Below are 71,405 nucleotides of genomic sequence, written 5' to 3'. Positions count from 1 at the left end.
GCCCAGGTTTCATCTTAATTCCCATCCATACACCCTGGTATTTGAACTTGCTTTCTATCCTAGTGGTTTTCCATGGACACAGAAACTCAGCACTTTGAGATGCTTTTGTATGGCAGGCTGCCCCCCTTCTCCTCCTCTTCTGTATTTTTATTTTACTTTTAGTATAGTGGTACTTAAAATCACTGGTTCACTTAAAAAACAATAAAATGTTTAAACTCTACTAATGTACAAATAAGCTGAAATGTTGCATTTTATGTGTATTTTTTGCCATAGCAGGTACTGTATTTCTCATGCTGGATTTCAAAAAAACAAACAAAAGGGTGATGTTTTATTGGAGTGTGACAAATTAAGAGTAATAAGGAATTAAGTCGTCGTCATTTCATTGAAACTGAGAGATGGTGTAATACATATATAAGTTTTCTGAAGGTTTTTTTGGGCTTTTAAACAGCTTTTTTGTTTTTATTTTATTTTTATGTTTTTTAAAGATATGATTGTATTATGTGCAACTCAGTTGCTTACATTATAACTACAAAATATTTTTGGGTTCCTGGAAAAAAAGAGACTAATAAATGTGTTTGGCTGCTAAGCATTGAATACTGTGGTATCCTGTCAGTTTATTCTGCCAACTGGCCATTCCCTACCCCAACACAGGAGTTTACATCCCCCTGGCAAATCTATAGTTTATTTAGGAGAAAAAGGAAACCTACTCTACTTCCTCGGACTATAATGGTCCCAGAGCTGTCATGCAAAGATGTGCCTCTGAGTGACCAGCCCAGCCCAGTGTGGGGTGCTTTCAGAGAAGCAGAACTGCAGTTTCAGGGAGGATTTCCAGAAAACTAAAGACTCAAGACCAAATCCTGGCTTTGCTCATGCAAATAGTCCCATTGACTTCAGTGTGAAATGCAAACAACATTTGGCCCATGCAGTAGAACCTCAGACTTACAAATCCCAGAGTTACGAACTGATCGGTCAGCCCCACATGTCATTTGGAACTAGAAGTATGCTATCAGGCAGCAGCCGAGACAGCCCCCCCACCTCCCCCAAATACAGTCCTGTTAAATGTAAACTAACAACAAAATAAAGGAAACGTTTAAAAAAAATTGACAAGGTAAGGAAACTGTGATTTGTTCATTTAAATTAAGATGGTTAAAAGCAGCATTCTTCTGCATAGTAAAGTTTCAAAGCTGTATTAAGTCAATGTTCAGTTGTAAACCTTTGAAAGAACAATCATACTGTTTTATTCAGAGTTACAAACAACCTCCATTCCCGAGATGTTCATGAGGTTCTACTGTAGTTTATATTTTGCAGGTTGCAGGCTGATACAGGTTGTTTTTTTTAACATAAAAATGCAATGTGAGATTTTATAGAGATCCTTTTTGAAGCTCAATCCCTCTTTTGCTCTTTTGAAAGTGCTGCTGCATATCAGCTTTCTGGGGCCTGTGTGTGTCTTCGCACATTGCTCGCTGTCGCAATACTAGGATACATTGAGTTGCTCCTGGGGGACTTCTGTGCCAACAAATTAAAAATTATTGGCACAATATTTTAAAATTCTGCATATTTTATTTGTCAAAATAACACTATGTAATCACACACAGTTTCAATTATGTTGGTAATTTATTACAAAATACCTGTCAGCAACTATGTAACAATACAGAGACAACATTTTCCCCCAGGAGTAGAGTTAAAGAAACCGCTAAAGCAACCCAATTCCTGTTTCTCTGCTCCCTCCCCTTCCCAGAGCCCAGCTGGAGCAGATACCCACACACCTCCTTCCCCCAGAGCACTAGCGTAGCTAGTGGGGTGCAGGGGAAGCAGCCGCTTCCCCTCATCACATTTTTCAAAAGCGGTGCCTAAAAGGGCCCCGCAGCTGTCCACCCCTCCCCTAGCACACTTCCCCCTCCCCTGAACGCTCCGCCCCACTACTCCTCCCCCAAATCACATGTTCACAAGAAGTCTGAAAACAAGCAGGGGCCGGCCGGCGGCAGCAGCAGGTAAGCTGGGGCCGAGGGGGGACCACGAGAAGGAGGGCTCTGGGGAGGTATGGTGCGGCCGGAGGAGCCATGCGGGGGGGGGGGGGGACGGACACGCTGAGTGGCCAGAGGAGAAGCCCAGGGGGGTGCCTTTTTTAGGTTTGCTCCCCCTGCACTTAAGATCTGGCAATGCGCGGGCCCCTTACACCTCCTCCCTGTCCCAGAGCACACTCACATCCCTACCCCCAAAGTCCGTCACAGAGCACCCAGCCCAGACACTTGCACCCTCTCCCCCACCAGAGCCCAGGGATCCAAAGGGAAAAACAGCCTGATGCTGGCTCCAAGGCTTGTGTGGAGTTTCTTGCACACCACCTCCTTCCTTCACGACATGCCAGGAACTGCAACTGCCCAGAACCCTCCAGCTTCGATTCTCTTCTCCCCCACCCCTCCCTCACGCAGTGTCTTCTGTTTGCTAGCTGGGCTCTTCTTGGTCTTCTGCAGCCCATTTCTGTGGGGGGAACAATTCTGCACAGAATGTTAATTTCTGCACAAACTCTGCATTGCACAATGGCACAGAATTCCCCCAGGAGTAATTCAGTGGAGATGGGGAGAGGAGAGTACGCTGCCAGCAATTTAAAAGGAACAGGGAAAAGTGGGTAGAAGTACATGCATATAGATACCAAGCTGCTTTACTGCGTTTCCTCTATGGTATCAGTTCTTTAGATTTGAGAACAGGGAGGCTGCCAGTCTTTCTATTATGTGGTCTGTTGAAAAGAGTAGAACTCATTTGTTTTTAAAACGGCATCAGATATGCTTCCCCTCTACTCAATCTGATCCTGTCAAGCATTGGTTGGTATTAAAGGGACATCAATGTAAAAGTGATTCTTCTTCGAGTGATTGTTCACGTCCATTACACATTAGGTGTACGCGCGCCGCGTGCACGGACGTCGGAAACTTTTTCCCTTAGCGGCTCCCGTCGGGCCGGCGGGCCCCCCCCTTCCTGCCAGAGCGGCGCCCCGCTCCAGGGTATATATATCCCTGCCGACCCGACCACTCCAGTTCCTTCTTACCATCCGTGGCGGCGTTGGAACGACTCTGTCTCTCGTCTGAGAGTGTCCCTTAGCAATAGTCAATTAGAGTTCTAACAGTTATCAGTTAGTTGTTGTAGTGTTTAGTCAGTAGTTTAAGTACTCTAATGAGCTGTTAAGTTCCTGCCGGGGTTGTTTGTTCAGCCCCGGCACCGGCCCCGGGTGGTGGGGTATGCCACATGCCCAAGGCTTCAAGGCTTGTGCCACGTGCCGTAGGCCCATGCCATTGAGCGACCCCCACGCTTCGTGTCTTCGTTGCCTGGGGGAGGCTCACCAGAAAGAGCGCTGCAAGATCTGTAAGGCTTTTAAGCCCAGAACTAAAAAAGAGAGGGACTTCCGCCTTAAGCAGCTGCTCATGGAGACGGCGTTACAGCCCTCCACTTCGACGGCACCGTCGGCCTCCGTGCAGAGTGCCCCTGCCTCGGTGCGAGAACCGGCGCTGGTGGGTCATCCGAAGACCGCGGCACCGACCCAGCGGGGAAATACATGACGCCGATCATCTTCGCCGGCGAAAGTGAAGGGCCAACCTAAGGCCCGAGGTCGCTCCCCGCACAAGAGGGTGGCACCGGTAAAGACCTCGAGTGCCCCTAAGGCCGATACGGCCCCAACACGGACCCCGGTAGTGGCTCCGGCGCCGAAGGGCCTGTCGAGCCCCGGGATGGGCGCGTCGAGCGAGGAGGAAGGGCTGGAGGAGCTCGTGGAACAGCCCTCCACTCCGGACACGTTTGAGGCAGCTAAGGACCTCATTGCCTTGTCCGTCGAGGCCCCGGCACGCGCTGAAGGCGCCCCGCCTATGCTGCTGCGCAGAGGCAAGCCGGCGATGGTGCGCCCATCACGGTCGCTGTCCCGGCACCGTTCCAGGGACCGGTCCCGGTCGAGCTCCGCCTCGGTGGACTCCCGGTTGCCCTCGGCGCAGGAAGCGGCGCAGCAGTCGGGCTTCAGCAAATGGTCGGCACCGACTCAGCAACCAAGCACGAGTCGGCACCGCGAAGCATCGGCGGTTCGTTATCCGAGGCCGACCAGCCGTAGCCGTTCCCGCTCCCGAGATCACCGGTACCGTTCCAGGTCCAGGTCGGCAAGGCACCGTTCCAGATCCTGGTCGCGGAGGCGCTACTCCCCAAGACCAGACCGGCACCATCCGACGGCGCCACCGTGGCCTTCCAGATCACCGTCAGTGGTCTCGGGGACTGACTCAGACCGATACGGCGGGAATGCCCATAGGTCACAGGACAGCAGGGACTACGGTCAGTCCCAATGGGGCCAGCCGAGCCAATGGCTATTCTGGACACCACCAACAAGGGCCCCCATCGAGAGCCTCGAGATCCGGGCCATCCTGGTACCGATCCCGCTCCCCGCGGCACCGCCCGCAATCGTATAAGGAGGCAATGGTCTCTAGACCACCGGAGCGGGAAGGAGTGGACTCGGCACCGAGTACGGTACCGTCCCAATCCCACGCTGCGGGTCAGGCCGCAGAGGAACAATTGGCTGACGCAGGTTTACAGGACAATGAGGATGGGCAGAAGGCCCCGACCTCTTCCTCCTCGCCAGATGAGGCGGTAGCGGGCACACTGGTGTCCGGCCCTCCCCCGATTGACCACCGGGCACACCAAGACCTGCTTCGCCGGGTAGCCCTCAATCTGGGCTTGCAAGCGGAGGAGACTGTAGAGCAGGATGACCCCATGGTCGATATCCTGAGCCCAGAGGGCCCCTCCAGAGTCGCACTCCCCATTATACGGACAGTACAGTCCAACTATAAGACGGTGTGGCAAACACCGGCCTCTGTGCTCCAACTGCAAAGGGAGTGGAGAGGAAATACTTCGCCCCATCTAGAGGGTTTGACTTCCTCTTTCTGCATCCATCCCCCTGTTCTTTGGTGGTCTCGGCGGTCAATGAAAAGGAGCGGCATGGCCAGCAAGCTCCTGCCCCCAAGGGCAAGGAAGCCAAGAGATTGGACTTGTTCGGGAGAAAAGTCTATTCTTCGGGGGGCCTTCAACTGAGGATCGCCAATCAGCAGGCGATTCTAAACAGGCACAATTTTAACTCTTGGGCATCAGTCGCCAAGTTTAAGGACTCCCTCCCATCTGACGCGCATCAGGAGTTCAAGGCCCTGGTGGATGAGGGAATGGCAGTGGCCAAGACCTCTTTACAGGCCGCGCTAGACTCAGCAGACGCTGCGACTAGAACAATTGCGTCGGGAGTCGTGATGAGACGTTCGGCGTGGTTGCAGGCTTCAGGTCTCCCGCCGGAGGTGCAGACCACGCTGCAGGACCTCCCGTTTGAAGGTTCGGGCTTGTTTTCCGACCAGACGGATGTCAAACTACATAGCCTTAAGGACTCCCGAGCGACCCTTAAGTCGTTGGGTATGCACACCCCGGTAACGCAGCGTAAGCCCTTTAAACCCCAGCCGCCGCAAAGGCAATACCATCCTCGACCCCGACATGAACCGTACCGCCGTCGAGGCAGGGATAACAGGCGGAGACGTAACAATACGCCTAACCAGGGCCAGAGTCACGGCCAGGGCAAGCCACAGCCAGGAAATAAGCCAGGCTTTTGAAGTTACGCCCGAGGACAGCGTACCATATCCCATTTCGGATCCTCCTCTGTCTTTCAAAGACCGCCTGTCCCATTTCTACCGGGCATGGTCGCGCATAACATCGGACCAATGGGTCCTGCGCACAGTGAAGGCGGGCTATACCCTCCAGTTTTCCTCGCCCCCTCCCTGCCATCCCCCTTCCCCGTCCCTCTTCAGGGACCCTTCTCACGAGCAACTTCTCAAGCAGGAGGTTCAGTCCCTTCTCGCTGCTGGAGCAGTAGAAGAGGTTCCAATAGACCTGAGGGGAAAAGGATTCTACTCCAGATACTTCCTGATCCCCAAGGCAAAAGGAGGCCTCCGTCCTATTTTGGACCTGCGCGATCTAAACAAGTTTCTGATCAAAGCTCGCTTCCGTATGGTCTCCCTGGGAACTATTATTCCATCCCTGGATCCGGGGGATTGGTATGCTGCCCTCGATATGAAAGACGCCTACTTTCACATCTCAATCAATCCGGCCCACAGACGTTTTCTGCGCTTCGTCGTCGACCAGCGCCACTTCCAGTTTACGGTCCTGCCCTTCGGCCTGGCGTCAGCACCACGAGTGTTCACAAAGTGCATGTCCGTGGTAGCAGCCTTCCTTCGAAAGAGAAGGATGCGTGTATTTCCGTACCTGGACGATTGGCTACTCACGGGCAGGTCGGAGGCCGAGGTCCGGTCTCACGTGACGCTGGCCCTGCAGACGTTCGACAAGCTCGGCCTCCGGGTCAATGTGCCCAAGTCCACGTTAGTCCCCACACAGAGGCTGGACTTCATAGGTGCAACCCTGGACTCGGTAACCGCACAAGCGAGCCTACCAGAGGTACGGTTCAGGTCAATTCACAGAGCCGTAAGCACAGTCCTAATGTTCCCCACGACAACGGCAAGGTGTTGCATGCAGATTCTGGGGCATATGGCAGCTTGCACACACGTGGTCAGACATGCCCGCCTGAGGCTTCGGCCCCTACAGTTGTGGTTCGCCCATACGCACCGCCCCAACAGAGACCCATTGGATCAGGTAGTCATGATCCCAAACCAGGTGCTCGGCTCGCTACGCTGGTGGCTAGATCACCAACAGGTATGCGAAGGGATCCCCTTCGATGCCCCACAGCCCACTCTGACGTTGGTAACAGACGCATCGGACTTGGGTTGGGGGGCACACCTGGGAGAACTGCGGACCCAAGGGCTGTGGTCCAGAGAAGACAAGCTGCTTCACATCAATCTGAAGGAGCTAAGAGCGGTTCGCCTCGCCTGTCAGACCTTCCGCGCCACCTTAAAAGGTCACAGCGTGGCAGTCCTGACGGACAACACTACCGCCATGTTTTATATAAACAAGCAGGGCGGGTCACGGTCTTCTCCCCTCTGTCGCGAGGCACTCCAATTATGGAACTTCTGTATAGCCCATGCGATACACCTCATCGCGACGTATCTTCCGGGGATTCAAAACGGCTTAGCAGACCGCCTCAGCCGATCCTACCGAATGCACGAATGGACGTTGAGGCGAGACGTCCTACATTCGATCTTCCGGAGGTGGGGCTTTCCCCGGGTGGATCTATTCGCCACCAGGGACAACAGCCAATGCCCTCAGTTCTGCTCGTTCCAGAACCTCAGCCGGGGGTCATTAGCAGACGCTTTCATGATTCCATGGGGAGGGAGCCTGGGATATGCCTTCCCTCCATTCCCACTCATACACAAGGTTCTCCTCAAAATCCGCAGGGACAGGGCGATGATCACCGGCCTGGCCACGCCAGCATTGGTTCACGTCCCTGCTGGAGCTGTCAATAGCCGATCCAATCACCCTCCCCCTCCATCGCGACCTAGTCATGCAAGACAAAGGTCGCCTACTCCACCCGAACCTGTCTTCGCTACATCTCACGGCATGGCATCTCTCTGGCTGAATGATGCAGAGCACAGGTGCTCTCACCAAGTCCAGCAAATCCTCCTTAATAGTCGGAAGCCCTCGACAAGAGCGACCTACCTGGCAAAGTGGAAAAGGTTCTCCCACTGGTGTGAGCCTCAACGCATACAGCCTTTACAAGCCTCGGTTCCGTCGATCCTGGACTACCTTCTGCACCTAAAGAATCAAGGGCTTGCGCCCGCCTCTATTAGGGTTCACTTAGCTGCAATCTCGGCCTTCCATCCGGGAGAGTTGGGAGTGTCAGTGTTCTCCAACCCCACAGTGGCCCGATTTCTCAAGGGGCTGGAAAGGGTGTTTCCCTACTCGCGCCCGCCTGTCCCGACGTGGAGTCTGAACCTAGTCTTAACAAGACTCATGAGTTCCCCCTTTGAGCCCCTAGCCACTTGCTCCCTTACGCACCTCTCGTGGAAGGTGGCGTTTCTCGTGGCCATCACTTCGGCCAGAAGGGTATCGGAATTGAGAGCCCTCTCTTTGGAACCACCCTATACAGTGTTCCATAAGGATAAGGTGCAACTGAGGCCGCACCCCAAATTCTTCCCAAAGGTGGTAACACAGTTTCACATGGGGCAGGACATTTGCCTACCGGTGTTTTTTCCTAAACCCCATACGGACCCTCACCACCGCAGCCTACATACCCTGGATGTCCGCAGGGCGTCGGCTTTTTACCTGGAACGGACCAGGCCGTTCCGCAGATCGCCCCAGCTGTTTGTTGCTATTGCGGAACGTATGAAAGGCTTGCCTATCTCGTCACAGCGCTTATCGGCATGGATTGTGCATTGTATACGCACTTGTTACGAGCTTGCCAATGTTCCGGCCCCGGAGATCCGGGCCCACTCGACTAGAGCCCAAGCGTCCTCAACGGCCTTCTTGGCGCAAGTCCCTATCCAGGAGATCTGTAAGGCAGCCACCTGGTCGTCAGTGCACACGTTCACAGCCCACTACGCGATCCATCATCAGACCAGAGAGGACGCGATGGTCAGTCGGGCCGTGCTACAGTCAGTTGTATCTTGACTCCTATCCACCTCCAATGGTAAGCTTGGGAATCACCTAATGTGTAATGGACGTGAACAATCACTCGAAGAAGAAAGAACGGTTACTTACCTTCTGTAACTGTTGTTCTTCGAGATGTGTTGTTCACGTCCATTACACATTAGGTGTACGCGCGCCGCGTGCATGGACGTCGGAAACTTTTTCCCTTAGCGGCTCCCGTCGGGCCGGCGGGCCCCCCCCCCTTCCCGCCAGAGCGGCGCCCCACTCCAGGGTATATATATCCCTGCCGACCCGACCACTCCGGTTCCTTCTTGCCGGAGACTCCGACAGAGGGGAAGGAGGGTGGGAAGTGTAATGGACGTGAACAACACATCTCGAAGAACAACAGTTACAGAAGGTAAGTAACCGTTCTTACCTCTGTATAACAATGTGTAGTTCTTAGAGTAGTGTCCCTATGGGTGCTGTCCCGTTGAGCCTGGGCATGTACTCTCCCTCCCTCGTGGTCTGCCTCGAGGCTATTTAGCACTGCAGGGGCGAACCTCCCTCACTTCCTTCTCTACTGCCTTTGGCCTCTGAGTGAAGGAGCAGTCATCCCTTCCTTGTCTGTCATTAGCATAAGTAGTGTTTGTTTTGTTACCTCTGTTCTCCTTAAAAGTAGTTAGGCCCCTGTTCCTTTATTTTATTCCTTTGGGTTTAAAAAAAGAAAAAGAGAAAGGAAAGGAACTTCAGTTTTCTGCCCTGCCCCCCATCTAGTAGATGCATATTTATTTAGTTTAAAAAAAAAATAGACTTTCTTCTGCATTACCCCCTGCTCCAGGATGACAACCCTCTGCCCAGGGGCTTGCCTGGCGCGCTCTGCTCCAAGCGGGGCCTCTCCTGACAGGAGTCAGTTCCTGTCTGACTGTGCCTGGGGGAGTCTCACAGAAGTGCTTTACCTGCCCCAGCTAACACGGCAGCCTCACAGGAGCTGAAGTTAAAATTCCTCCCTCTGGAGAAAACACCAGTCTGAGGGGACGCCGGTGGGTGCTGACCCTGGATCATCATAGATTCTAGGACTGGAAGGGACCTCGAGAGGTCATCGAGTCCAGTCCCCTGCCCGCATGGCAGGACCAAATACTGTCTAGACCATCCCTGATAGACATTTATCTATCACACCACCTTCTCATCTAAAATTGTCCTCCCAATTAATGAGGTTATTCTAGATCTTACCAAAGTCATCTGGCAGACACCAGCCTCCATCAGGTCAAAAGGGGTCTAGGCCTGAAGAGGAGAAGCGGGGGAGGGAGACCACCAGCAGACTCCCCCCGGAAAGGCTCCTAAAAAACTCCTCCGAGTAGCTGGCCAGCCAGTGGGGCTCCCCAGAGCGGCCACCTCCGTAGGCGATACAGGCAGAGGGAGGGAGGGAGCGAGCTCCTGCTGTGAGCGCTGCCCTGCGGCACCGTTCCACAGACCCCGGGGGCCTCCAGAGTCAGGCTCGGAGGCAAGGGTACCGCCCCCCGAAGGAGAGGGAACAACTACCGTACCATCTCTAAAAGAGCGGCACAGAGAAACCCTTTGGTACCAGGTGCAACAAAACTCCAATCTAGGAAGTGTTCTGCACCTTCCCAACTCTGGATACTGACAACATTCTAGACACTCCTGAGCCCATGGTAACACATGTGCTCTGATACTCTGGAGACCTGTGGCCTCAGTACCCAGGGAGAGACAATTGCAGTACCATCTCTAAAATAGTGGCAGCAACAAACTTTCTGTACTGGGCACAACAAAACTCATTTAGGGAGTGCTCTGCCCAACTATCGGTACTGACAATGTACCACGGACACTCCTCTGTGGTACCAAATGAACCCATAGTACTGCATGAGCCCTGGTACCCTGGAAACCTGATGATTAGGGAAGAACTGCAATCCCCATTACTTGGTACCAGGACCCTGGTATCGAGCACATCCTGGCACCCAGAATCGCTCTTGACACCGGGCTATATAGTGCCAATACCCCAGTCAGCGGCACCCTTACCCACTGACGAATCTGACACTGGCCAGGAGGAGAACATTCCCTGGCCCCTCATCCTGGCCCACCATCACACTACAATGGTCCTCCCCCATTCCATCATGCCAACCTACAATCGCGGTACGGGCCCTCTGAGGTAAGCCCACCGCCCAGGCCTGCCTTCCTCTCCCCCCCAAGGCCATATTGTAACTCTTCGGCGATGTACACACACGTCGTGACCATCCCCAGTGTGTCTCAGGGAGAGTCCACCAGATGGTTTGCTACAGACTGGCTGTCCAGAGCACCTGACCCAAGCAGGAGAAAGCTTTTTCAGAACAGGAAAAAAGAACCCAAAGAGGAAGCTACCTCCACTCCAGCACACTTCTCCCCATCTCTCCCAGATGAGGCTGTGCTACCCACCCCTCATCACTAGGTGAAGATTTTAAGAAGTTTCTGGATCTTACCCAGGGGATGGATGGCAGACGAGCTGCAGATTCCCCTACAGGAGGTGGCAGATACACATCACAAGTTGGTGGAAATTCTGCACACCACCTTCTCATCTAAAATTGTCCTCCCAATTAATGAGGTTATTCTAGATTTTACCAAAGTCATCTGGCAGACACCAGCCTCCATCGCACCAACCTGCAACGGAGTGTAAACAAAAACAACCCTACATCTCTACCCAAAGAGGCAGACTTTGTTTTCAACGTCCGCAACCCAACTCCATCATAGTGGATGTGGTTAATGCACGAAGCAAGCAACATAATGTCAAGTCAACTCCATACGATCAGGCTTGGCAAGACGGGGTATTCATCGACAACATTACTGTTTAGAGTCAAATTACCAAACTCATGGCCAAATTCAATTTTATTAATTATGGGAAATCCAGTATGTTTCTGGAACATTACTGGAAACACAAAAAGAACAGATTCAGACTATTCTTAGAGATCGTCCGTTAATGGCCAGACTGGTCCTAGAGACACCACTGGATGTAGCTGTTACAGCTGCCCGCCTAGTGGTACTGAGGTGGGGGTTTTTTTGTTGGCTACACCTCTCTAGATTGCCCAAAGAGCTACAGACTTCCAGTTTGAAGGGCCAAACTCTTTGCAGAGAAGACAGATTTGCTCTCCACATCCTGAAGGATTCTCGGACCACATTACACTCCTTAGGAATCTACACTGTGGGACAGAAGAGAAGATATACCTCTCAACCACACCACAGGTCATAATCTTCTCAATACCCACCATCTCAGTGCTGTTATGAGCCACAGTGTAAGAGGCCCAGGGCTGAAAAGTGGGGGAACAGTCTGCACCCCAGTCCGCAACCGCTCAAACTGCCTCTTATAAGCACTTTTGATGAGCTGGTCCAGGGCCTGAACGATGATACCTTACAGCATCAGTTGCCATCTATACATCTGTCACACCACTCAGAAGTCACCTTACCCTACTTCACAGCAGTTAGTACCAGCTCTAGAGCAAAGAGATTGATTTCTAGCCCTGAACCTACATGGTGACTACTTCCATATCTCAATACAACCACCGTACAGATGATTTCCTACTGCTTACCTTTGGGGCAGGATCATTATCAGTACAGACTGCTCCACACAGGGTATTCTCCAGGTTCTCTTCATTGTAGTGGTATACTAACCCCGGTACAGTGACTGGACTTTATCAGCACCAACTTGATGCAGTACGAACGAGAGCGCTCCTCTAACTACCCACATTCACCATCCTGGGACACATGTCTCCCTAATACACTGGGAAGCTCACCTACACAACAACAAAGTTTAGGACAAATGGCCTTCCACAGAAATGACCTTCTATATCACTCTTTTGGGGCTAAGGGCTCTCAGGAGTGCCTGTGAGCACACACTGCCTTTCATCAAAAACACCACACACAGGTCATGATGGACTTAATGTGACCTATATGTTTTATATAAACCGCCAAGGAGCTGCCAGATCTCCCTCCCTCTACAAGACAGCACTCAAACTTTGGAATTGATGCACCCATCACAACGTGCTCAGCTCAGCTGTCTATCTACCAGGGATACAGAACGTGACAACCAATAGTCTCAGTTGGAATTTTCTCACGACAATGAGTGTGTACTGATTTCAGAGGTGCTTCAAGATATATCTGCCCTTTGGGGAACTCTGCCTATGGATCTCTTCACTACTTAACGGAACAAGGACAAGAAAGTCCTTGTTACTGCTCCAGGGCTGGTCTGGGGAAACATTCACTGGCAGTTGCCCTCATCTTCCCATAGGACAGGTCCCACTTGTATGTCTTTTCCCAGTTTCCTACTCTATCCAAGATTCTGTTGAAAATTTAACGAGACAAAGCGAGAGTTATTCTGATTGCCACTCTTGACCATGACAAGTCTGGCTCCCTTACCTGATACAGATGGCAATATGCCCTCCTGTTTCTCTTTGCCCATTCCTTACCCGCTCTCTCAAAACAATGGGCTGACCCTTCACCCCAACCCATGGGTCCTCTGCCTCCAGGCTTGGCTCCTTCTTAGTTCCAAGGCTCAGAGGCATAATGCTCTGACAAGCTTAAAGACATGTTGCAACACAACCACAAGCTGACCACTTGACATACTTATCTACAAAATGGAAACGACTCCAAGTTTCTGTCATTCCAAACACACAGACCCAACCTTATCTTTCCTCCCTCTGATTTTGCACTACATTTTAAACTCTCACTCAGCTCCCTTAAGGTACATCTCGTGACAAAAACGGCTTCCCACTTGGTGTTTGCTCACTCACTAATGCGTAGATTCTTTAAGGACATTGGGAATCTCTTCCCCCGTGTGACATCACCCACTCCAGCCTGGGACTTTAACCTAGTGCTCAAGGCTTTGACTAGACCTCCCTCCGAGTCCAGGGCAACTTGTTCTCTCTTTCACCTGTCCATGAAGACAGCATTTCTAATTGCCATCACCTCAGCTAGGCCCATAGGAGAAATAGCAGCCCTGATAGCACATCCATCATTCACAGCCTTTTTAAAAAAAAAAAAAAAAGACAAATTAATTTAAGGTCATATGCCAAGTTTCTCCCTACTTTTTCTGCACTTTCCATATGAATCAACAGATCCATCTCCCTGTCTTTTCCCAAAACCACATTGTGACAACTGGGAGAAAATTGTGCATATGCTAGATATTAGATGGACATTAGCATTCTACTTGGACTAAGGACTTCAGGAAATCCCTATAACTCTTCCTTTTGTCCACAGAAAGATTCAAAAGCTCTGTGATATCGCTTCAAAGACTATCCAAATGGGTCACTAGTTGCATTAATCACTTATCAAGGACGCAAGTTGCTTCCGTCCAGAGTCCATACACACTCAACGAGGTCAGTTTCTACCTCAATCTCAGCAACCTATAGAGCAACAACTTGGGCCTCTGCCCATACTTCCGCAGAACATTATGCGATCACTGAAGATTTTGCCGATGACACCAACTTCGACTCCACAGTGTACTCTGTAATAAAAGACTCCATTCCGAAGTCCCAGCCTCCAGTGGTAGGTACTGCTCGGGAGTCACCTAAAATGGAGCACCCCTAGGGACACTGCTCAAAGAGGAAGTTACCTTGTGCAGTAACAATGGTTCTTTGAGATGTGTCCCCCCTATGGGTACTCCACAACCCACCCTCCTCCCCTCTACTTCGGAGTTCTCTATAGGCTCTGTGGTAGAGAAGGAAGTGAGGGAGGTTCCCCCCTGCAGTGCTAAATAGCCTTGAAGCTGAAAACGCATAATTTCATGCAACTGATAAAACTGACTAAAAAAAAAAAAAACCACAACAAAAATCCATACTGTCACAATTTAAAAAAAAAAACTTACAAAGTGTGTCTAACCTGGCTCTGAGCAGCTCTCTCTGACACTATAGGCAGCTCAATACCAACGAATGCACTAAAGCTGAGTTATAAGAGCTGAATCCTTCAACTCACGAGGTTGGCGGGATGACCGTGAATGGAACTAAATGTTAAGAGGTGATTGTTCAAGGCTGTCCACGTTAGTGGCAGTGGGCAGAGCTGGCTTTAGCAAGAGCGGGGCCCGATTCCTGGGGGCGGGGCTTGCTGCAAGCCCCGCCCCCAGGAATCGAGCCGCGCTCCGGCCGGGGTTGCCGGGCTTGGGTCCGACCCGGAGCCGCGCCAGCGTTGCCGGACCCGAGCAGCGCCGCGGGACCCGGCCGGGGCCGGGCTGGCCAGTGGGTGTAAAGCGCCAGCTGTGGAGAGGGAGAACTAGTTCGCGATCCAATTGTTTTCTAACATTGCTCCGAAAGCTCTAGGCCTTGGGCCATTTAGCTCAAGATGCAGGAGCTGCAGCCACCCAGTTTGCACTGACTGGGTCAGGTGGAGGAATGGTGAGAGGATCTGGAAATTGGATTTAACACCGCCCCCGTGTAGACAAGCCGTAGCGGGGTCGGACCCCTCGGTGGTAGCTGTTACCAGGCAGGGAGAGGAGCCGCTACTAGGGGCGGGCAAAGCCCAGGAGCCTCCAGGGAAGGCTATAGGGAGCAGAGACAGCCTCGCCCGGAGCCAGCAGCGGGGCCTGCCTGCCTCCCCTCTCCGGTCGCGCCCCAGGACCCACCCTCAGCCGGGGCGCCTCCCTCGAACACGGGGCGCTGCGCCCTCCTCTGCCGCACTAACCTCCTGCCGTATTTCACGCTCGGAGGAGGACGAGACTATTTTACGACGGCCACGCTCTATCCTCCCGACCTCCTGCCGCATTCCACACAGAGCGGGCTGGCTCTCGCGCTCTTTCTCGAGCCTGTCGTGCGGCCGGCGCGTGCGATTCCCGCGGAGGTTGTCCTGGCGCGCGCTGCTCGCTCGGGCCATGGCGGCGCCCGGCGCGGAGGAGGACGTGTTCGGCCGCTACCGCTCGCCGCTGGTGTCGCGCTACGCCAGCCCCGAGATGGGCTTCAACTTCAGCGAGAGGAGGAAGTTCGGCACGTGGCGGCGGCTCTGGCTCTACCTGGCCCAGGCGGAGAAGGTACCGGTGGGGTGAGACCGAGCCCGGCCCCGGGACCTCTGCCCCGCGCGCTGTGGGGGATCCCACGGGCCCAGCCCCACTGCTGAGGGTGCAGAAGCACCTGCCAGGTCCTCGCCGGGGGAGGGATGCGCGTTTGACAGAGGGGGAAACTGAGGCATGTGGCGGTTCGGGGACTGCCCTCGGGGCCCTGTGGCAGAGCCAGCGCCGCTGACTGCTCGTCCAGACCCTGCTGCCGGGGGCGGGGCCATGCGGCACGTGGAGGGCTCCTGGCTGCCCTCGCCCTTTAGCAGCAGCAACAGCAGCGCGGTTGGAGTTCCCTGACTAGGGGGTGAGGAAGGGGGAAAGCCCAGCCACACGCCTAACCGGGGTGGTAGGGGGTGTCCGCTTGTCCCATGCTTTGGAGCTGGGTTAGAGGCAAAGAAGGCAGAATCTCCTAATTTTGAGGGATGGGATTAAGAAAGAGGAAATGGGGAGGGGGGGGTGCTAACGCTGTAGCTGATTTTGGCGAGGGGGGAAATGGGATCCCAACCTGAGGAAAAGAGAAGGTACCACAAAGGAGACCTTGGCTGACAGGGAAGGGTGCAAGGAGAGAAGACGGATTCTGGTTTTCAGAGGTTGCTTTCTTCACCTTCACTACAACTTTCCTGCTAGGTCTGATTGTGCACAAAACTCATGCAGGAAGCTAGTGGCTGAAGTTCAAATCCTTCTTTATCATAATAATAGGGTGACCAGATGTCCCGATTTTATAGGGACAGTCCCGATATTTGGGGCTTTTTCTTATATAGGCTCCTATTACCCCCCACCCCCGTCCTGATTTTTCACACTTGCTATCTGGTCACCCTACATAATAAACTACAGAGGTGTTGGCGAAAGTTAATGTAGTACATCATATGTGTCTCAGTTAAAGTACATTGCCCACCCAGATTAAAACCCAAGATTGATTCTTACACTCCTCCGTTCTTTTGCTCTTCACTGTACATCTGTTGCTAAAGTGATCTGCAAAGTAAGAAGGCGGAGAAATGGATTTGTGCCCCATTTTGCATCTTTATGCTGTATAAAGAAGGCCTGAAATGTTTTTTCTGATGATATTTTTTATTAGAAATCTAGGCAGGGAGAGTCTTTGATAACTGAAGAGCTAGTGAACAATGACATCACTTGAGCAAGGGAGAAGAGATTTTTATTTGGACCGTTGAACATATTTTTAACATCTACTTAATTTTGATGACTAGCCTTTTAGTTTAAAGGAAGCCTTTATCAAAGATGCAGCATCTTCACCATATCAGTTATTATGTTAGAGCTCACAATAAACATCCTTGCGGCCTCTCATGGGTTCCCCAGCAAGAGCAGGGAGACCTGATTATTCTTGACGTTTCTAAGCTAAGCAGAGAAAAACATAATAAAAAAACATCTTTCAGGCCACCTATATACATAATTTAAAAAAAAGCAAAAAAGGGCACAAGCCTAACTTCATATGTAGTTCTGTGCAGGTCATCCTCTGTAATGCAGCATGGTGCCGTTTCAGAAAAGAGGTTATTGACCAGGCTACCAAGCTGTAACTTTTGTTTTACCTACACTCCCCCTGAACTCTCCATTCCTCTGTGAAGTGAGTTTCGTAAAGCTACTGTAAACAGTTCTTATGGAAGGAAGGAAGGGTTTTATCTTCTGAGCCCTTCTTCCATTAGTGAGCTGCTTGCCTGCCAGGGGACTTGGCTGACCTGGAATATTCTAATATTTAAAGTGTCCTCACCTTGGTGTAAATCTGTGCCATATGCAGTCATTAAAGTGATCCTCAGCCAATGGCTCTTATGGAGCCCATATTTCTGGGATTAGACTAATCTTGGGCAGAGTGAACAGAATGCTCATTCCAGGAGTGCTTGCCACATTGCCTGATACATACACAGTAGTACAGTGAAATTGAAAGAACAAACAAGCACTTAGAATGTAGAAATTGAAGGAAGAGGAGACTTACTCCAGGCTTTTTCCTAGTAACCATGAGGGGGAGTGGTTGGAAAAGACAGACTGTGCTGAATGGATTTGCAGAGAGCCAAGACATTAAATAATCATAAAAATGTAGGCTTGAAAGGGACTTCAGTAGGTCACCTATTCCAGTTCTCTGCACTGAGGCAGGACTAAGTATTATCTAGACCAGCGGTTCTCAAACGTCATTGCACCATGCCCCCCCTTCTGACAAAAATTACTACATGACCCCAGGATGGGGGACTGAAACCCAAGCCCACCATAGCCCTGCCACCCTGGGCAGGAGGGGGGGGACAAAGCTGAAGCCCAAGGGCGTCTGTCCTGGGCAGGGGGCATGTAACCTTAGCCCCCTTTCCCAGGATGGTGGGACCCAGGCTTTGGCTTCGGCCCTAGGCCCCAGCAAGTCTAACACCAGCCTTGGCAACCCCATTTAAATGGGGTTCCGACTCAGTTTGGTGTCCCGACCCACAGTTTGAGAACCCCTGATCTAGACCATCCCTGACAAGTATTTGTCCAGTTGGTTCTTAAAAACCTTAAATGATTGAGATTCCACATTCTCCCTACATAATTTGTTCCAGTGCTTAACTACCCTTACAATTAGGAAGTTTTTCCTAACGTCTGACCTAAATCTCCCTTGCTTCAATTTAAGCCCATTACTTCTTGACCTGTCCTCGGTGGTTAAGGAGAACAATTTATCACCTTCCTCTTTATAACAGCCTTTTACGTACTTTAAGACTGTTTTCATGTGTGTCCCCCTCAGTCGTCTTTTCTCCAGACTACACAAACCCAATTTTTTCAGTCTCTGCATGGGTCATGTTTTCTAGACTTTTAACCATTTTTGTCGCTCTCCTCTGGATGTCCATCCAGCAAAAGATGTGTATTGACAGGCAGATTCCAGCCATGCAACAAAACATTGATCAGTATAGCAAGCTACCACCTTTTGCCCACTCCTCACCAGAACTGTGTGAACCAATGGCTTGTGTTTCTGCGCAACACTCAAAATGAGCCCATCCCAGATCCACTGGATCTTTGTGCTTACTGGAAGGGTGTGAAGGGACAAGTGCCTAGAGTGGCAGAGGTTGCCCTACCTTACATCTTCCTCCATCAGCTCTCTAGACACAGCGAGAAGCTATAGTAAATATAAAAATCTACTTACAGACAAGAGGGAATCACTTTCTGAGGAAAACACTAAAAGGGTAACCATAACGTACCACAATGGAGATGTCTGCTGGAGATGGCAAAAATGTTATTTAAGTTTGTCAATTTATAATACTACTCAGCAATAAACAGTTGATTGTGAAATTATTTAAACCAATTTGAAATTAATTTAAGCATTCTTTCAGAATATAGGAAGCTTGAAAGTAGTGAGTTTAATTTAGAACGGCAGCAATGACTGCTGCAAAGTTGGATTATTTTATGTTTAGTGCATTATTTTTATTTTTTAATCAAATGTGATTTTAGTTAAATTGACACTGTTACAGGCTCTTACTTCTGTTGACTTCTTGTGTTACTGTACAGCAATGTCAGTTTGGTCATATGACCGAGTGCTACTTTAAAAAGTGATTTAAAATATGTTACTTTTACTGTGTAGTGAATATCTGCAGGGTGTTTTGTTTAAATTGGAGGATTCCCAAACCTTGTGCTTATGGGTTTCCCTGTCTTCCTTTCTCTCTGCCAGCTCTCCCTTTTTCTTCTGCCCTCTCAAAATAGAGTTTTGTTTCCAGTGAGTAGGAGTTCTGTCCTGTGATATCTTGAGTATTCTGGCCCCATTGGGAGGAGGGAGACTGTTATTTTTATCCATGTGTTCACATTCCTGAGGAGTTACAGCCTTATGATGTCAGTCCTGGACTGGAAGTGGCGTGGGAGTAAGCTACACTCAGCACTTGTTAGCTCGGTCATTTGTCAGTTGCAGACTGTTAGACACAATCACAAGCAATTTCCTCTGCACTCCATCATGGGAGATGTGCAGTATTTCTAGTTAGGTGCCTATAACAGGAGACAACTGATGCGGAAGTGAAGTGTGGGAAACGCGGCTCTTTAAGAACACAGGCCTGTTCAGAAAGCTCCAAGCAAGGACTCTTTCCCCACCAGCAGACTACCGCTGGGAATGTTAAAATGCCAATAATGATTCCAGGGACCCAGCCTACCCTTTGCTAACATGGCTCATGAAACCATACACCAGCCACCTCGTCAGCACCTAGGAGCGCTTCAGCTTCAGGCTCAGCAGCTGCAGAATGACTGTTGAACGTGTCTTTAGTCGTTTGAAGGGTCGCAGGCATTGTCTACTTAAAAGATTAGACCTCAGTGGAAAAAAATATCCCAATGGTTATAGCTTCCAGCTGTGTGCTGCATAATATCTGTGAAGCAAAGGGGGAAAAGTTTACCCCAGGGTGGAGGGCAGAGGTGGAGTGAATGGCTGTCTGCTGAATTTGAACAGCCAGATACAAGGGTTATAAGAAGAGCTCAGCACAGAGCTGTATGGCTCAGGGAGGCTTTGAAAGACCATTTTAATGGGGGCCAGAGTAGTGTGTGTTGCTCTACCTGGCCTTGCTCTTTTGCAGCCCGGTATGAATCTTGTAGTGAGTGCTGTGTGTGTAGTAGTATAACATTGCCAATGCACCTATTAATATTGTCTGAGAATGATGTTGTGGGTTCTGTGACAAAATGAAGTAACAGTAAATTGGTGGGCGTCAGACACGTTCAGCACAAGCCAGCATATGTTGTGAACTAATAAAGTTGATTTATGTTCCAGAAAACAGAATTTTATTCTGCATCATGAACCAGGAAAAAAAAAAGTAGAACTTTATAGAACTTAATAAATTAAGGGAACACAACTTATGAAGGGGAAAGAACAGTCAGATACACATACACCAACCGTGTCTTTCACAGTTCGGTGCATGTGCAGCTGTGATTGTCTTTAATGTCCCCCCAAATTGGATTGGTAGGGGTAGTACAGTGTCCCTGATGCCATGTGGAATGTTGAGGGGTGCTGTAAGGTGGTCCCAACATTGAGTTGTGTATGGGTTGCAGATGGAGGTGAGCCTGGGATTCTTGGACCAGCAGATCTACCAGCATCTGCAGCAGGTCTGTTTGCTGCCTGTGAAGCCCCATTATGTCCTGATGCATCTCCCTTTCCTTGTCCTGCTTGGACTCCTGGGCCTTCCTCCTCTCCACTCTTTCCTTCTCCATGCTGTCATCCTCCAGGCCCTGGGCTCGTTCTCTGATGCAGCACAGGCTTGCAGCATCTTCTGGAACATGTCATCCTGCGTCCTCTTCTTTTTCCTCCTTATCAGGCTTAGCTGTTCTGTAGGTGTGTGGGGCAGGAGACTCTGACTTTGTCTACACTACCTCACTTTTAGTGACACAGTTGTGCTGCCACAGCTGTGCTTTTAAAAGGTGCGCAGTGTAGCTGCTGTTTGTCGGCAGGAGAAAGCTCTCCTGCCAACAAAAAAACTTCCATCCCCCACGAATGGCAGCAGCTTTGTTGCTCTCCTGCCAACAAAGTGCTGTTCACACCGGCATTTTTCATTGGTAAACTTTTGTCATTTGGGGGAGGGGGGTGACACTTAACACCCCTGAACGACAATGAAATTTCCAGTGTAGACAAAGCCTCTGAAGGCCACAATACCAGCAGCTGCAGACACAACACACCAGGGTACCTTTGTCAGTATATTCACAACAGAAATCAAACCTTAGGATACTGAACTCACACCCTTTGATCCCCACAAGTTGTAAGCACTGCGCTCTGGCCGGCCGGGGAGAGCAGGGCCCCGGCCGGGCTCGCCGCCCTCCCCCTGGCGCTCCGGCCAGGCTCGCCGCCCTCCCCCCGGCACTCCGGCCGGTCGGGGAGCGGTGGGAGGCTTTTTTGTCGGGGGCGGCAAAAAAGCCAGAGCCGGCCCTGGTCTTGGTGACAGCACTGTGAGGCTAAGTGGCTTTTTAGTTGGGTCTGGATACTCAAGGTGCTATTGCCCTTCCTGAAGCATATTGTTTTTAGTTCCATTTTGGTAGTAATTAGCTAATGGGTTCTCCAGGAAATCCCTCTGTCTCACCAGCTCTCCCCTCTGGGTGCAATAATACTAGATCCCCATATCTCAAAACACTTCAGCCAGTTGGATTCCTCCTCCTGGAAAGAAAACCGCTTTTAAAATGCTGTGTGCCATTGGAGCTTTCTGACTAGTTAGGGGTTTGACATGTTTCTGACATTCATATTTGTTAAATGCAAAAAAATTACATCTTCAGATTTTCAATGAACAAAAGTCAGTTGATTCAAAAATTAAGGCTTCTACATCTGAGTTACATCTGCTAGGTTGCAAATAAGGTACTATGTGTAACAAGATAACAGATTATGCCCTTAACTTTCTATGTCAAATATAGTTTCACAATCTATGGGAAATGGCTCAAAAGTGCATTGCAAGCTTGAGTCCTCCAGGGTACACCCTAGGGTTGAGAAACAACAACATATTTAGCAAAATCAGGAGTTTTAGAAACCAAGCAAGGCTAAATGAAAAAGAACCTCTTTCATAGACTTTAAGGCCAGAAGGGGCTTTCATGTTAATTAATTTGACGTCCTGCACATTGCAGGCCACAGAACCTCACCCACCCACTCCTGTAATAGACTCGGAACATCTGGTTAATTTATTGAAGTCCTCAAATCATGATTTAAAGACTTCAAGTTACAGAGAATCCACCAATTGCATTAGTTTAAGCCTGCAAGTGATCTATGCCCCTTGATGCAGAGGAAGGCAACCCCTCCCCCTCCAAGGATCTCAGCCAATCTGACCTGGAGGAAAATTCCTTCCTGACCCCAAATATGGCAATCAGTTAGACCCTGAGCATGTGGGCAAGACCCACCAGCCAGACACCTGGGAAAGAATTCTCTGTAGTAACTGAGTCCTCCCCATCTAGTGTCCCATTACCGGCCATTGGAGATATTTGCTTCCAGCAGTTGCAGGTCAGCTTCGTGCCATTGTAGGCAGTCTCAGCATACCATCATCAAGCTCAGTCTTGAAGCCAGTTAGGTTTTTTGCCCCCACTGATGCCCGTGGAAGCCTGTCCCAGAAGTTCACTCTTCTGATGGTTAGAAACTTTCATCTAATTTCAAACTTAAACTTGTCAATGGCCAGTTTATATCCATTTGTTCTTGTGTCAACATTGGTACTTAAATAACTCCTTTCCCTTCCTGGTATTTATCCCTCTGATGTATTTAGAGAGAGCAACTATATCTCCCCTCAGCCTTCTTTTGGTTAGGTTAAACAAGCCAAGGTCTTTGAGTCTCGTCTCATAAGGTAGATTTCCATTTCTCTGATCATCCTAGTAACTCTTCTCTGTACCTGTTCCAATTTGAATTCATCTCTCTTAAACACAGGAGACCAGAATTGCACACAGTATTCCAGATGATGTCTCAGTGCTTTGTATAATGGTACTAAAACTTCCCTGTCTCTACTGGAAATACTTTGCCTGATGCATCCTAGGACTGCATTAGCCTTTTACACAGCTGGCTGCATCACATTGGTGGCTCATAGTCATCCTTTGATCAACCAGTACGCCCAAGTCTTTCTCCTCCTCTGTCACTTCCAATTGATAAATGGCCAGCTTATAGCAAAAATTCTTGTTAGTCCCAAGTGCCATGATCTTGTACTTTCCACTGTTAAATTTCATCCCAGGGCCGCCGGGGGGGGGGGGCAATTTGCCCCGGGCCCCACAGGGGCCCCCACGAGAGTTTTTTGGGGCCCTTGGAGCGGGGTCCTTCACTCGCTCCGGGGGCCCCGGAAGACTCTCGTGGGGCCTGAGCCCCTGGAGCTTCTGCTCTGGATCTGCAGCGGCGGGTCCTTCCGCGGCGGGGCCCCCCACCGCCGAAGACCCCAGGCTCCCTGAATCCTCTTGGCGGCCCTGTTTCATCCCATTTCTATTACTCCAACATTTAAGGTCGTCCAGATCTTCTTGTATGATATTCTGGTCCTCCTCCATATTGGCAATTCCTTCAAACTTTGTGTTATCTGCAAATTTTATTAGCACACTTCCATTTTTTGTGCCAAGGTTATTAATAAAAATGTTAAATAAGATTGCTCCCAAGACCGATCCCTGAAGAGCTCCTCTCCAGCCTGACAGTTCACCTTTCGTATGACCTGTTTTAGTTCCCTATTTAGCTAGTTCCTTATCCACCTTTCAGTTCTCATATTAATCCCCATCTTCTCCAGTTTAACTAATAATTTCCTATGTGAAAATTTACTGAAATCCAGATAGATCAGAACTATTGCATTTCCTTTGTCGAAAAAAAAAATCAATTATCTTCTTGGAGATCAGGTTGGTCTGGCATGATCTACCTTTTATAAAATCATGTTGTATTTTATCCCAACTGCCATTGACCGCTATGTCCTTAGCTACTTTGTCTTTCAAAATTTGTTCCAAAACCTTGCATACAATTGAGGCCAAACTAACAGGCTGGTAGTTTCCTGGTCATATTTTCCCCCTTTCTTAAAAATAGGTACTGTATTAGCAGTTCTCGAGTCACAGGGTACAGCCCCCGAGTTTATAGATTCATTAAAAATTCTTGCTATTGGGTTTGTAATTTTGTGCGCCAGTTCCTTAAATATTCTTGGATGGAGATTATCCAGGCCCCCCAGTTTAGTGTGTCGTAACTATAAAGGGAAGGGTAACAACCCTTCTGTATACAATACTATAAAATCCCTCCTGGCCAGAGGCACCAAAATCCTTTTATCTGTAAAGGGTTAAGAAGCTCAGGTAACCTGGCTGACACCTGACCAATAAGGGGACAAGATACTTTCAAATCTTGTTTGTGCTCTTTGTTTTCGTGGGTGTTCGCTCTTGGGACTAAGAGGGACTGGACATCAATGCATACTCTCCAAATCTTTCTGAACAAGTCTCTCATATTTCAAACTTGTAAGTAATAGCCAGGCAAGGCGTATTAGTTTCTTTGTTTTCCTCAACTTGTGAATGTTCCCTTTGCTAGAGGGAGGTTTATCCCTGTTTTGCTGTAACTTTGAAACTAAGGCTAGAAGGGGGTTCCTCTGGGCTCTTTGAATCTGATTACCCTTAAAGTTATTTTCCATCCTGATCTTACAGAGATGATTTTTACTTTTTCTTTTTAATAAAATCCTTCTTTTAAGAACCTGACTGATTTTTCCATTGTCCAAAGACCCAGGGGTTTGGGTCTTTGATCACTTTGTAACCAATTGGTTAGGATATTATTCCCAAGCCTCCCCAGGAAAGGGGGTGTAAGGGCTTGGGGGGATATTTTGGGGGAAGAGGAACTCCAAGTGGTCCTTTCCCTGTTTCCTGTTAAATCTCTTGGTGGTGGCTGTGTACCAGGTTTTAACCTAAGCTGGTAGACATAAGCTTAGGGGGCTTTCATGCGGGTCCCCACATCTGTACCCTAGATTTCAGAGTGGGGAAGGAACCTTGACATGGTGGCAGAGCGGTGGGATCATTTTTTAACCAAAAGCACAACAGGACTTTAAAAGGACACATTTTTCTTGTTAGTTTTTTTTTTTTTTTTTCCTCTGCCTGAAGGCAGAGGGGTCAAGTTACAGTAGCAAAGGAATTCACAAGCTGGGTTGTTTGTTTTGTTTGTTTGTTTTCTTTCTTTCTAATTCTTGGGTATAGCTAGTTTAAACCCAGAAAGGCTGAACACTGAATGCTGTGAAAGTCTCTGTTAACTAAGCAGCCCCTGAGCTGAGTGCATCCCAGTTTCAATGAACTGCAGAAGGGGTGTGGCCCAGCACAAGAAAGCAGGAAAATGAGTACCAGTGATGCTGCTAATAAACTAGAGCTGGCCAGACTGGAAGCACAGGAGAAAGAAAAGGAGTATAAGAGACTGATCAAATTAAAAAAACTCAAGAAGGAAGCTGCTGAAAGAGAAGAGAAAGCCAAAGAGGCTGCCCACAAGAGAGCTATGGAGGCAGAGAAAGCCATCGAGGCTGCCCACAAGAGAGCGATGGAGGAGAGGGAAAGAGAGAGGAAGCATGAACTGGAGTTAGAGAGGGCAAGGGATAAGCAGGATATACCAGACAACCCTAGCAACCCCCTCCAGGTACCGCTTCCCATCCCAGAAAATTCCCCACCTACAAGGCAGGCAATGATACTGAGGCCGCCTTAGAAAATTTCGAAAGGGCCTGCCTTGGGTACAGCATCTACAGACCAGTACATGGTAGAGCTGAGGCCACAGCTCGGTGGACACTTAGCAGAGGTGGCAGCTGAAATGGCTAAGAAAAACAAAGATAAACTAAATACGCCTTGCCTGGCTGTTACTTACAAGTTTGAAATATGAGAGTCTTGTTCAGAAAGGTTTGGAGAGCATGGATTGATGTCCAGTCCCTCTTAGTCCCAAGAGCGAGCACCCACGAAAACAAAGAGCACAAACAAGATTTGAAAGTATCTTGTCCCCTTATTGGTCCTTTGGGTCATGTGTCAGCCAGGTTACCTGAGCTTCTTAACCCTTTACAGGTAAAAGGATTTTGGTGCCTCTGGCCAGGAGGGATTTTATAGTATTGTATACAGAAGGGTTGTTACCCTTCCCTTTATAGTTATGAGAAGTCCCATTAAATTGTTTGAGTTTGACTTCCATCTCAGATGTGGCAATTTCTACTTCCATATCCTCATTTCCATTAGTCACCCTGCTACTACTCCTAAGATCCTCATTACCCTTATTAAAAACTGAGGCAAAGTATTGTGTTGGGCCATGCCTAGATTATCTTTAATCTCCACCCCATCCTCAGTGTTTAGCCAGTCCCACTTCTTTCTTTGTTTTCTTTTTATTTATATGGCTATAGAACATTTTACTGTAGGTTTAATTTCCTTTGCAAGATCCAACTCTGCTTGGCTTTTGGTAGTTCTCACTTTTTCTCTATACTTTCTGACCTTCAGCAGGTATCTTTCCCTGCTGATCCATCCCATCTTCCATTCTTTGTAGGCTTCTTCTTTCTCCTAATAACCTGTTTGAGATCCTTGCTCATCCAGCTTGGTTTGCATCCCTTCCTTATGAACTTTTTCCCTTTTTTTGGGATGCAGGCTTCAGACAGTTTCTGCAACTTTGACTTAAAGTAATTCCAAGTTATTTCCTTACTTCCCTGCTGCTGCCCTGCCACAGATCCATTTCTGTCCTGTCCCAGCTCTCCCACTGCAGTCCTTTCCTTCCTCTCAGTCCTTCACCAGGTGCAGAGCTTGATGCATCCTCAGGCGGAGCATCATCCACTACCAGCAACTCCTCCTAACACTCAGACGTCTCTGTTTAGTGCCTCCATGCAAACCAGCTGAGTTCTTGCTGTGATTCCAGGTCCACAATCTTTTGCTGCCCCAAAGAGTTGTGGGATTTGGATGAGTCCCAATCTGTGGATGGATTTTGGGTCGCAGATGGGAAAGGTTGAAAACCACTGGACTAAAAATATGGTGCCTGAGCAGTGGGGCTGAGTTATTGTTGGTCTCAAATCCTTATCTTTTGATTATCCTGAAATGTGTTTAATCCAGCACTGACGTTGAGAATTCAGTGTATTTTGTTGCATTAATTTTCTCACCAAAAGGAGAGCGCTGCAGCACAGTGCCAGCAGGTGCCATTTTGCATAAAAATGGAAGTACTGACCGTATATACCGAATTTATTTTAGTAAATAAGGGACGCACCAGAGACGGGGTTTGGCTTATGAACGGGTGTAGAGAGGGAGAGTGGGACACAGCCCCTTCCCCCAACAGAGGGAGCAAGGAGAGGCAGCACAGAGACAGAAGGGAAGAGGTGAGGCCAGAGTCTCTCCACTTCTGGCCACGCTGCTCTCCCCCCTGCCTCCAAACCAGCTGCAGCTCCGGGGCCTGCGGACGCTCGAGGTAAACAAACCATCTCGGACCACCAGCGGCTTATCCTGATGGGCCGGGAGCCAAAGTTTGCCGACCCCTAAATTATAGGGTCGGCTTATGAACGGGTCATAAAAAAATTCCATGTTTACTTATCCATCTTGCAGGGGTTGGCTTATAAACGAACCGGCTTATGATCAAGTATATACGGTATCTTCTTGACCTTGATAACTTACACAATTCCATGTTTGTGAGATTTGTACAAAAGCATAATTGTGTAGACCAGACAATAAGGAATATAGCAAAATACCATCTGCCAGTTCAGACTGTGGGACATGCACTTTTGCACAATTGAAACACACTGTTACTTATGCGCATGTGCAAATACCTAGCTTTAAACCTTTAACTTGAAAGGAATGGAATCAATTTGCCAGCTAGTGAGTTTTGTGGGTTCCTGCTAACTCTTGTGGTTTATTACATTTTCCCATTTTAATTTTCTCCTGTTGCTGTATGAAAGATGCACACAAACAGAATGGTAATCCAACTGCCTAATTATACATCTTTAAACTATAGTATTCTAAGGTATTACTTGTAAAACATAGGTAAAATAACTTTTCAAACAAGTGTAATTTTTTTAAGTAGCTGTCCCTCTAAAATAACTTCCATATTTTTTTAAGCACAGCCTAGTGGCTGTTCCGCATGGAATACTAACAGTTTGCCAGTCTGAAATCTACTACTCCAGTTTTACGTAAATTAAGGGCGGGGAGCGGGGGGACAAGGAAGTGTAGCAATATTTTTTTCAAGTGAAAAATGTGCTGTTTACATCACTTGTCTAAGCGAAGTGACTGAATTGATTTACCCCAACTTCCGAGACGTTTTAGTTTTGAGCTAAGATGAGGTCTATGAAGGAAAAAAATTCAGAAATTTACAAGCAACAGAAAATAGAGGGTTTGGTACTTACTTAAAGCAAAGGACAACTGATGGTCTGCAGAGTTTTGCTGGCAAGTTCACATGGTGGTGCTTCTCCTTTCCAGCCACTAAACTCCGTTGAGAAGCTCTAATACATTACTTTCCTGAAAGTGCCTTTCCATGAAAGTAATTGCTGCTATTGTCACAAGGATGTTATGTAATTGTGTTTCGGAGGGGAATGGTGACCAAGAGACGCTAATATATAGGCTACCCTATTGAAAAAATTTTAGAACCCCTGAACTAAATCACTTGCTACAACAGTCCCATAATGTGGCCTTTTACTCACAAGAATCTCTAATTGACAGTAATCCAAGAAGAGTTACATGGGGCTAAAGTGTGTGTTGCTTCTGTCTCCATTTGGTTTGGGCTCTTTCTGTCAGAGGGAGAGAGATTTTTTTGTGTTTGCTTTCTTTTTCCCCTTCAGTCACTGGGACTGCCTATCACAGATGATCAAATCCAAGAGATGGAAGCAAACCTGGATAACATAGACTTCAAGATGGCAGCTGAGGAGGAGAAGAGGTTGCGTCATGATGTGATGGCTCACGTGCATACTTTTGCCCACTGTTGTCCAAAAGCTGCTGCTATCATTCATCTTGGAGCCACTTCCTGCTATGTGGGCGATAACACGGTAAAATAATAGAGAGTTTGTTCTCTAGAGAGCTGCACCGAACCCACCAAATGCTGCTCTCTTGATAATTTAAAATAAACTTACTTTTAAAAATAAAATCTCCAAATAGAATTTTTTGAAAGTTTTTTTTATTTAATTTTACTTCTGGAGCTAATTCTCCCTGTCCCAATCTCACTAGAGACTATTTTAGTCAGTGTTGGCTGGAGTTCTAGTTCTCCTAAACATACTGACAGCTGCAGAGCAATGCTGCACTCTTTTTGGCATGAAGCAAGATCCATCCTCCAACAACAGCACTTACTAAGCCCCATGTGTGTCATCTGTTGCTTTAAACTAGGGAAATTCACAATCATGTGAGTTGCACAAAGAAGAAAAGTCTGTGAGATCTGTTGGTCATGCCAGTTAGTCACCAGTTCACTGATTTGAGAAATCAAGGCCACTTTTGACATATGCAGATCATGAGCTTTCAATTGTTGTATGGAAAATCTGGATTGTTCCAATAGAAGAGCTATTCAGGGTCAATAGAATGGATAAGAATCTTGTATAACCCCCCCCCACACACACACACACACAATGTCCTGCTCTTCAGTATTTGCTTCTGTCAAGGGTTTCGGGGTGGCCTGTACAAATCTTATACAAAATAGTGTTATTCCCCAGCATGTTGCTGTCTTCCCCAACCCCTCCCAAACTCATCATAACCACTGTTGTTCCTTTTGTTCGAGACCTCGTAGTGCACTTTTGCTCTTCTCCTGTGGCAGTCCTGCATTTTGCCTGGACTTTAGCAGCTTGGTAGCTGCTTTTCCCATACCATTTGGACTCAGCTATATTTGATTGCGCCAGAGAAGGTTAAAGGAAAGCTCTACCGGGCCAGCCAGCCTTTTTGAAGTGAAGTCTTGAAACAGCCCTGTAGATCTGTGGCAAGTAGTGCCTGCACTTTCATGTGGGGCGATTAGGATTTAGTCTCATTCCCTTGGGGCACTAGGAATTCTACAAAAGCATGATTTCTACCCAAGAGGGTTTGAACAGGATTCATGTTGCTTTGCAGGACCCCTTCTGGCTGATATAGAAGCAATGACATTGATGGGCCCTGACAAATATCCAGTCCTCCTTGGCTTAAAGAAGGTCCCTCTGATACAAATGATCAAAATGCTTCAGGAAAGTGTGAGTTTTAGGATGAGAAATGGAGAGGCTCTTTCTTAGAGATTCCTTGGGAGGGAAGAGCAGTTTAATTATCCATGGCAGCTGTGTGTTCAGAGAGGCTAGAACTTCTCCCCCCCCACAAACGAGAAAGGGGAGTGAGCAGAGTTGAACTGAACTTTCTTTACTCGTTCCTTCCAGGACCTGATTGTTCTCCGCGATGGGTTCAACCTGCTGCTGCCCAAGGTGAGAAAGAGGTCGTGTGCGCAGCGTCCTGCAGGTGGACACAGCTGATGGCCTCTGGGTGAATGATGTTTATCCTAGTTGGTCTCTGGGTGGATGCTGGTGAGGTGGAGTTCCTCTGGGACTTAGACACCCAGGAAAAAGTGGCTGACTACTGTGGAGTGGGTGAGCAGTCCTTAGCTTCATGTGATCTCATGTCTCTCCACAGCCTCCCCCAAGGCCTCTTGCTTCCTGAGGGGCTGTATGGAAGTGGGAGGGTCTGTTGTGCCAGAAGTGGCTTCGTTTTACTTGTCCCAGTTCTGAAAAAGAGAGAACTAAATGGTTAATCACTCGCCCAGCAGGTGCTGGTGGAGATGGTAAACAGACTAGACTGGCCTGTGATCTAATCTGGTGTGACCATTTCTGTGTCTCTAAGTTTTATGGGGAGCAAAACTTGTGCATACAACCTCAAGTGACAAATAAACATGAAGCCTCCTAGTGGCTGTAGAAATTGAGCCAGTTAAGGTGTTATGCTTTTTAATCCGTACCCCACCGCTATCATGCTTAAGCATGGGTCAGCACTGTACCAAGACAGTTCAGGGTTAGCTTGTAACTTCTCTCTACATTGCAATTCCTTTTCTGACTCTCTGCCTGTTTTCTCCCATCCCCCACTCTCATCAGCTCGCCACAGTGATTAGCCGGCTGGCTGATTTTGCTGAGCAGTACGCTGACTTACCTACCCTGGGTTTCACTCACTACCAGTAAGTAGCCCAAGAGCTTTTCCTTTAATTTCCGAGTCTACTCATTAGATAGACCTGGCAACAGCAGCACCCTCCATATCACATTTTCTCCGCCATCTGATCAGTTGAGCTCACCACCCTATGTCTCAAGATCCAGCGGCAGTGAGTTTGAAAAAAGGGATAGATGCTTAAGGCCTGGTCTCCTTTTACACTGGGCAACTGAACTGCAGCTGTCAGCAATTGCTCCATTTGAACCTGTGCTAGTAACAATGTAACTGCTAATGTAAATGGTACAAAACCACTGTTACAGAAAGCATAGTTGGGACTTATACCAAACTTGTGCTTGGATGCCAAGCTCCTGTGACACTTTCTGTCTATACTGTCACTTAATCTGTTTTCAACAACAGTTCAGAAAAACCTATTGCTGGCAGCTGTTCAATTCCTTAATGTAGAGAGGACTTCATATGAATGAGACTTGCTTCTGCAGTTATAACTACAAGCCCTGTCAATTCTCATGTTTCAAGGCGGGGTTGATAAAAATCAATACTTTTTTTTCTTCTTCTTCTTCTTCTTCTTAAAGGTTTTTTAAATTATTTAAATCGAATTTTTTGATTTTTGTTTAAATTATTTTTCTTTTTAATATAGAAGATTTAATATGCTGAATCCATGAGCCTCTATCAAAAGCTTTGAGTTAAAGACTGCTTTTCTATATAAAGAAAGAATTGGGGCGGGGGGTTAACTTTTGAGGTTAATATGGCAAAGTAGGTCATGTACTGTATTAAGGGCTTGATCCTGTGGGGGATCCGGGGGCTGTGCTACTGAGTGAAGAGACTGACAAAGTTATCACAGGCATTGGTCCTAGCCTCTGACTCCAGGAGACACCACCATGTATCTCATCATGCTCATCCACCGAACCCATCGGAGTGGTTTCAAGCTCTACTTTATAGCTTCTCCCCACCTGAGCTCTGTTCTCAAACTATGAATATTTTATACTCTGATCTGCCCAATAACTACCAGCCCTTGCTTCTATACAGTTCTGGGCACTTCGGGTAAATGGCCTTGCTCTCTCTTCTTACATGTGCACATGGACAGATACAAACAGAAATCCATTAACTTCTCAACTGCCTCCCTGTCTGTCTCTAAACAAGTAAAATACTGCAGTGCAACAGGTTATGTTACCAGAAGTCTTGGATTGTTGTTAGTTCTTTTGTTTTTCTGGGGTAGGAGTGGGGTAGAGGAGATATGTGACAAGAAGCAGAATATGCAGCCAGAAAGGCGCAACATTTGTCAAAGCAGGACACTGGGAAGAAAGGGCAACATTCTTTAGAACAGGCCTGCACAACATGCGGCCCGGGGGCCACATGCGGCCCACATGGGCTCATTGTGCGGCCCGCGGGGGTTGAGTAGATGGGCTCACTGTGCGGCCCGCGGGCGGAGGGGGGGTGAGTAGACAAGCAGCGGGTGAGGGAGAGGGGGTGAGTAGGTGAGGGAGCGGGCAGTGGCAGGGAATGAGTAGGCGAGCCGGGAGGGTGGAGGGCTGAGGAGGCGAGTGAGCGGGCAGTGGCGGGGGGTGAGGAGGCGAGCCGGGGCAAGGGAGCTGAGGAGGCGAGTGGTGAATTGGTTGCTGACCTGTTCTACTGATCTGGTCTTGCTCCCATCCCCTCTCCCAGGGCCGGCTCCAGGCACCAGCAAAACAAGCAGGTGCTTGGGGCGGCACATTTCTAGGGGCGGCATTCTGGCGCCGGCCATCATAGGTGCCAACTCTGGGGCATGGGAAAAAAGTGCCCTCGCTGCCCCATCTCGCCTCCACCTGCTCCCCTGAGCGCGCCACCACCGCTCCGCTTCTTCTCCCTCCCTACCAGGCTTGCTGCGCGCGAAACAGCTGTTTTGCGCAGCAAGGCTGGGAGGGAGGAGAAGCCAAGCGGCGGGGCGCTTGGGGGAGGCGGTGGTGGTGGAGCGGAGGTGAGCTGGAGTGGGGAGCGGTTCCTCTAACCCCCTCATTACTTCCTGCGCCCCCCCACTCTAGCTCACCTCTGCTCCGCCTGCTCCCCCGAACGCGCTGCTGCTCCACTTCTCCGCCCTCCCTCGCCTGAGAGGGACGGGGGAGAAGCGGAGCGGCGGCATGCCCGGGGGAGTAGGCGGAGTGGAGGTGAGCTAGGGTGGGACATCATGGGGGGCCCGTAGGAAGCAATGGGGGCGAGAAATGCAGCACGCCAGGGGAGGAGGCGGTGCTGGGGATTTGGGGAAGGGGTTCGGAAGGGGTGGAGTTGGGGTGGGGCCGGGGGCACGAAAAAGAAAGGGGAGGCGGCCAAAAATTTTTTTGCTTGGGGCGGCAAAAATCCTAGAGCTGGCCCTGCCCTCTCCAAGCGTTGCAGCTGTCCAGAGGTGCCTGCCTTCCACGCCTTCCGCATTCACACCTCATTCATTCAACAGGGCAATCGATTACAAAGTGGGGGGGGAAGATCTTATTCTACTTCTAGCAAAAAGACATTTTTCTTTTACCTTAATTATACTATCTTAGGGGCTGCTATAACATATTACCGAGGTTCAATACTGCTGTTTCGGTGGGGCGGCGCTGGGGAAGAGGGTTTAATTCCGTGGAGCAGATGGCGCGCGCGGGGTGGCGTGGGTTCGGCGGCGCTGGGGAGGTTGTTTCCATGGGGTGGGCAGTGCTGGGGGTGGTGGTGGCTTGTTTTGGGGGGGCTGGGCGGCGCTTGGGGGGTTTCGTCCCTCAGTTGTTTGCTTTGGAGTAATATGGCCCTCGCCGCTTTACGAGTTGTGCAGGCCTGCTTTAGAATGTAGCTTCTAGTGTTGATTTCAACACCTAGGAACTGGAAGGGAAAAAACTGCCATGGCTGCAAGTTGTAAAAAAGAACCTATTTGGGAATATATTCAAGAAATTCCTGTACTTCTGGGTAAAAAAATAACTCATGGCAACTGTGAATGGTGCAACAGAGATGCAAGGCCTGGTTGCCAGAATGAAACAACATTATGAAAATTGCTCCTCAGAAGACAGTGACTTTGAAGATGATGTGCCTGAACAATCTGGATCAGCTGGTTAGTAAACTTATTTTTGCACCATTTTTATGGGCTGTCTTCCATGTCACACTATGATAATAATGATAACTTAGATTATTGTCATAAATTTATGGTTTTGGTGAATTACTTGTGAATTTCAAAATGTTTGTTCAAAATGTAACTGATATGTTAGTTTGTTGTGGGAGTGTGTCAATTACATTTTTACTATTACTACTGGACTTTAGAAAGGATTTTTATTGCTCCGTATAATCAAATATCCTAGGTGAAGATTTCCTCTTTAAAAGTAAAGTTTTATTAGGCATTTATGAATTTTAACATTTAAAATATGTTTTTTCTCTAAGTTGTTTGGTATGTTGCTAGAGATAAGGGTTTAAATAGTGTGACAGGGTCAAGCCAGATGGCTACAGAAGAGTGGTAGAAGGCAGATATATTAGTCCCAGATTAAGTAGATCCCTTTTCCCTGGGTAAGGTAACAGGGGCAGTTCCAGAACAAGCAGGAACTTGCTGGAACCAGTTAAGGCAGGCAGGCTAATTAGGACACCTGGAACCAATTAAGAAGAAGCTGCTAGAATCAATTAGGACAGACTGGCTAATCAGGACACCTGGTATAAAAAGGCTCTCACTCCAGTTAGTGAGGTGTGGGTGTAAGGAGCTGGGAGTGAGAGGACGTGCAGCTGGAGGACTGAGGAGTATAAGTATTAACAGACATCAGGAGGAAGGTCCTGTGGTGAGGCTAAAGAAGGTGTTGGGAGGAGGCCATGGGGAAGGTAGCCCAGGGAGTTGTAGCTGTCGTGCAGCTGTTCCAGGAGGCACTCTAGACAGCTGCAGTCCACAGGGCCCTGAGTTGGAACCCGGAGTAGAGGGCGGGCCCGGGTTCCCCCCAAACCTCCCAATTGCCCTGGACTGTGGGTTCTACCAGAGGGAAGGTCTCTGGGCTGTTCCTCAACCCACATGGTGAATCTCTGAGGCAAGAAAATCCGCCCAAAAGTGCAGGACTCACCAAGATAGAGGAGAAACTTTGTCACAATAGATTAAGATTATCCTTATAATTTACTAATTGTTTGCCCTATAAAACTGAGTTTAGAAATAAATACCATTTAAACAGTGGTACAGTCAGCTGCAGTAGGAGAAAATCTTTCATTTACAATCTTTTTAAAGCAGTGCCCTGAGTAATAACCAGTGACTGAGGGGGACTTTTTTACCTGTTGTTGCAGGGTCCCTGCTTAGACATAAGGAGTTGTGAATGTCCATCATTTGCAATGTCCACAACATCAGAGTCATCTGCTGATACCACCAGCAGTACTGCAACTAAACATACTTCAGACAGTAAATTAACTGCATCAAAACAAGCTTTCTTCATCATAATCCAGTTAATAAAGGCATGAATTGCAATCAGGACCAGCAAATTCCAGGAAGACTCCATAAATGAAAAGATTGCACAGTTCTTCCTTTCATGTTTTTCAGAACAAATATTTCATTGACATGGTTCAATCATTACAAATATGGTACACTCCATCTAGCAGAGCAGACATTGCTGAAAGGTTGTTGGGAGAAGAAAATTGAACAGTGTGCAAAAAACAATGATGGGGAAATTTGTTAATCTGAGTCCTGATGTGTGGAACAGTGTACACAGTGCTCCAATAATATGTGCTTATGTGATAACAGAGATACGGTTGTCTCTTACAGAAACAATTGATACAACAGGAAATGCCCACGCCGCGGAATACTTAAAAGAACTGGCAGTAAAAGCTATAGCAAACTATGAACAAAAATTCAAGTGTCAGGTATGTAGCTTTGTCATGGGCAATGAGGCAAATGTAGCAAAGATGAGAAGAAATCTAGAAGATAGTGATGGGAACCTGAAACTTACAACATATGAGTGTGCAGTGCTCATTTGATGCATCTTTTATCTAAAGAGTTGAGTACAACTGCAGGAATAAAGGAAAAAGTAGTTAAAGTTGTGAAATGCTTCCATAACAACCACTTTCCTCCAGCTTCACTGAAGAGAATAGATATATTTAAACTAATTCTCACTCAAGATGTATGATGGAAGTCAGTGGTTGACTGTTTTGAGCTGTTTATTTAGAACTAGCCTATTCTGAAGATAATTTGTGAAGAAAATTGAGACAAAATAAATGGAACTCTCACAGCCAGAGTATTCAACATCGGACTAAACGGAAATGTAGAAGATATGATAAATATACTGAAACCTATTTTCATAGCCTTGGACGAGCTACAGAAAGATTGCTGCTGAATTGCTAATGCTGTTAAAATTTGGAAAGAACTTTGAGATATTGATAAAAGAAATACCCAGCACCAAAATTAAATTTTAGGCAGTAAAATAATCGGATGGATCAAGCACTTACTCCACCTCATTTTCTTGCCAGTATTCTGAACCGAGAGTACCAGGTAGATGCCAAGCTGCTGAAGAAGATGCTGCTATGACATGAGCATTGAATAATCACCCATCAATCTTGCCAACCATAATAAATTTCAGGGCTGGAAATGAACCATTCAAGCAGTACACGTTTGATGATGTTTTAAAGAAAGTCACACCACTGAACTGGTGGAAGGCACTAGCTAAGCACCTGGAGCCAGCGTTTGTTGAAGTGCTAAACCAGCTTTTGACACCAGTAGCCTCTTTTGCAGGCATAGAGAGAATATGTTCTTCATTTGGACTAATTCATTCAAAGTTGAAATTGATTGGGAGTTGAAAAAGCAGAAAAAATGGTCTTTCTCTTCCAGTCTAGGAATAAAAATTAAGATGGAGGGACATAAAATTTACTAGTTTAAAAAAAAACTTTGAAGGACAGCCTAAGTAACTTAGCAGATTGTCTCATTTTCAAGAGACTTAGGCTATCTCTATACTACAAAGATAAGTCGACCTATGTTAGGTTGACGTACAGCCACCGCATTAATTACTGCAATGGCTGATGTCCACACTACCCTTCTCGGATGAGTGGTGCGCGTCTTCACCAGGAGCACTTCCACCGACATAAGAGGGGCAGTGTGGGAATCTGAGAGCCTGGACACCCCACAGGCTCCGGACAGGTTGCCGCCTCCCCGTTCCTCACCAGGAGTGGGAGGAAAGCTGCTGGGGACTGCTCACCTCCCCATTCCCCGCTGGGAGCAGGGGGGAAGCCCCCTGGGGCTCCACCATGAAATTAAGAAGAATGACAGCTAACAGCTGATCTAAGGAATGCAGACACTGCATCGCCTTAACCACACCGACTTAACTACACCTACATAAGCCTCTAGTTGAGGTGGTTTTATTATGTCAGCATAGCAGGGGAGTTACATTGGCAGGAGGAGCATTTTGGTGAGTACCCATCCACTGTTTTGTCAACAAAAAGCTGACTTTTCTCAACAAAACTGTGTAGTGTAGACAAGGCCTAAGGCGAGTAGTAGTTTAATCTCCAGTCACTTACACTTTGGTGTATTTGAAAATTTCCCCAGGCTGACTTGAAATACTTCAGCTTAATTCACTGGCTACAATTAATCCCTCTATTCCTTTAATACCTCATTTGGTTGTAAATGTGAAACTTGTTTTGATAAGAGAAGATTATGTATCCAAAACATTTAAGGTTTTATTTATTTAAATTGTATATGCTGTTTGTTTAATTAAACCAGTTACAATCCTAATGCAGCTTGACACAAATCATGAGCAAAAAGTTAAGCATCTAGTAAATAAGCAATGTATCATTTACTATTTTCTAACATACTAAAAATGTATAATAAGAATCTGAAAATATTTAAGTTTTGCTTAAATAAACACATATAGCTATAGTGCGCCCTCCTAGGTAGCAAAAAGATGTACTGAACATAGTGTAAAGTCTCTATTTAGTTGTAAATCGACATGTTTTAATGGCTGTATCAACCAGTGAGAATGCACCTTTCTTTAGAAAATAACAGAAGTACAAACAAAAAAGTTGATTAAAGTTGATAATTTAAATGGAGACTTTCTACTTGGTGACTTAAATTACTGATTTAAATCAGTGGACCCTGTTTTAGGGCATAAGCAGATCACTAGCAGGAATCAGGAAATCTTTCTCCCATGTTATAAGTTTGCACAACATTCTGTATCATGGAAGGCGTATGCCTTTTCTGTGGTACATCTGGCATTGGCTACTGTCAGGAGACTGGATTGTTCTATAATGGCAGTATCTCTCTGTTGCTCTTGAGAATATGGTTTATTGAAAAGGAATCCAGACCTGGACAAGAATGTTGCTGGAGATGTGGGTTAATTTGCTGCTGCCAGGGATGGCAGTTGTTAACTCTCAGGACTTTACACTATGGACCTTGATTTAAATCTTATTTTTCCACTAGTGGAAGTGGTGTGGGACAGCCGAGACTGGGAAGGTTCTGACACTTCGTACCCAGATCTAATGTCCTTGTTGCATAGGAAATCACTCCTGAAGAAGAGTGAAGAAAGCATCAATCCAAGTGTGACCCTAAGAGTCCCTTTATGCTAACTGGCAAAGGGCACACTCAACACACTGTGGTCAGAATATTTATTATTGTGTTATTGAAATATGTTTTGGAAGCAATGAATAAACAAATCTGCCTTAGACAAAGGAATGTGGTTCTGCCTGGCTTGATTACAGGCAGATGACAATGCAAGTACATTTACATATAAGGTAAACAAAGCAATCGAGCTAACAAGTGGTGGAGGACACAGCGTGGTGAGTACATCAAGGGACACATAAGTCTGAACCCCCAGGAAGGTTTCTTGGCTCTTCAGGTAACGACCATAGACTTTGGGAAACATAAGGAGAGCAAAAAGACATATTTATCCATCACATAGAGAACAAAGGGGATAACAGTCTCTGATTCTGTTAACTTTGCTTCCTCCTGCCGAAAGGGCTGAAGATGCTGGCAGCTTGATGTAAGTGAGAAAGCTGTTTAGACAAAGATTATAGCTTGCTAAAATTGAGTCTTGGACACTGAAAAGTATGTTTTGTTTTGTTTGTAACCATTTCCTTGTTTTCTCTGCTTAGTATCACTTAAATCTCTGTTCTATTTATTAATAAACTTAGTTTATAGTAAAACTAAGAATATCTCAGTGCTGTCATATTAAGGTAAAGAGTGTGTGTTTGGTGAGTGCTGGTGTGTAAGCTATCTCTTTGAAGGAAGCAAACTAAATCATTTCTGTGAGTGGCTAGTGAGAATGGACTGGACACTGCAGAGACAGATCTCTGGGGAACTGTGATTCACTGAATGTTACCTGCAAAGAGATTAAGACTGGCAGAGTCTCCTGGAGTCTGCTGGTGACAGGGGCAGATTGGTGTGGCTGGGAGCTGACACAGTTTAAACTGCCATTGTGTTATTTCTCTGCCTCAGTAAGGGAGAGGTTTAGGATGCCCTGAGGAGAACCTCTCACACTACATCCTCACTACGGGGGGAGGTGGGGGGTCGATTTAAGATACGCAAATTCAGCTACGTGAATAGCGTAGCTGAATTCGACGTATCGGAGCCGATTTACCCCGCTGTGAGGACAGCGGCAAATCGATCTCCGCTGGTGGAGTAGACAGCTCCCCTGTCGACGGCGCTTACTCCTACCTCCGCTGGTGGAGTAGAAGCGGCGATTCGGGGATCGATTTCTACCCACCGATTCAGGCGGGTAGCGTAGACCTACCCCAAGTCTCAGTCAGGGTACATAGATGGAAATAAAGAAGCCAGTGAGGCCAGTCAGCAGAATTTATTTAACTAAAATCCTAGTGCCGCCTCTGTCTGCCTTGCATATTGTCAGAGGAGCACAAAAAGCTGTGTCTTCTTTACTGCTGTCGAGGAAACGGGTGAATGAAGAGATGTCTCAGATGCTGCAATAGGACACATGATCTTTTCAGACTGATCTCTATTTTTGTTCTTGATTATGACAGATCTGAAACTTGGATTATTTTTCCCCAAGCTGTTGTGAAAGAGCTTTTGCCTGGAAAAAATGTGACTGGAAGATGCATATACTTGGCTTATTTCATGGGAGTCTTGATGTTAGCATTAGTTAACAAGAGATGTGGGTCACTTAAGTATTGTATATGTGCTCAGAGACTGTGATGAGTGTGTTTTATATACACATTAAACAAGTATTTAATCATTGTAATCCATTCCAACCCAAATTTTGTGTGTACCCTAAGCCTTCTTGATTAAAAGAAGCTAATCATTTAATTGCTCTATTTGGAAGATCACTGAGCTCTGCAGTAGCTTGTATGTCATCGCTGTCCTTGAACATCAGAACTACAAAAGTGCCAGTGTGACTTCATCCCCCTCTCCTATCAACCCCTGGTCTCTTGTTTTTGCTCAGCTTAAGGTGGGTGTGGGTGTGGGTGGGTGATATCAAGCATAGTCCTGGGAATAGTTACTGAACCATTGCCACAGATCCAGCAGGGGGAGCACTCAATCTTGGGTTTGTTTGTTTTTTAATCTTCTGGAAATTGTCACAAGAAATGGAGACTTCACTGGATAGGTGGACTTAAGTATATATCCCCATCAGTACAACAGTATTTAAAAGTAGATCAGATTTCTGTGTTCAAGTAACTTATTGTGAATGGAAGACAGAATCATGAAACTGAGAAGATTCTTGGGAGGGTTGGGGAGGAAATCTATTATGTTACATCTTATCTGCCCTCTTATTCAGCTAATGCAAGATTTCTCCATACAGTTTATTCTCCATACCACTGCCCTGGCTAGTTTTAAATGTCACAAGCAGTGGAGTTTCAGTAATTTCCAAAGAGTGATCTAATAGGCCTTGCGGTTAGGAAATAGCTCCTGATAGCCATCCTGAATTTCCTCTTGGGTCAGTTGAATTCAATTAATCCAATTCATGCCCTCTTGTGCTTACAGTGAACCATTCTTCTTCCTTGCTGTCTGCTCCCTTCAAATTCCTGTTGGCAGTGATCATATTCTTAGTTGTCACTTAGTCAAGATGTACATTTTTAGTTTTTTCTATTAATTCTTTATTAAATTTTTAAAATATCCACACACAGAAAAACATACAAACTATAAAAAAATTTCTCATAATATATTAACCATTTGCTACCTAATCTTAACTATTACCTGAAATATTTAATTATATAATCTGAACAATTAAATTATAAATCATTTGTATTACACAATTTACATAAACAACTTTGTTTATAAAAATCCAACTAGTTAAAAGTAAAATTATTAGAATAAGGTAAAGAATAGAAGCAAAATTCAGAAGACGGGGATAGAGATGGTGAGGAGGGGGCCCATGTAGTTAATAGGATCATTCAGATACTTACAGGAAAGCATCCAATATCTGAGAATTTTTTCTTGGGTATTTCTGTTACAGTATACAATCCTTTCTGTGGTCGCCAAGCTTATTATGTCTGTGCTCTAGTCTTCAATTATTGGCTGCTTTTTGGATTTCCATTTTTGTAATACTACATGTTTAGCTTGTAACACAATTGTATTTAATAGGAAAAAATTAACTCTGCAGTTAAGTTCTTCCCAAAACATACAGGGATAGGAGCATTCCCAGAGTATATGGGTTAAGTTAGCATTTTATGAATTACAGTGCCAGCATTTGTCTGATTTAGCAGCACCTGTTTTGAACAGAGAGAGAGGTCCAATGCTGCCACCATTTTCTGCTGGATTAATCTTAAATGCAGGTTCAAAGAGCAGTTCAGAGCATTGGCTAAAATTTGTTTCCATTAGCAGAGAATAACTGGTCTGGTTCCTCCTTCCATTTCTTTTTTAGGGAATCCATGTTTAATTCAGATTTGCTGGCCAAGTGTGTATATATAGTGTTGCCATAGGTCTTGGTAATCTGGATAATATTTGGAGAAATTAAAGCAGTTCAGGTGGGTCAGGGTAGCTCAGGCATTGGGGCCAAACAGGTGGGAGATGGCATTTTTGAGTTGGCTACATTGCCACTTCTTAATCTCTAGACCAAAACTTCTTTTAATATTGTAAAATGGAGGAAAGTATCATTTTCAATAAATTGATGGTCAAAATCCCTTTCCTAATCCTATCTGGCCAAATGATGAAGTTTCCTTTTTATACAGAGTTTCAAGTTACTTCAGATAGAGGCCTTGGTATGTAGAAGGGGGGTGGTCTTTAAATTTCAAAATAGCATGCCAAGTATTTCTGGCTGCCACAACCGTTGGTAATTGCTCTTTAAGGCATCTGTAGTAATCCAAGTGCACCACATTGGAAAGGGGTAAAGGAGCAACCAATTCTGCCTCCAGTTGGAGCCAATCTGGGACTGTACAGCACGAAGAACAAGCCACTGTGCTGATTGGCTAAAAATTATTGCCTATCATAAAGTGTGAAGTTGGGAAATCTAAACCAACCTGTATTGACGGGGCTGTAATCTTTGTAAGGGTGTTCTGGGCCTGTTACCAGCACCTACAAGAAAGACCTAAACATGTTGTCGATTTCAGTAAAATAAAAGGAATATGTAGGGAGGGGAGAATTCAGAATAAAAAGTATCCTGGGAAGGGCATTCATCCCTCGCCCGCCCGCCCGAAGGGAGAGGGGTAGTGCCTTCCATCCGTTTAAATCGTTTGCTGACTGCATGATTAATGGGGCTAGGTTAACCTTGACTATGTTTTTAATTTCCTTAGGGAACAAGATGCCAAGCTATCTGAGGTTTGTCTGATGCCATCTAAATGTCCCTATAGGAGAGCTACTTCCAGCTAGATCTAATGAGATCTTCATTGCTTCTGACTTACCCAATTAATCCTGTAGCCAGAGAATTTACCACTGTTGTCTATTGTTTGTAATATTTGGAATAGATTGACCTGGGTTTTTAATAAATAGGAGGATGTCATCTGCATATAGAAGGATTTTTGTTTGGCCAGAGTTCCTGATTTGATCCATTGAATATCTTGGTGTTCCCTAATTAGTACTGCAAGTGGTTCTAATGCTAGATTGAATGGGAGTGGGGAGAGGGGGCATCTGTGTCTACTTCCCTGAAACAGATCAAAGGTGGGAAATATTACACTGTTCGTTAGGGTACGAGAGTTGGGATTGAAACATGATAGTTATACCCATGAAATAAAGGATTTTCCCAAGCCAAATTTATCCAGGGTAAGAAACAGATATTGCTAGTTCATTCTGTCAAAGGCTTTCTCTGCATTGAGTGAAATGATTGCGTCGGAATTTCTAGCGTGTTAATGGAATGCCATAATATAAATCAACTGATGTGTTATCTGACCATGCCCTTTTTAATAAATCCCACCTGATTTGGGGTGAACCTTATCACTTGTTACTTTCAAAAATATTGCCCAAGAGGCTTGAAAAAGTATTTTTATATATCAGTATTGACTAAAGAGATGAGTCTATAGCTTTTGCGCTTCCTTACACGGTTTAATTAGTACAATATTTAGTGCTTCCCTCATAGTAGGAGGTAATGTACATTTCTTTAAGGCATCTTTGTAAATGTAGAACAGCTGAGGGACCAGAATTTCTTTGAGACTTTGATTGAATTCTAACAGTAGACAATCAGGGCTCTGAGTCTTGCCAAGACCCATTTCTTTCCTGGCCTTGATTATTTCCTCTGATTGCCAGGGAGAGGTCAGTCTGGCCTGCTGCTCTTCTGAGATTTGTGGGAGGTTAAGAGTTTTAACAAAATTATTCAGTTCTTCTGGATCAGGTGGTAAATCATTATTGTAAAGAGCCTTGTGGAATTTCAAAAATTGATCATTGATCCTCTTTGTGATTAGCAATAACCCGCCCTTGTTCTGATTTGATTGATACTATTTGGGACTTTGACCTCTCACTTTTAATCTCAATGTAAGAATTTTTCCTGCTCTCTCTCCCGATGTTTGAGTCTAAAAAGAGCAAATTTGGCTTCTGCTGAAGTCAGTCTATTTACTTTATGCTAGGGCTGCCAAGCGATTAAAAAAAATAATTGTGATTAATTGCACCATTAAAGAATAATAGAATATAATTTATTTAAATATTTGTGGATGTTTTCTACATTTTCAAATATATTGATTTCAATTACAACACAGAATACCAAGTGTATAGAACTCACTTTATATTTATTTTTTATTACAAATATTTGCACTGTAAAAAACAAAAGAAATACTATTTTTCAGTTAACCTAATACAAGTACTGTAGTGCAGTCTCTTTATCATGAAAGTTGAACTTTCAAATATAGAATTATGTTAAAAAAAAAAAAACCTGCATTCAAAAATAAAACAATATCAAACTTTAGTGCCTACAAGTCCACTCAGTTCTATTGCTTGTTCAGACAATCGCTCAGACAAACAAGTTTGTTTACGTTTGCAGGAGATAATGCTGCATGCTTCTTGTTCACAATGTCACCTGAAAGTGAGAACAGGCGTTTGTTCCCATGACACTGTTGCAGCCGGCGTCACAAGTAGGGTAACCAGATAGCAAGGGTGAAAAATCGGGACAGGAGGTGGGGGGTAATTGGCACCTATATAAGACAAAGCCCCAAATATCAGGACTGTCCCTATAAAATCGGGACATCTGGTCACCCTAGTCACAAGATATTTACATGCCAGATGCACTAAAGATTCACATGTCCCTTCATGCTTCATCCACCATTCCAGAGGACATGCGTCCATGCTGATGAAAACAATCCAAAGCAGTGTGGACCAAGGCATGTTCATTTTCATCATCTGAGTCAGATGCCACTAACAGAAGGTTGATTTTCTTTTTTCGTGGTTTGGGTTCTGTATTTCTGCATCGGAGTATTGCTCTTTTAAGACTTCTGAAATCATGCTCCACACCTTATCCCTCTCAGATTTTGAGTCAAGTGCTGTAGCTATCTTTAGAAATCTCACATTGGTACCTTTGAGTTTTGTCAAATCTGCAAAAGTATTCTTAAAATGAACATGTGGTGGGTCATCATCCGAAACTAGCATAACATGAAATATATGGCAGAATGCGGGTAAAACAGAGCCGGAGAAATGCAATTCTCCCCCAAAGAGTTCAGTCACAAATTTAATTAACGCATTATTTTTTTAACGAGCGTCATCAGCATGGAAGCCTGTCCTCTGGAATGGTGCCAAAGATGAAGAGGCATATGAATGTTTAGCATATCTGGCACGTAAATACCTTGCAATGCCGGTTACAAAAGTGCCATGCAAATGCCTGTTCTCAGTGACAATGTAAATAAGAAGGGGGCAGCATTATCTCCCGTAAATGTAAACAAACTTATTTGTCTTAGTGATTGGCTGAATAAGAAGTAGGACTGAGTGGACTTATAGGCTCTAAAGTTTTGCATTGTTTTGTTTTTTTGAGTGCAATTTTATGTAACAAAAAAAAATCTACTTTCGGATGAGAAAAGCCACTTTCATGGGACTGTGTGAGGAGCTTGCCCCCACCCTGCGGTGCAAGGACACGAGATTGAGAGCTGCCCTGCCAGTGGAGAAGCGGGTGGCTATTGCAATCTGGAAGCTGGCAACTCCAGACAGCTACCGGTCAGTCGCAAACCAGTTTGGAGTGGGAAAGTCTACCGTTGGAATCGTGTCGATGCAAGTTTGCAAGGCCATTAATCGCATCCTACTCAGAAGAACTGTGACACTGGGTAACGTGCAGGAAATAGTGAATGGCTTTGCACAAATGGGGTTCCCTAACTGTGGAGGGGCGATAGCTGGCACGCACATTCCTATTCTGGCACCACCCCAGAATCTAGGATCTGAGTACGTTGATCGGAAGGGGTATTTCTCTATGGTTCTCCAGGCACTTGTGGATCACCGTGGGCGTTTCATTGACATTAACACAGGCTGGCCCGGAAAGGTGCATGACGAACGCATCTTTCGGAACACTTGGCTGTTCAGGAAGATGCAGGCTGGAACTTTTTTCCCAGAGCGGAAGATCACGGTAGGGGAAGTTGAAATACCAATTGTGATCCTTGGAGATTCCGCTTACCCGTTAATGCCGTGGCTCATGAAACCCTACACAGGGAGCCTTGACAGCAGCAAGGAACGTTTCAACTACAGGCTGAGCCGGTGCTGAATGACTGTGGAGTGTGCCTTTGGCCGTTTAAAGGCCCGCTGGCGATCTCTGTATGGGAAGCTGGACTTGGCCGAAAACAGCATCCCCACGGTTATATCTGCGTGCTGTGCCTTCCATAATATTTGTGAAGGGAAGGGTGAAAGCTTCACTCAGGCATGGACCTCTGAGGTTCAACACCTGGAGGCTGAATTTGCACAGCCAGAGAGCAGGGCTATTACATAGGGCTACCGTATGTCCGGATTTCCCCGGACACGTCCGGCTTTTCAGTCTATAAATAGCCGACCGGGGGGGATTTTTAAAAATCTAAAAATGTCCGGGATTTCCCCCCAGTCGGCTATTTATAGACAGAAAAGCGGTGGCCAAGTGCCGCTGGGCACCCAAAGCCCCTTCCCGGCTCCCCCCATCCCCTGTAGCCTTACCATGCTGTCCGGCCCCGCAGCTGTCTTCCCCCTCCTCCACTCCCCTGAACACTCCGCCCACCTGCTCCTCCCCCTCCCCTGCTTCCTGCGAATCAGATCTTCGCGGGAAGTCTGAAAAGAAGCAGGGGCAAGCAGGAGGCAGCAGCAGGTAAGCTGGGGGGGGGGGGGCGCGAGGAGGAGAGCCCTGGGGAGGCGCGGCCCTGGCCAAGCGGCTCCCTCCGGCCCAGGCTGAGTGGCGCCCGGCGGCCTCAGCGGCTCCGGCCCCGGTTCCAGCCGAGCAGCCCCAGCTCAGGCCCCAGCAGCGCCGGCCCTGTTTCTGGCCAAGCGCGCTGGCCCAGCCCCGGCCGAGCACCTCCGGCTCGGCCCCAAGCCCCGCAACCCCGGCCGGAGTGCAGCCCGATTCCTGGGCTCTTTAAAGCCGGTCCTGGTCAGGGGACAGGGAGGGGGGGTTGGATGGGTCAGGAGTTTGAGGGGAGGCAGGGGTATGGAGAGGGGTTGGGACAGTCAGGGACAGGGAGCAGGTGGCGTTAGATGGCACTGGGGTTCTGGGGGGGCTGTCAGGGGGGCAGGAGTGTGGAGAGGGGTTGAGGCAGGCAGGTAGCAGAGGGGGTTGGATAGGTCAGGAGTTCTGGGGGTCCTGTCAAGGGGTGGGGAACAGTTGGATAGGGCATGGGAGTCCCCGGGGGCCTGTCTGGGGGCGGAGGTGTGAATATGGGGTGGGACTGGGGATAAGGGTCGGGGCAGTCAGGGGACAGGTAGGGTCGTAGGGGGTTTTCAGGAGGGGGTAGTCTGGACAAGAAGCAGGGCGGCTTAGATAGGGGGTGGAGTCCTAGGGGGCAGTTAGTGGCAGGGGTCCCAGGAGGGGGCAGTCAGGGAACAAGGAGCAGGCGGGGTTGGGTGTTCTGAGGGGGGCAATCAGGGGGTGGGAAGTGGGAGGGAGTGGATGGGGGCCGGGCAGGGCTAGAGCGGGGCTCCCCCCCCCCAGTGTCCTCTTTTTTTGCTTGTGGAAATATGGTAACCCTATATTACAGGGGCCCAGCGCAGGGCTGCAAGGATTAGGGATGCCTTGAGGGAGCAATTTGAGGCTGAAAACCAGCAGTGATATATCTGGTGCCCTGTATGAGAGTGAAGTGCAGTAGTTCCAATCTTTAGGAATCAGTGTTTGTTAAGCAGACTTGCAGTGCCTGTTTATTTCCTGAGCTAAGGAGTTTTTACTTTATGCAATAATAATAGGGGGGAGGGATAGCTCAGAGGTTTGAGCATTGGCCTGCTAAACCCAGGGTTGTGAGTTCAATCCTTGAGGGGGCCACTTAGGGATCTGGGGCAAAATCAGTACTTGGTCCTGCTAGCAAAGGCAGGGGGCTGGACTCGATGACCTTTCAAGGTCCCTTCCAGTTCTAGGAGATAGGATATCTCCATTAATTTAATGTTTTCAAAGCCAAAAAATCCATTTATTGAAAAGAAAAAAAAATATTTATTGAAAAGAAACAAGGTGATGGAGTGGGGAACAGTACAATCACAGATTTGTGTATGTCCTGTCCGGTGTGCTGTGCAGTGAGTGCTGCACTTCAGGACAGCTATACTGCATGGTGATGGGGGTTGAGTGCAGAGGGTAACGGTCGTGGTTTTCAGGGCTGGGTGGTGAAGATCCTGGTGTTGGAGGCAGCGGGTGGCGTGAAGAACACGGAAGTTGGGGAAAGTGGATTGGAGGTGACAGTGGGGCACAACGGAAAGAGATTTGGGACAAGGCTGTGTGTGGGGGGGTGGCGTTTGCGGTGCTGCTCCTCTTTCTGCATGGCTACCAGCTCCTGGATAGCGTCTGCTTGGCGCTCCAGGATGCTTATGAGCCTATCAGTGCTTTGCCACCGGTGTGCTGCATTTTCCTGGCGGATTCTGCTTTCTCTCTCCCTCCAGTTCTGTGCTTTCTCATTCTCTTTAATAGATTGCCGCATCACTTCTTGCAGCATGTCTTTTTTGCTTTTTCGCGTTCTCTTTCTGAGTCTTTGCAGTCTCTGAGCAGGTGATAAGAAGGACGGCTGAGGTCTCAAGGTTGATGCAGCTGTATAGGCAAAATGCAACATTTAACAGAGGCAGCATTGTTTATACCAGACAGAGTAATGATTCCCCCCGCACTTAAGGAGTAGAAAACACACAGGGTCTACACAATAGCATAATTTTCCCATCTGAAACAGAGCGCACACATCCCACGGGAGCCTCAAAATGGTGACTAATGGGGACTGATTGTTTCAGGGCTGCACTGTCCTCTGGGTTTCTGTGCCTTGGGGAGAGCCAACAGCTTCAGGGGGCACCTACACTGAACACTGTCCCAACATTTTCCACAGGAGTTCGTCCTGGGCGCTATCTCGCTACTGAGGGTGACCTGGGAAGCAAGGGAGGGTCTTCTACTGCAATGCGGCTTCCGCCCTGGCCCATATGCAGCTTGCCTGTGTGCAGCAATGGTCCCCCCGCCCCTCACGGCACAGTGGCGCGGACACGTTAACCTGGCTGGGACAAGGACCATGGTGGCTCTCCCGATAAACCTGTGCAAGCGCATTGCACGTGTTCTGGATGAGACATTTGAGGAGATTACCGAGGCCGATTACTGCGATGTGATAAACCATATCAATGCACTATTCCGCATCTAGGCATGCATGCCTAACCCTCCTCTCCCAAAGAGCCCGCACTGAAAAAAATTGCTTCCTGGAAAAAAAAAAAAAAACGCTTACCGGGAACCTGCTCTTCTGTTTGTCCTCCACCAAGTACCGGCCGCTGCGACTGGCTACCTTCCTCCTGGCTCAAGAAGAGCTCCTGGCTGCATGGGTCCAGGGATTCCGGGTTGTCTCCATCCGGCTCACCACCATCACTCCCGTTTTCTTCCTCCTCCTCTCCCCCCCGCTTCCCCCCCCCCCACCGGCTCTGAAGTGTCCATGGTGGTGCTCGGAGTGGAGGTGGGGTTAATCCCAAGTATCGCATCCAGCTCTTTGTAGAATCGGCAGGTTGCGGGGGGAGCACCCAAGCGGCTGCGTCGTGGGCTTTGCAGTAGCACTCCGCAGCTCCTTCACTTTAATCCTGCACTGCAGGGCATCCCAGTCATGGCCCCTTTCCATCATGTCCTTTGATACCTTCCCGAAGGTATCGTAATTCCTACGGCTGGAGTGCAGCTGGGACTGTACAGCTTCCTCCCCCCAAACACTGATGAGGTCCAGCAACTCGCCAGTGCTCCATGCTGGGGCTCGCTTGGCGCGTGGAGGCATGGTCACCTGGAAAGATTCGCTGATAGCACTCCACACCACGCCGGACTGAGCAAACAGGAAGGGGATTTTTAAAATTCCTGGGGAATGTAAAGGGTGGGTCACATGGTTGGTTACCTGACGCCAGGGCAGTAGAGTTTGAACTGATGACCAGAGTGGCTAGAACAGGCATTGTGGGATACTGCTGAATAATTTTGGAGGCCATTCACAGTGCATTGGGCGGCCACACTGGCGCTGCAGCGGCAGTGCAATACTCGCTATTCCTCTGGGAGAGGTGGAGTACATGCAGCGCTGCAACCACAGAGATACAGCGCTGCAAATGCCTTGCCAGTGTGGACGGGGAGTGAGTTACAGCGCTGGGGGAGTCTTTACAGCGCTGTAACTCGCAAGTGTAGCCAAGGCCTGAGGGTGGATCAGGATCTCTCTGGCATGTTATTTGTTTTGAAAAATAAAATTTCTTCAGTGACATAAACATTTTCAGAACTATCTTTCAAAAGACAAAAGTAGTCTCCATCTTCTACAAGTCCAGTTTGTGTTGGGAGGGGAAGATTGTAGTAACCCTGGTGTATGATCAGAGATCATGATAGACTTGATTTCGTTATTAAGTAGTGAGTGCACCAGAATCATAGAAATTATTAAGAAATCTGTGTGTGAATATGTGGAATGTGGAGAGGGGGAAAAAAGCAAAATCCTTCATTTTGGCATTCTGCAACCAACATACATCTTTTAACCCCAATTCTTCCATATAATCTTCTGTAATGTTTCTAGTATGTGATTGTATATGCTCGGGCTGGCCTCACTTATCTAAAAAAGTGTCCGACAGCTCATTAAAATCTCCTGCTATGATGATTGATTCTAGTGGGATATTAATTAATTTTGGAAAAAACTTGTTTAAAAACATTTGGATCATCTTTATTTGGTCCATATAAATAATCATACAATAATTAGGGTGTATATATAGAGAGTCAGAGATCATAGCCTTCACCACCAAAAATCTACTTTCCTCATCTTTATTTACATCTAGAATTTGTAAATTGAGTCTTTTGTGAAACACTATTGCTAGGCCTTTGACTGTGGAGGAGAAATTGTTAAACATCCATTCTCTCCTAAATTTCTTTGCCTCCAAGCCATTAAGGTGGGTTTTCTATAGGAAGATAATATCTGCTTTCATTGTTTTTGAATGAGTGATAATTCTTTTTCTTTTTAATGGATGACTGACCCTTTTGATGTTCCAAGAAACACAATATATAATATTAGCCACAAAGAATGCTTTTAGGTCAAATATCTCTCTATCGGGGGCCCGAATAGTGTTGTTGCTTGGGCTATTGTTAATTCCAGATGTAGGAAAGTTATATCTGAGTTCCCCTCACCGCACCAGGAACATGAAAGGGAATGGAAAGGGGACCGGGTGAGACAGATCAGGAAAGCTAAGAGATAGAAAAACTGAGAAAAAGAAATGAAGTGATCAATGTTTTCCAAGGTTCACTTAAAAAAATACGTAACTTAGGTCCTGTTTCAGTTTGAATAAGTCCAGGAGGATTACAAGGGGGTGGCCTTGTCACTCACTTAACCCTCCCTGCCTCCAACAAAAAAAACAAACCAAAAAAAAAAAAAAAAAAATACTCAGGATATAACCGGATTCTCTCTAATTCTTTTAAAGAAGAAATATTTCATCTCAAGGGAGGGCATGGTTTCTGGGGGAAGAAGGTTAGCATCTAAACTTAACAAGTCTATAGTAGATATATAAGAAAGTTATACAAATTGTTTAAATAATCATATTCTGACATATCTGGATTATCTGCAGATGAGTTCATTAGCAGGACAGTTCTACTTAAACTTTTCCCACTATAGCTTTGTCCATGTTGGATTATAGTGTGAATTCCATTGCCCAATAGTTAATTACATCAGCAATGTAAATCAGCATAACATGTATTTCAACTCATTTTCCAAAAATAAAAACTAAAGAAAAGAACCTGAACTAATATTACTGAAAAAACTGACACTCATACTAACACATTATCAATAATTTGGTAAATCATACCCAGCAATAATCTATTCTTGGATAGCATTTTAGAAGATCACATTTCTTTACAGTAGGGGAATTGAAAAGATTCATCATTAAACTGAAATCTTCATTACATTGTTTAGATCTGGAATCTCTCACAAGTGTAGGTTTAGGGGAAATGGATTGAATATTTCCAGATTTACTATAAACCTGAAATACAGAAAATTAGATGGGGATGAAAGAAAGTAAAATTGTTGAGGGAAGGGGGGGTTGGAAAAAGTTCCAGAGGGAGGGAAAGTGCCTCTAATAGAAAACAAAATCATATGTCTCTGTTGAGCCTTGCCAATCCACAAGTGTAAAGAGTTCCTGCATCTGGTGAAGTCGTTTACTTGGAGTCTCAGAGGTGGGTGTACCCCAGTGCACTGGAATCATGAGGGACAGGGGGGTAGGGTAGATGCAGGCAAAACAGGTGTGTCCCTATTGTAGCACTCCAACTTCCCAACAGCAGCAGCTGGAACCCAGCTGCTTCCTGAATCCAGCTGGAGGGCCAGCAGGGGCATAATTTAGTCAAAGATGAGATCCTTGTTCCCACCATCTTGCTCCCCAGCTGTTCCCCTGTGAAACCAGGGAACATCAAAGAAGTGACACCAGGGAAGGAGGAGATAAAATGGTGGATTTGCCCTGTACGGTTTGTTAGATTGAGAACTGAATTCCAACTCTGCAGTAACTGATCTGGTAATGTTGTTTTATTGCATCCTGGCTGTGTCTTCTATGGCGTATAGTGGGATCAGATACCTGTCAGCTGCTTCTGCTGTCACAAAACTAAGCATCTTATCTTCCCTTTTAATGTTGAAAGTAGCCCGGAAGAAGATGAAGTAGTCCAAACCCAATCCTTTGGCTAGTGCCCTTGATCTACTGAATGTAGTCCTTTTTTCCACCATGTCCTTGGTGTAATCCAGGAAGATCATCAGCCTATGTCACTTTCACATTAGGTTTTTCAGTTCAGAGGCTTTTTTTAAGAATGAGTTCCTTAATATTGCATGTTTAAAATCTTACAATTCTGGCTTGGGGCTTTGCATTTGGAGAGGGTTTCTGATCAGGAAGAAGAGAGAGAAGCACTGGTAGCATGGTGGGTAAAAATTCCACAGGCCTCCCTTTTTCAGCCCTTGTGGGAAACCTACAATTCTCAGGATTTTCTCCTTGATCTTCCCTTGAGATAATTAACCTTACTTGCAGTGTGTTAATAGTTTTTTCCTGTTGCTTTGGGTTATAGTTGTACAGACTGTGTCTTCTAGCAAGGAGATTCTAGCTTCCTCTAGCCTTAATGCCAAGCTTTGCAAATTAGCTTGATGTGTGCTAGTAACATATTTGATCTCACTTACAGCTTCAGATAGGTTTCTTAAAATAGTGTGTTCACTCAATTTGTTTTAGCTAGTCCACAATTTCATCTTGTCTCAGAGGGGTGGTCTCTCCCTGGTCAGCCATTTTGGCTGCAAGAGGACTGTCTGACCGCTTCTGCTTTTTAGGATGTTACAGGAAGTCTGGAGGTGGACCAGCATCCTTAATGGTATTAAATTTAAAGAGTTGTGGAATAAGATCTGATGAATATTAGATTTAAAGAAGCTATTCACTTGCTGATGGTTGTGTGTTTCAGGAGGTGGGACATGGTGTGGCATAGCTTTGCAGCTCCTTTCCCCTCGTGGCTCCCAGATGTCTGTATATTTAGCTTTTAAATCTCTTCGCCATAAACTGGGCCTTTCAGCTCCTTCATTACTGTCTCTTCTCTCCGACCCTTCAGATTCGAAAGGAAGGAGTCGTGATGGTTCTCGTTACAGTGATATCTGAGTGCCTGCCTTCCTAGCGAGGCTGTGCGAAGTCTGTGTGCAGGTGGTGACACAATGACAATCTGCCTTGCTTACTCTCAGGCCTGCACAGCTAACCACAGTGGGGAAACGCTGCTGCCTGTGGATCCAGGACCTGTGCATGGACCTGCGGAACCTGGAGCGGGCTCGAGACGACTTGCGATTTCGTGGTGTGAAAGGCACCACTGGCACCCAGGCCAGCTTCTTGCAGCTGTTTGAGGGAGATCATGATAAAGTGAGTCATCAATCCAGGGATCAAAATTCCCAGTAAGCGGGTTGAGAAGATGACTTGTGGGGGTGGAGAGGGTCTGGGGTCGAATAAGCATGGACACTGTGGGTCACTATGAAGGTTCATTGGCAGAGCTCTGGGAGAGCAGAATTGTAATAGTGGGGGTGTTTCAGGACAGGGTTGAGGTGTGCTTGCAGAGCTCTTAGTGTGTTCAGAAGGGTGGGGGGGAGTTGAAGCCTTTACATTTTTGTCCTCTATCAGTATCCCTTAGCCCTGCATGTTTGACACTTCAGTCATTATGTTCTGAGGTTCCTATCTGTTTTTCTCCTGAGGTGGAGGAGCTGGACAGGCTGGTGACAGTGAAGGCGGGATTTAAGCGGTAAGTAAAAAGCTTGCTTACCTTGAACTCTAAAATATGCTGAGGAGAATTAATAGCCTGACACCTTCTCCCGCTGTCCGCAGCGACACAAGTTCTTCTATCCAGCTAACTAATTTCCACTCTGTTGGGCTCACATTTAGAAAGCACTTTCACCTGGTTCTGTTCCTTTCCAACCCACACTCCACAATGCAGCTCTGTGAAGGAAACTCCACTTCTCTGCTAGGTCTCTGTTTCTACTTCTCTCCCTTACACTTTTTTCACCCTGTCAAAGTATGGTCTACTGTTCTTCCTCCCCTGTCTCTACATGCCTGCATGCCAGCCTAAGGAGCACAGGAGCGTGAATCAAGTGTCCCACTAGTGTGAATGAGAAGCCAGAAAGTCAACTGAAGTATTGCAGGTGTTAGCCAGGCAGAGCTCTGCAGCATGGTGCCCCTGCAGAGCGCATACTCAGTCCTATTTTAATGGTGCTAGTGTCCGGAGGGCTTTATCTTTGTTTTTGTTTCCAGAGCTTATCTCGTCACAGGGCAGACCTACAGCCGCAAAGTGGATGTTGAAGTCCTATCTGTGCTAGCCAGTCTAGGGGCATCCATACACAAGGTGAGGTCCCTGTCTCCAAACTCAGTATGGAAGGGGAAAGGAAACATTGTCAATCTGAGGAGGTTGGGGAGGGAGATCCTGGTGCAGAACACTTTCCGCAGGAAACATGAGTTGGAGTTGAGTGCTTAACTGTTCTCTGCTCTACCAGACTAATTCTTCACTGGATGTTTTGTCTCAGATATCAGAGCACCGGGAGAGATCCCATACCTGATTTCTTACTTGAGGGTGGTGCAAAGGGCAATTAAAATGAATTCACGTAGAAAGAACCTATGGGGGGAGATCCCACGCAAGATAGCAATCAAATTTGTGTTAAAGCTAATCCAGTTAGAATAAATGCCCTCCCTAATGGAACATATTTTAAAATCTCACCATTTTCTCCCCCAGTACGTTCCTCATGAAGGTAAGTCGTTGTGGGATTTTTCCTCTCTTTTATTATCCCCACACCCTCCCTTGCCTGCACTTCCGACCTGTGGTCTTATTTAGACTATGTTCTCTGGTCAGTGAACATTTCAGTGTTTAAGTACAATGTATACTTAAATGGTGTATCAAAGTTTACTAATTTATCTTCTCTCCCTTGGCTGTTCATGGAATCCTGTCATATCTCAGTAGGACAAACATCCCTTCCCTCTTCCCCATTCTTTTGATTTGAGCTCTTTAAGTATAAATCAGTAAGTTTCAGAAAAATTGCATCCCCGGTGGAAATTGGCCTCTATCTTTTCTGAGGTGCTACCCTGTCAAGAAACCTGATTGCAGCTCTCTGGTTGTGTAATGTGGATACAGATGTGATTAATTTGTAATATAGATTGAACCTTAATTTTTTCATATTAAGGCTAAAGCCTTAATTTTGGAGTTGCTCACTTTTTGAAGGGAATTATTCTCTCTTCCCCCAAGCTACTCCATGGACATAGACACACAGTGTCCCCAGGCATACTACCTAGTACCTGTGAGAACAGCTTTGTTCATTTGCTCTTGTTGCTGTTTCTTAGATCTGTACTGACATCCGCCTTCTGGCCAACCTCAAGGAGATAGAGGAGCCTTTCGAGACAGACCAGATTGGTAAGGGTGGCAGACATTGGTTCATGATGCGTGTTCCAGTTAGCTTATCTTTTCATTTGCCTTGTGATCTCCTCACCAGCACCTTCTTCCCAGCAACAATAGTGATGTCACTGGCATAAATTGCTTTTAATTAAAAAGTTTATTTTTTTTAATTTATCTGTGCCTGCACGCTTTAGGTCTAACGATTCATTAACAAACAAAATCCAATTTTGTCCCAAATAAGTCAAAGTGCAGAAATAATAATGCGCTTGCTCCCCACCCCAGCATAGATAAGGGACTGATTCTGAAAGGGGCGGTGCACTTTCCACTCCCATTAAAGTTAATTGGCTCAGTATTGCTGTCATTTGTATATTAACAAACTTGGAAGAGTAAAACCAGGCTGGAGCCTTGTACTGAAAGAGGTCCCTGATGTAGCTGTGATCTATATAGAGAAGGGGAGAGAATTCCAGACCTGTGAAGCCAGAACTGAGAAGGCCCGGTCACCCAAGTTGGTGTTGTAGGATGAGTCAGCATTTTTGATCCTCACCCATGTCAGTTACCTCAGCCATACTAGAGTGACAGGCTTTTTAAATATTGACAGGTCACTTTTTAAATATTGAACCCTCAGACTTTCAGTCACTGTCGCTGCAGGTTGCTAACTTTCATGGGTAGGCCACTGAGCAGAAGTGCGAAATACAGCACATTAAAGTAGCTCAGCCTCATTTCTTTCTTTTATATTGATAAAGTAATCTTGCAGAGTTAGGAGTTAAGGCCCCCACTTTCTTCCCTGCAAGTACAGATACAGTTCTGGTTCAGTGGGCGGGGAGGTGGTTTCGAAAAGACTTGCATAGTATGATGCAGTGCTGGTCCCAGAATATTAGAGAGACAAGGTGGGTGAAGCAATATCTTTTATTGGACCAACTTCTATTGGTGAGAGAGAGACAAGTTTTCGAGCTTGAAGAGCTCAGTATAAGCTCGAAAGTGTCTCTCTTTCACCATACAAGTTGGTCCAATAAAAGATATTGCCTCTCCCACCTTGTGTCTCTGCATAGTATGAATCAGACTGAAAAGTGAACGATGGATTTTTTTTTTTCCTCTTGGGAAGGCCAGTATCTTTGATTTCTCCTCTTCTGTGTGTTTTGTCTCCTGACCTCTTTTTATCATCTTCTCTTTTACCACCCCATATTTTTCTTGCCTGCAGGTTCCAGCGCCATGCCTTACAAGAGGAATCCAATGCGTTCAGAGCGCTGCTGCAGCCTGGCTCGCCACCTGATGACTCTGGTCCTGAATCCACTCCATACAGCCTCCGTGCAGTGGTTTGAACGCACCTTGGATGACAGTGCAAACAGGTCCATCCATGTGCTCCATGGCTGGCCGGGGGAGGGTAGTGAGCAGAGAAACCCTAGTTATTGATGAAATAAAGGAAGAGGCTGACTCTAGAGGGTTAAACTGGTTTGGGGTAAATGTTCTCCTCTCACTCAATGCAGAGCTTAGAAAGTGCTTGTAGGGAACAGCACACTGACATATTTAGAATATGGTATTTTTAATCTACACCCCTCAATTCTGAATCTCATGCTGGCAGACACCACTTTATGAAAAACAACATCATTAGAGGACATTGGGAGCCCAGCAACAGAGGCTGTAGACTGGCTTCTCTCTTTTGAGTGAGGCAATAATCAAAGTTTTACACAGTAAAGATCCTCTGAAAAGGAGAACAGCAGTACCTGGGAATGGTGCAGTAGCCATGGGTAAGGGTAACACACTGCTCTTCTTGTCCTGGCCTGTCCCAGCAGCACATGCTGTAGGTTGCTTCTAGCTTCCCCAGTTCTGGCCTATCCCAGCAGGAAGTGCCTATAAGGAATAGTTCTGGCTGTTGGGAGGGGGAGTTGCCATCTAGAGAGACATGTGCAGGTACTAGGGGTTGAGTTAGGCTGCCTCATTCTTTTTTGCTCACCCAGACACCCTGGTTACATCTGTTTCACAGGCGTGTGTGTCTGGCTGAGGCTTTCCTCACAGCTGACATCATACTGAGCACGCTGCAGAATATCTCGGAAGGATTTGTGGTGTATCCCAAGGTAAAGTAACAGAACTTGCATGCAGTCCTGAATCCGCGTTAGCACTGCGGGCCTGCAGAAGAAGCCATCCCACTCAGAGCACTGAATTTTTATCTGCTGGCTCAGTGAATATTCCTAAGGGCTGCAGAGCCAAGCTGTCCAGTTTCTCACCATGGCACTTTTCTTTGCAATACAAAAATCAGAGGGCTCTTGAAGAAATTAAAATGCAACAAACTTAAAACAGATCAAAGAAAATACTGTTTTCTGAGGTATATGACTAACTTGTGGAACTTGCTGCACAGGATATGGTTGAACCAACCCTTACTAAGATTCAAGAAAGTGTAGGCAATTACATGAATGTGACTCACACCTGCAGTAACATTAGCTAGGATAAAATTTCAACATTTCAGTCTTACTATGTTTATTTCTAGACTGGGTCTGGAAAAGGTGTCTTTTGTTTTGTTTTTCCCCATTGTACAATTTGGGGCATCATGGGGCAGGGGTACGGTAGGAAATACCTGATCAGATCTACTGATTGTCCACTCCAGTGTGGTAGTGCCTGTTTCTTTTCGGTTTTTTAGGTGATTGAGAGGCGGATACGACAGGAGCTGCCCTTCATGGCCACAGAGAATATCATCATGGCCATGGTGAAAGCAGGGGGTAATCGCCAGGTATGTACCCAATTAGGAGGGTCTGATGCTCACTGCCAGGCATCATACTCTTGAGGAATGGGGGTATATAAAAGTTCGGAATTATTTTCCCTCTCTCCCTTGTCGACTCCTTGGTCTACCAGAGCCCAGAGCTGTTAATCTTATGATTATGCTGCAGGGCCAGTCTTCTCCCAGTCGTTTGGGAAGGGAGCAGCTTGGGGGGGATTCTTATTCATTGTTAGAAGCTCTGTGGGGGAGATATCTATCCACCTACGATATAGCGAGCTGTCCATTATTTATTACATTAGATTATGACAGCAGATTGTAATTCTTAATTGTTTGTTGCAAAGGCACCTAGTGCAGGATGGATGATTGTTAATGGAACAAGTTTGACAAATTGAATATCTTTTGTATATGAAAACACTGGGGGAAATCACTGCTATAATGAAGATGCTAAATAAGGCTGTACTGAATGCCCATCCAGGTGACACCTCACTAGCTACCTGTCCCACAAAATCAATATGTGCTTTTTTCATTACTCTTTATGATCCTTCCTCCAGTTTTTAATCTAGGAGACAGGCTTCATATCAGACCCATTTGATTTGAGTCTCTGTCTCACAGCGAGTGTTACTGAATATTCTAATACAATCCAAGCACCAGGACTGTGTGTTCCCATCATCACTAGCTTTGGTAGTTCAGTCTAAATCAGGTAATCAGCTTGCTTGGTAGGATTCATTCTTAATAAATTCATGCTGCCTATATTTCCAATTGCCTATAGACAGTAATTTCCCCCTAAATATTAGTTTCATCATTTTATTATTGACAGAAATTAGATTTGCAGGTTGGTAACAATGGGTGGGATTTTCAGGTTGTTTAAGTGAGTTCGGAGCTTTCAATGGAACTTGTGTTCCTAACTCACTTAGACACTCCTGAACACTCCTCCCCTCCAGTATAGCTTGGGCCAGTGTACTTGCTTTTTGTAACTTAAATTTGGTAACTTAATTCCCTTAAGAGGCTGTTTAATTGCAATGTAGACATCTGGGCTCTGGCTAGAACCCAGGCTCTGGGACCCTCCCTCCCGGCAGGGTCCTAGAACCCAGGTTCCAGGCAAAGTTCAAACATCTACACTGCAATTAGACAGCCCTGCAAGCCTGAGTCAACTGACATGGGCCAGCCCTGGGTTTTTAATTGCAGTGTAGACATACCCTTGGAGTTAACTTTATTCTTATTTATTAGAGAGCCTTCCTTCTCTCTAGTATTATTTAGTTAGTTATAGTTAGATACAGTTATAATAAAATTTCCTGTTGTTCCCATTAACTCCTTTGACTAACTTTAACTTGTTCTGTTTTTGTGCTATTTTTAATCCAAATGGTCTCCCACAGATCCTACCAAGGGTGATCTTCTCTTTCCAAGCTAGGGGATGTGGACTCATTTGCTTACATGGTGCTGGCACCATCACCCTCACCTCTGGACCCCATAGAGAGTGCTCTATAGATCTGCGGTGGGGAACTGAGCGGTCCACTGGAGGAGCAAGTGGGCCATTGGCAGCATGGGGGTGGGAAGGGCATTAATAAAAAATAATGCATTTTAGGGTTCTGGGAAAGCACAGCCGGTGGAGTCTCTGTTGACATGGCTCCAGTGGAGCTACATGGGTGGGGATCAGGGATCAGTGTGGAGGTACAGGATCTTTATGCAGACACCCCTGCCTGCCATTGGTTTCCCGAGGTTTGGAGACTGGCTGGCACAGCCTTTTCCATTCAGGGGCAGCTCTTTAAGGAAATCCTTATGGCTGTTACCTCCCCCAGTGCCCAATCCTGTAGGATTTTCCTTGGGAGGGGATATTTTGGGCCCTTGTTTTTTCCCAAATAAACCTTGACTCACTTCGGGTAACTACGTTCTCCCTGCTTGCTAAGCTGGACAGTTTTCTTCTCTTCCTTTCCAAACTTGTGAATGTTTTGTGCTGTTCAACTCCTGCAATGTACCCTGCACCTCAGGGGCAATTAGTGGTGGATAAGGAATTCCTGCATGCCCAGTTTATAGAATGCTTTGGGAACAGGCATGATGATTTTCCAGCAACAGATCATAGATGGGTTAGAATTACTAAAAGTATCCCACAGTGTGTCCCCAAGGAAGGGCTTGAGGAAGTGGAAAGAGTTCCACCATCTTATTTTGTGGGTGTAGTGTAATTAAACAAGGAATGTATTTATAATTCAGACCCTTAATCTCAGGGGGGGAAATTTAAAGGATGCACCATGCAGCACATGCCTGTGCACGCTGTGCTGTGATGATATGGTGATGGGCCTCAAATAGCTATGATACAAACTTTAGCTGTTTCATTCCTATGCTATGCGATACAACAGCCTTTGACCCACCTCTACCCTCCATGCACCAGTGAGTCAGCTGGCTTGAGGTGTGCTGTCAGTAATGTGATGATGGCTCTCTTCCCCCTAGGATTGCCATGAGAAGATACGCATTCTTTCCCAGCAGGCAGCTGCTGTTGTGAAACAGGAAGGGGGGGATAATGACCTCATTGCTCGGATCCGTGCTGACCCCTACTTCAGCCCCATCCAGGGACAACTGGAGAGCCTCTTGGAGCCCACCTCCTTCACTGGACGTGCTTCCCAGCAGGTGAGGTTGCGGGAAGCAGCTTAAGATGTTATGGGGCATCATGCCATAAATTATCCAAACCATGTCCCTTTATATGTCTGAGACAATCCGCTTTCTGTATCTCTGCCCCTTCCATTAAAGGATTGGATCTCTGCCCATTCTTCTAAAGGAAGGAAGGGTTACCATTTTCTTAGCTACATAAGGCATTCCTTCCCTTTTCTGTCCATCTCAGTTGCCTTCTATCTCCCCCATAGTCTTCGATCCTTGATGTGCTGGGTGCATCTGTGAGACTGAGACCCTGGGGCCACAAGCTGGAGCTGAATGAAGCACAGAGAGGAACCCATTTCTTTTTCTAACCTTTCCTTCCTCTTTCGCCTTGAGCAGGTGGCGAGGTTCCTGAAGGAGGAAGCTCGCCCAATGCTGACCCCATATCAAAGCAAGATGGGTGTGAAAATGGAGCTGTCACTTTAGGCTGGGCTTCTGGATGTATAGGGGTGTGAGTGATATTAAAAGTCTTAATAAACCTAATCTATTTACTGTGTCTATACTTGTCAGTGTCTGTACCCTCGGTGTGACATAGCCATCCCAGGACTCACACTCGCACTGCCCAGATGTGTGGTGGCACTGCTTGTTCTGGGTCTGCTGTATAGCCAGCCAGACAGTCTCCCTCTCCTTTGTGTTGGGGTTGCTGGGAGGAGGTTGGCATAATGCCCACATTTGTTCTGGTTTTGCAATGACCTAACTAGAGTGACAATTCCATCACACACATTCTCCTCTCCTCTTATGATATGTTTCAAGCGGATTAAGTAGGCAGCCCTAGGGACTCGGTTGCATCTACAAATTGATCGTCAGTTGAAGGGCATGGGCAAGGGGAAACCAGCTTTGTTGTCTCATTTGTCTGCTGTTAAACTATTGTCCATAGTGGTGCCAAAGTGTTGGTAGGAGCTGTTTCCTTGAAAGTGGCTGTGGGAGGACTATGATTATGATTTAATCACACTTAACACCTTCTTTGGCCAGATGATTAGGAGTAGTGAAGAGAGAGAGCCTGGGCCTGATTACTTTTCATCATAGCTAGCAGTCCATGACAATACCTGTGATACAACCCAGCCATAACATGTCTGTGCTGCATCAAAATCTCTGGCTGTAGTGCACAATAATCATACATGAAAGATGTGGAGTGAGACCAACTAAGGTGATCCTTACTTCCAGGCCCAGTGGCTATTGGCTTTAAGGATGAGCAATGCTGCTCAGAATCGCTGGTTATAGATAGGAGCTGTTGTTGAAATGCAGCCAAGGAAACATACAAGGATACAAAAATCATTTGTCCACCAAGATTGTGTTCCCTTATGGTGAGGAAAGAGCGGGTAGGGACTCTCATAGGGCTCATAGATGCAAAAGAATTTCAGGGGTTTGCTAATTTTTTCTGAGTCTGTATGTTTTCCTGTTTGTAACGTGTGTGTTTTTTATAGACTAAACTCCTTGATTTCAGAAAAGCTGTCTGACCCTCCACCAATTCCTGAAACATGATTCTGCAGCCCTCTCCTTTCTCTGCCACTTCATTCCTAGTCTTATCTTTCAGCACAGGGAAAGCCTCCCCTTTCTCTAATATATGCAGTCCCACAGAAGATGTGATCAGGAGAGCTCAGATTTTTTTTGTTTTTATTTGGGAATCTGATTGTGTCCTGGCAGTCTCATGTGAGAGGTGGAGGCATGGCTATTTTAAGAAACAACCTGTTCTCCTGGAGGTCTTTGTGATTTAAAGGACTTTCTAGACTTCCCAACATAAGATCTAGTGTTTAATTGGATACTACTATATTATATATTCCGGGAAATTGGAAATCTCAGGCCGTGACCCCATCACTCCTGCAATTACTTTGCCGCTGGGCTGAGATGCAGAATCTCTCTCAAACAGTTGTGATTTTGTGATGCTATATATTTTTCCTGCTCCTACTATATTAAACTTTAATTGGCCATCTGTTTAGAAGAAGTTTAATTTGAACATCAGTAACTTTCAAACTGTTTATTCAAATGGATGCCTAAGAGCACATGTGGATTTGGAGTTTTCAAATGTATTTCCTCCAGAGATGAGGGGGAGAGTGTTAGTGGAAAGAATCCCTCAAAGAGAAAGGGAAGAGAGAGCGCACAGATTTGTCCTTATCTGGAAACTAGATTTGATGCCAGTTGGGGAAACCCAGCTGTGGGATGTTTGAATGGGTCTCAGATTAAATCCTATTGTATTTTTTCTGGAAAACAAATACAACACAAGGAACAAAGCCACCCTCCTTGGAGACCTTTTCTGGGTCTCATCTGGGGCTTCTACTTGAATCTGTTACAGAGTTCAGAAGAACCTGGTTCAAGATTTTTCTCCATTACCCAACTAAATTAACAGAGTCCTCTGCATTATGTGGCTCTGCTATACCTGTCCGGGAATTATACCCCTTGGCCATTATAGCAGTAGGTCCAATACAGTGCTGCAGAAGCAGCTCTTCCAACAGCTCATAAAATGAATTATATTTTGGAGGGATTTATCCTGTTACATCTCAATAATCTATATTCAGCAGATATCCCAAGCTAAGCAGGGATGGGTCTGATCACTATATGTAACCAGAATAATCACAGAAATGAAAGGTAGAAAAGACTTATTAGCTCAACTAATCTGTTACAATTACAAATACTGGATTATTCATTCTTCCCAGACTGTTGGTTTGTCCAATCTAACTTTAAATGTCCTGAGCAATGAGTCTTCTAATACTTTGTTTGAGAGACTATTCAGCCTATATTTTTATTTTCTTAATTTCATCCTGTTGCTATTAGGATTAAACTAAACAAAATAACTGATATTACTGTAATAATGTGTGTAAATGCACATGACTACAATAAGGAAAATCTGTTGGAGCTTTGCTCTTTCAAACAAAAAATTGAAATGATAGAAATGCAAAACTTAACACACCCTTAATTCTGCCTTTCTATCCTTGCCAATTTACCTTTCAAAATTAAGCCACTTTATGACTATGCATCATGGGCTTGGCAGGGGAGAGGGGCATGAGGCTTATAGAGTGAATACCAGATTGTCCAATACACTACTAGAAATGTACCACCTATCCATTGTGTAGTTGACTTTGACATAACTACAGGCTGTCCTCCAATTCACCTCTGCTTGCCTGAACCCACCATCTCCCCTCTTACCCTTTATATACACATGCAAGACTAGTCGACACACAGCCAGCTTTCCAGTATAGTTCTTTTATGTCAGATATTGGAAACTGTTATCTTTTAGTGTTTTTCAATAGTCAGACTCCTTGGAGCTGCATACCTTGAAAATACTGTATACTGTTGTTTCACCCAGGTAGACCATGTTTAAATGATGCTGGACCTAAACATAAGGCCACAGTTACAGTCATCTGAAGTCTCTGTGTGAATGGACAAAATATACCCAGTTCCATAGTCCAAGCAATAGGGGGTGAAAGTCAATATATTTGAGGTTTAAGATAACTCCCTGTGGTACTTAACAAAATCATATATTTTCGGATGAAGCATAAAGCCAGGGGCCTGACATCTTGTAGAGAGACAATGCTGTTCATGTGGGACTGGGTACCAGGAAATCGTATGTTTTAATCCTGGTTCTGCCACTTTCTGTGTGACCCAGTCCAGGTCTTGTCCACTATGTTCCTCAGTTTACCCACCTGTAAAAACTGGCTTAATATGTACCTTACAGGTGGTATGAGACTTAATTAGTATTTCTACAGTGCTTGTAAGATTAAAGTGCTAAATTGTGTTATGGGGGCCATTAAAGGAGTCATGGTACTTTTCACAATAGCTAACGGTAGGAATGGAGGGGACATATTAGCCTCAATTTCCAATGTGGGTAAATTACATGCTGCAAACCTAAAATGGGGGTGGGGGAAGGATAGCTCAGTGGTTTGAGCATTGGCCTGCTAAACCCAGGGTTGTGAGTTCAATCCTTGAGGGGGCCACTTAGGGATTGGGGCAAAATCAGTACTTGGTCCTGCTAGTGAAGGCAGGGGGCTGAACTCAATGACCTTTCAAGGTCCCTTCCAGTTCTAGGAGATGGGATATCTTCATTAATTTATTTTATTTTTATTTATTTACAACTGGGGCTAGTGTTCAGTTTCACATTGTTTGGTACTGTTGTGGAGAGGAGGTGAAGGCTGCATATTAGTAGTGTGTGTCAAACACAGATTAAAAGGATTTTCAGATGGAAGGTGCTGTATAAATGTAAAATGTTTGTTCTTAGTGCATACTGTTCACTATTCTCTCTCCATATGATCTTCATACCTGACTCCATTCACTGGCTGGCTGGAGTGTGAGGACAGTAGAGAGCGATTTACCGCCCATCACCATGCTCTGGAGCACTGACCCAAAGGGGGCTCCCCCGTCACCCTCAGGAAGCTCAGCACTAGAGCGCGCTGCAGGGACAGGCTCTGCAGTCTCGCGCGTGCCGGCGACGGGGGAAGCGCTGGGGCAGTGACGAGCGGCCTGCACGAGGCAGGCTTAGGGCGCCGTGGTGCGCGCCGGGGGGAGAGCTCCGCCGCGCCGCCATCAAAGACTACATCCCCCACAATGCCCCATGGCGCCGCCCGGATGCCGCGCATGCGCAGCGGCGGCGAGACTCGGTGCTGCTGTCGGCGATTGAAGCGGTCGGTCTCTGGCGGCTGCCGCAGGGAGGCGGCTGAGGCGGCTGCGGACTGGGGGGCGCCCTCCTCCCGGCCGGGGGGAGCGGCACGCGGAGCAGGTGAGCCGGAGGGGGCGGGGAGGCAGATGGACAGACCGACCGATGGAGACAGACGTGGCTGAGGCGAGGTCCGAGGGGCGGGCGGACAGACGGACGGACGGACAGGAGAGCGGGACGAACGCGCGGAGCGGGGCGGGGGGCAGCCGGCGAGGGACCGGCCGCGGAGCAGGGCGGGCTGGACCCCGAGAACAGCCCAGCCGGGGGCGAGGGCAGCGCCCTGGGCTCTGTGGCGGGGACGGCGCCTGAGGGACTGAGAGCAGCGCGGCTGGCCGGGCAGCCCGGGCCCGCGGGGATGCCTGGCTGAGAGCGCACAGAAAGCGGTTCTCTGGCGTGGGCCGGGGGAAGAGTGGCCAGATGGGCCACGCAGCCTCGATAAGGAGCCCTCTGGGAATGGGGCACGTAGTCTCTCCCTCTAGCCACGCTGCTGCTCCGCAGCTTGTCCCCTAATGCCTGTAACCCTGAGGGCTGGGCAGTGGGCAGGAATACCCTCTTACCTGGGAGCCCTCCACAGAGGTGGCTTATTCACAGAGACCTGTGTGTCTGTTGGCTCAGATGGGCACCCTTCATATACAGGGGTGTTTTCCTTTTCCTACACACCCACATTCCACTTCGGTATGCTTCCTCCAGATTTCAGCTGTGGTTTGCAGTTAAGAGAATTCGACCCGGAAGGTACGAATCCTACCAAATGGGTCTGTTTGAATACAGCCACCTTGCCAGGAGCGGAAATGTTAACAAAATGTTCCCCTCCTATGTTTCTGGATGACCAAAACCATACTTATAATTTCTAGCAGCAAGGGGAGGGCTGGACCCAGGTCTGTTGGTAGGGTAGGCTTCTGTCCCGCCTCTGTATTCATATCCCTTCCCGCGCCACTGAGGTGACTTCAGGGTGGTCCCTTCTCTACAGCCCCTAGGAAGGTTCCATTTCACCTGATCTGGTGACTCAGGGGCTGCACTGCAACTTTCTGACTCATTTTATACAATGATTCATGACTGGATTTAATTAGGTTTGATGGGGCATCTTCTCCTGCCTTCTCTCTGTCCATCTTTTCTTTTGGTCCTTTCTTGCTCCCTCTCTGTGCCCTTGTCCCTCTTCTATTTGGTTTTATTTAGACTTGCCTAGAGGCTGCTCATGAATTACAGGTATACTATTGTTTTCCCTTGGTTGTCGCTAATCCCCATTGGTCAATTTCTTGGCCTTTTTGCCACTAATCAGAGCTTGCCTGCCTTATATTTCCCCTTGTTCTCAGTTTCTGTTCAGATATGCCGAGAGGAGAGACTGACTCCTGTTCTGTCTGGTGTAAAGCTGGGGGGTGAGGAAAGAGGAAGACCAGCAACATATGGCAATAGCCTCCAGGTTTGGGGCATGAATGGGTGTAATGCAAACCCTTTGAAGTGGCATGTCTGCTCATTCTAAATGGAAACAGAGCAGCTGATGTTGGTAATGCAGCAGTCCGGCTATTTAGAGAGTAGGGTTTGCCAACAATACCCCTAGGAAAGGTGAAAGTAGACTTGACTTCTGAGACTTACAAACAAAGGAGATACCATGAGTATAACTGGTCTGGTTCATCACTTCCTACGACAGCATTATTGGGTCAGTCAGTCCCAAGTCTTCCCCTTGGCAGTGCCTAGTTCCTGATGCTTGAAAAATGAGTGGAGAAAACAATGAGAATGTAGCAGGCCAAACGTACAAAGTTGTAGTAAGGAAAAAGATCCTTTCTCATTCCCACAGGCATGAAATATGATCACTCTTACATCATACCATGATAGCTGTTAATAGTCCTAATATAGTCCAGCTTCTTTGAGAACATGCATATAAAGTTCTGGGCCTAAGTAGTTTAACATGTGGCATGTGTTATAAAGGAGCATTTCTAGTAGATCCTGGACAGTGGTCTGGGTGGGAGTAGCCTTATATGTTATGTTTTTAGATTTTAGAAAAGCAGAGTTCTGAAAGGAGTCATCTGACTGTGGCCCTGAATACATCTCTTAAATTGCAGCTCCACTCAGCAGAGTGATGTTCAGCAGATCTGCTGCCCGGGTTTATTCAGAGTCACATCTGCTGAATCTAGTGCTGCCTTTTGCTCTTGTTAGCCCCACAGAGCCAACAAAGCTACAAGAGAGTGAACTGGATGGAATATGTTCTTCCTTGTGCGTTGTCAACAGACTTACAGGTCCAGTCAGTTAAATCTGTGCAAATCCATCAGAGGCCTTGGAAGGTACAAGTGTCACTAAGGCCGTAATTTGACTTGCAGGGCTTTTTATTACTGGTGATGTTGCATGAGCAAAATAAAACACAGCTTGACCCTGGTGTCTCAGGGTGAGTTTGCAGGGCTGGCAGAAGAAAAAATCTTGTAGTCTGCAAATCCCTGGCCTGAGGTTTCCTTTCACAGAGCTGTCATTGTGATGAATGGGTGGGCTTTTCAATCTCCAGGTTTAGGGTGTGATAAATGATTTAGGCAGATGCTAGAGCCTCTCATGATTCTACCTGGCCAGCATGTCTCTCCTGCACAGAGTCATTTGTCTGCTTTGGAGCCCGGTAGATAAAATATCACTCCTTTTTTTGTATTTTAAAATGAATGTTAAAGTGCAGTTCTACTCTGAAAAATGACTCTATGTTGGCATCCTGGACTTCCATGTTCATTGTATCTCAATGGCTCCATAATCAGATGTGCACAGTGTATAATTTTTTTTTTTCTGTGCCAGCCCTACCATGTCAAACTGTGATCTGCAAGTCAAGCTAGGTTCTTCCTGGCTTATTCATTATCACCAGGCAACAAGATTCTGTCCTCTCGTGCGTTATCTTCAAAGTGAATCAGAAGTTTGAATGTGGCCTTGCAATTAGAAATGTAATTAATCATTCTGTTGCTTTTGCATGAGCCAGGATGGGCTGAGTGATGAGCCTGCAGGGCTCATAAAACCTTTATTTTTCTTGCTGTTCTAATGAGACAACTGCTGCACATAGGGAGCAGATTTGTTGCATAAGAAGATGGCGTTTTAAATTAATTACATTTTTGACCATAATTACACTTTCAAAGAGGTGCATAAAAGTCTCTGGCAAACTTCTATAGTAGACTCATGCTGGGAAGAGACAGGGAGTTCCAGTTTGCCTTTCTTTGGTTGTTAATTCTAGGTCTTGATTCATTCTACCAGCTATAGAGCTCTGGATTTGTGTGATAGGAGGCAAAGGAGAGGTCTGGTCTTCTCTTTACTTTCCTCCTGCGGCAAACATACAATCAGTCTCCTTAATTCACAATGATTTCAGTGATTGGGGACCATTTAAGTACTGAGTGTTTTCCCTACATTCTAGATCCTGGCAAGCCACCATCCTGCTGTGCCCACTCACCCACATAGCTCTGCCATGAAACCCCAATTTTGACCTGGCACACCTCCTGCTATTCCAGTCCAAGGATCCCTTTGGAGCAGTGACTACCCGATCATCAGCAGACTTTTGTGAGGTCTGATGTGATGCGTAGGGGGAACGAGGATGAAGCCATTTAAACTCCTTTAACTGTTGCTCTAAATCACTTGGTCACTAGAGATAAAGTCAGAGGCTTAATCCACTGTCATTGCATCATTCCTGTCCTTATACTGTATTTACAGCAACCCAAAACACTGCTAGGCTAGTAGGTTATAAACCTTGCAGAGATATTTCCTGGAATGAATCAGGTCTACAAATATAATAGAAACTGTTTAATCTGGATGTGATAAGGGACGAGATCCATGGAATTGTGCATAGGTGTAAAAACTTAACTGGGTGTCATGCTGCGAGGGAGGGCAGCACCTTTCATTGTCTGTTACAGGCCCTCCCTGGACCTTGTGTTTCCTTTCTTCCAGTTGCTTGTTCCGCCTTCTTCAATTGCTAGCTTAATTATGGTTGGGAGGAAAACTCCGGTTCCACAGGCACTCACAGCAAATATTGACTTGAGGAGCAAATGGCACTTACAGATCCGGGATATGCTACTACCTGACCTGAGTGGGAAGGGGAGATGCAAGGGTGAGGATGGGAGTTGCTGTAGCGGATTTGATTTGGTGAACCCTGATTCAAATTCTAAAGCAAAAACTTTTTGTGAGGGCTGGAGGAGATGGACTAGAACAAATACAGATTTTTCATCTCTCATTTCTGTGACGGGGAGGTTCAGTCTGGATGTTTGAAGTTGACACGCTCAACATGCAGTTTTAAAATACATACTGAGAGAGCTTTCCGGTTCCACATCTGTCTCCAAGTCCCCGAGCCAATGTTTATGTCTTTACAGTCACACTTTCCTCTTTTCTAAAATGTTTCTTTCTGTCCTGTTGCTGTATGAAAGGCTCACAAAGAACAGGGGAAACAGTGGAACTAACTATATGCGAAGTGCTGTCATATGCACAAATTAAGCCGAGGGGAGGGGCATTTTTCCCTTGCTAACTTCTTTCAGTGATAGTAGATATTACTCTTAACACAAGCAGGTAAAAAATAATTCCAGTGTTCTCAGCTGATTGTGTCGCTTTAACGATTTCCATTGATTGCTCTTTTTATTATGCTCTAATAAATTTGTTAGTCTCTAAGGTGCCACAAGTACTCCTGTTCTTTTTGTGGATACAGACTAACATGGCTGCTACTCTGAAACCTCTTTTTATATTGTTACTGAAAACCTAGGTTTATTGGCTTTTGTCTTGCTGAAGACTTGTTGGGAAACTTGCTAGATGGGATGCTGGTTTGTTACTCCTTTCTAAATGGATTCTTATTGTTATATATATAAAAAATCAATTGAGGAAGGGCACTCCTGAGTGGAAGTTTCCCTTCTTGTGCTAAAGACCCTGGGCAGCCAGTGCTGGAAAGGAGCTCATATCTGACTCTAGACCACCAGTCTGCTTCACATCCAACACTGAGCTGCTGTCATGTGAGAGTTAACTGGAGATCATATGGCAAAGGGGGTGACCAGGTAAAACAAACACACAATAGGAGACTGTTATCTGGGTGTTTGCATAAAACCAGATAATTGAAAGCTGTTTCCTATTGCAGCTGAGAGAGAGAGAGCAGGAATATTAACAGCTGGCTCAGCAACGTGAAGCGGAAGTTCAAGTGAATTTGCAGCTGTCTTTTCCACATCTCCATTTTTAAAGGAAAACTGCACTATTTAAAAAAAAAAAAATTAACTGTATACAGTAAAAGCTGTGTTATCCGGAACTTTACCAACCGGAAAGCTCTAGAAACGGGCATTTCTGATCTCTCCCAATACAAATCTTCAATCTAGTAACCAGGACCAATGCCGAAGCTAACCGGAATCGATGCTGAAGTTATTTGGGACCCAAGTATTTCCGAGAGCAGTCGGACTACGCTCGAGTTAGCCAAGAAGAGCTGAATGCTGTTCTTTCTGTTTGTATCCGCCATTGTGATTGGTCGGTTTATTATTCTGTGTATTGTCCTGTGTTTATCGTAAAATATCAACGCCACCCTACCATCATGGCATCCAAAATACCAGCAAAAAGCAAAGGAAAGAAACGTAAGAGAGTTGTGTTGACATTAAAACAGAAAATAGATATTTGTACACGTCTTGAAAAGGGCGAGAATAGGAATGTTTTGATGCAAGAGTACAATGTTGGCTCGTCCAC

At 46.5% G+C, this 71,405-nt stretch overlaps 2 protein-coding genes across 4 annotated transcripts in view; both read left to right on the top strand.

Annotated features, from left to right (window-relative positions):
* The first annotated feature begins 14,893 nt into the window (after window positions 1–14,893).
* On the top strand, window positions 14,894–61,610 carry ADSL (adenylosuccinate lyase). The gene is made up of 13 exons (XM_034775957.1): window positions 14,894–15,511; window positions 28,681–28,884; window positions 30,220–30,264; window positions 30,922–31,001; window positions 53,576–53,747; window positions 54,074–54,120; window positions 54,627–54,717; window positions 55,704–55,773; window positions 56,954–57,101; window positions 57,737–57,827; window positions 58,388–58,477; window positions 60,908–61,084; window positions 61,448–61,610. The coding sequence occupies exons 1-13, from the start codon at window positions 15,356–15,358 to the stop codon at window positions 61,532–61,534; spliced, it is 1,458 nt and encodes a 485-aa protein (XP_034631848.1). The 5' UTR covers window positions 14,894–15,355; the 3' UTR covers window positions 61,535–61,610.
* Window positions 61,611–65,689: 4,079 nt separating this feature from the next.
* Window positions 65,690–71,405, top strand: part of SGSM3 (small G protein signaling modulator 3) — a 47,314-nt gene continuing 41,598 nt past the window's right edge. For 2 of the 3 annotated variants that reach the window (XM_034775908.1, XM_034775944.1), the window contains exon 1: window positions 65,693–65,816. The gene's annotated coding sequence lies outside the window, so the exon portion shown is untranslated. Of the gene's footprint in view, window positions 65,817–71,405 lie in introns of all 3 variants that reach the window. The other variant, XM_034775917.1, reaches the window with a different exon arrangement.

The sequence above is a fragment of the Trachemys scripta genome, chromosome 1, assembly GCF_013100865.1.
Source record: "Trachemys scripta elegans isolate TJP31775 chromosome 1, CAS_Tse_1.0, whole genome shotgun sequence".
NCBI lineage: Eukaryota > Metazoa > Chordata > Testudines > Emydidae > Trachemys > Trachemys scripta.
The sequence above is the reverse complement of the archived record's forward strand: the minus strand, read 5'-3'. Positions and strand labels throughout refer to the sequence as shown.

Bases quoted from the DNA above. Each gene is read 5' to 3' on its own strand.
- ADSL (XM_034775957.1), top strand. From the start codon at position 15,356: ATGGCGGCGCCCGGCGCGGAGGAGGACGTGTTCGGCCGCTACCGCTCG. The intron at 30,265-30,921 runs GTGAGAAAGAGG...CACTCTCATCAG, and splicing joins TCAACCTGCTGCTGCCCAAG to CTCGCCACAGTGATTAGCCG. The intron at 54,121-54,626 runs GTAAGTAAAAAG...TTTTGTTTCCAG, and splicing joins GTGAAGGCGGGATTTAAGCG to AGCTTATCTCGTCACAGGGC.